Source organism: Diadema setosum, chromosome 8 (assembly GCF_964275005.1).
Source record: "Diadema setosum chromosome 8, eeDiaSeto1, whole genome shotgun sequence".
Classification (NCBI taxonomy): domain Eukaryota; kingdom Metazoa; phylum Echinodermata; class Echinoidea; order Diadematoida; family Diadematidae; genus Diadema; species Diadema setosum.
The window spans coordinates 3,007,471-3,069,513 of NC_092692.1; the positions used below are offsets into that span (position 1 = coordinate 3,007,471).

General features: G+C 38.7%; 2 protein-coding genes across 2 annotated transcripts; one reads left to right on the forward strand and one right to left on the reverse strand.

The window, feature by feature from the left end:
- Window positions 1–15,533: 15,533 nt before the first annotated feature.
- On the forward strand, window positions 15,534–20,112 carry LOC140232040 (uncharacterized). The gene is made up of 5 exons (XM_072312190.1): window positions 15,534–15,674; window positions 16,959–17,089; window positions 17,850–18,010; window positions 18,820–19,034; window positions 19,652–20,112. The coding sequence occupies exons 2-5, from the start codon at window positions 16,963–16,965 to the stop codon at window positions 20,091–20,093; spliced, it is 945 nt and encodes a 314-aa protein (XP_072168291.1). The 5' UTR covers window positions 15,534–15,674; window positions 16,959–16,962; the 3' UTR covers window positions 20,094–20,112.
- A 7,301-nt stretch (window positions 20,113–27,413) lies between these two features.
- LOC140232378 (probable helicase with zinc finger domain) lies at window positions 27,414–57,497 on the reverse strand. Its single transcript, XM_072312504.1, has 17 exons — window positions 57,391–57,497; window positions 54,480–54,827; window positions 48,129–48,296; window positions 45,764–45,823; window positions 42,423–42,627; window positions 41,425–41,599; window positions 40,428–40,617; window positions 39,128–39,235; window positions 37,568–38,163; window positions 36,688–37,032; window positions 36,293–36,397; window positions 34,064–34,270; window positions 33,359–33,731; window positions 32,462–32,755; window positions 31,696–31,879; window positions 31,018–31,264; window positions 27,414–29,840 (listed from the first exon to the last, which is right to left on the reverse strand). The coding sequence occupies exons 2-17, from the start codon at window positions 54,810–54,812 to the stop codon at window positions 27,815–27,817; spliced, it is 5,616 nt and encodes a 1,871-aa protein (XP_072168605.1). The 5' UTR covers window positions 54,813–54,827; window positions 57,391–57,497; the 3' UTR covers window positions 27,414–27,814.
- Window positions 57,498–62,043: the final 4,546 nt, after the last annotated feature.

Genomic DNA, 62,043 nt, shown 5'->3' on the forward strand with positions numbered 1-62,043 from the left:
GCTGTGCGTGCGTATATGTGCGCGCGCGTACGCGTCCGTCCGATTTTTTCAATTTTTCAAAAAATGCTCCAAATGGTCTGAAACGTGTGCAAAAAGATTTTGAGCTCGATTGGAGCATACAAATATTTCAACGCGCGCGTACGCGCACGTTTTAATAATGAATATGAATTTTGATAATATGAGTAGAATGCGCTTGACTTGAAATATACGTGACGTAAATTTCATTGAAAATTTGCATTCCATTAATGAGATATGAATGAAAATGTGTTTTCATATAATGACGTCATCGTGACGTCACGGTCGACTGATCACTATGATACATTAGATCTGTCATCTTTGTGACATGATACATACATGGTATGATTTTGAAAGTGATAGGCAGAGGACTTTCTGAGCTAACCTCTGCACAACTTTTGAGGAGAAATAAAGAAACAAAGAAAAAAGAATCAGTACAGATACAGAAGGTGATCCGAGAGGATACTCGGATCACCTAATAAAGAATCAGTACAGATACAGAAGGTGATCCGAGAGGATACTCGGATCACCTAAATATGAAGAACAAAGAATCAGTACAGATACAGAAGGTGATCCGAGAGGATACTCGGATCACCTAAGAAGAAAGAATCCGTACAAAAACAGAAGGTGATCCGAGAGGATACTCGGATCACCTAAAGAAAGAATCCGTACAAAAACAGAAGGTGATCCGAGAGGATACTCGGATCACCTAACTAGACTCGGAATTTGTCAAGACTGACAAATTAGGTGATCCGATTTTTTTTTTCTTTTTTTAAATCAATGATTCGAGTTTTCACCTAAGATTAGGGACATTGGTCGTGTGATGTTTGGATTCTCATTCTGAAAAGGGAGTCAGACCTGCCATCTTGGGTACCGAATTCCGTATACACTATCAAAGATGCAGAATGAAGTATATTTGACCTTTGACCCCACTTTGCACCCCCAAGATGGTATCTGAGCAAAAAGTGGTTATTTTGTGAAATGATTCTTGTAACATGGTCTTTGCGTGTGCAACATATGGGAAAGATAAGACATGTATTCACCAAGATACAGGATGAAACATTTATGACCTTTGACCCTAATTTACATAACCAAGATGGTGTCTGATCAAGTAGTTGTTATTTTATGAAATAATGTACGTAACATTAACTAAACATGTGCAAAATATGGGGTTGATAGGGGCTATTTTTCTTGAGTTATTGCAAAGAAAATTGGAAAAAGAAAGAAATATGAAAATACATCGAAGATAATCTTTAATTTCAACCACTTTTTTGGACGTGATCCCGACATTATATAAAAAACAATGGGGACACGTAAGATAGCGCAAAGTCTCAAAACAGAAGGTGATCCGAGAGGATACTCGGATCACCTAACTAGACTCGGAATTTGTCAACACTGACAAATTAGGTGATCCGATCTCTTGGGAAATCAATGATTTGAGTCCTGATCCCAATAGGCATGACTATACAGGTTTCATCTGTGTTGAGAGGACATTGGCCATGTGATGTTTGGAGTCTCATTTAGAAAAGGGAGTCAGACCTGCCATCTTTGGTACCGAATTCCGTATGCACTAACGAAGATACAGAATGAAGTATATTTGACCTTTGACCCCATTTTGCACACCAAAGATGGCATCTGAGCAAAAAGTAGTTATTTAGTGAAATGATTCTTGTAAAAATGGTCCTTGCGTGTGCAAAATATGGGAAAGATAGGACAAGTATTCACCAAGATACAGGATGAAACATTTATGACCTTTGACCCCAATTTACATACCCAAGATGGTGTCCGATCAAGTAGTTGTTATTTTATGAAATAATGTACGTGACATGAACTAAACATGTGCAAAATATGGGGGGGGGTAATAGAGGCTGTTTTTCTTGAGTTATTGCAAAGAAAGTTGCAGAAAGAAAGAAATATCTCAATACATCGAAGATAAGCTTTAATTTCAACCAAGTTTTTTAGCATGATCCAGACATCGTATGAAAAACAAAAGGCATATTTCTGATAGCGCAAAGTCTCAGCCACAACATATTAAAATCTGGGAGAAATTCACCGAAGGGTAAGTGAACTAGTGCTCGATAAAGACAATCATGTCAACTTTCACATCTAGAAAAATTCCCTCCCATAGAGATAACACGTCATAACGAAGATACAGAAAAAAGTACATATGACCTATGACCCCACTTTGCACAGACAAGATGGCATCTGAGCAAAAAGTGGTTATTTTGTGAAATGATCCTTGTAACATGGTCTTTACGTGTGCAAAATATGGGAAAGAAAGGACATGTATTTATTAAGATACAGGATGAAGTATCTATGACCTTTGACCCTAATTTACATACCCAAGATGGTGTCCGATCAAGTAGTTGTTATTTTATCAAATAATGTACGTAACATGAACTAAACATGTGCAAAATATGGGGGTGATAGGGGCTCTCTTTCTTGAGTTATTGCAAAGAAAGTTGCAGAAAGGAAGAAATATCTCAATACATCGAAGATAAGCTTTAATTTCAACCAAATTTTTTGACGTGATGCCGACGTCGTATGAAAAAACAAAGGGCACACTTACGATAGCCCAAAGTCTCAGCTACAACATACTAAAATTTGGGAGAAATTCACCGAAGCATAAGTGAGATAGTGCTCGATAAAGATAGTCATGTCAATTTTCATTTCCAGAAAAACTGCACTCCCATAGAGATAACACGTAAACTGGTCAAATTTGACAAGAATACTTTGAATCCATTTTTACGATGTGATGCCGTCATCCAATCAAAATGCTGTTATTATATTAATGAAAAAGCATTTAATAAGCTACAACATACTGAAATTTGTGTGAAAATTGGCAAAGGATAAGTGAGATACGCTCGAGGGAACTTGAAATTTGATGACGTCATTTTGAAAATTTACTTTTTTTACTTTATTAAGAAATTTGATATCTTTTAATCATGTTTTCAGTATCGCCAACCCATGAAATGATATGTACAACTCATCAGCTTTCAAAATATGTAAAGAAAATGGGGGGTCACCGTCCATCCTGACGAGTAAAATCGGATTTAAAATTGGCGGTTTTTGGGCATTGTTGCACTGTATATCGCCATTGACGCGCGCGCGGAATTTCAACTTTGACGGGCCCGTATGACGTCATATTGAGTCGGATTGACTTGAAACTTGGTAGAAACATTCCTTGACATTTCAGACATCCGATCCGTGTGAAAAAATGGGAAATTTCTATTGCATATGAGCTGTGCGTGCGTATATGTGCGCGCGCGTACGCGTCCGTCCAATTTTTTCAATTTTTCAAAAAATGCTCCAAATGGTCTGAAACGTGTGCAAAAAAAATTTGAGCTCGATTTGAGTATACAAATATTTCAACGCGCGCGTACGCGCACGTCTTAAGGTATAGATGAATTTTGAGAATATGAGTAGAATGCGCTTGACTTGAAATATATGTGACGTAAATTTCATTGAAAAATTCCATTCCATTAATGAGATATGATTGAGAATGTGTTTTCATATAATGACGTCATAGTGACGTCACGGTCGACTGATCACTTTGATTTTAGTTCGATTGCCGTCTTTGGGAGAGGATACATGTATGGTATAAGTTTGAAATTGATAGGAAGAAGACTTTCGGAGCTAATCGATGCACAACTTTTGGGGAGAAATAAAAAGAAGAAAGAATCCGTACAGAAACAGAAGGTGATCCGAGAGGATGCTCGGATCACCTAACTAGACCCGGAATTTGTCAAGACTGACAAATTAGGTGATCCGATTTTTTTTTTTTAAATCAATGATTCGAGTTTTCACCTGAGATTAGGGACATTGGTCGTGTGATGTTTGGATTCTCATTTTGAAAAGGGAGTCAGACCTGCCATCTTGGGTACCGAATTCCGTATACACTATCAAAGATGCAGAATGAAGTATATTTGACCTTTGACCTCACTTTGCACCCCCAAGATGGCATCTGAGCAAAAAGTAGTTATTTTGTGAAATGATTCTTGTAACATGGTCTTTGCGTGTGCAAAATATGGGAAAGATAAGACATGTATTCACCAAGATACAGGATGAAACATTTATGACCTTTGACCCTAGTTTACATACCCAAGATGGTGTCTGATCAAGTAGCTGTTATTTTATGAAATAATGTACGTCACATTAACTAAACATGTGCAAAATATGGGGTTGATAGGGGCTATTTTTTTTTTTAGTTATTGCAAAGAAAATTGGAAAAAGAAAGAAATATGAAACTAGAGATTGTAATTTGTCGTCACTGACAAATTAAGGTGATCCGATCTTTTTTTTAATCAATGATTCAAGTCCTGATCGCAATAGGCTTGACCATGCAGGTTTCATCTGTGGTCAGAGACATTGGCCGTGTGATGTTTGGATTCTCATTTAGAAAAGGGAGTCATATCTGCTATCTTTGGTACCAAATCTGTATACGCTATAACGAAGATACAACAACAAGTACATATGACCTTTGACCCCACTTTGCACAACCTAGATGGCATCTGAGCAAAAAGTGGTTATTTTGTGAAATGATTCTTGTAACATGATCTTTGCGTGTGCAAAATATGGGAAAGATAAGACATGTATTCACCAAGATACAGGATGAAACATTTGTGACTTTTGACCCTAATTTACATACCCAAGATGTTGTCCGATCAAGTAGTTGTTATTTTATGAAATAATGTACGTGACATGAACTAAACATGTGCAAAATATGGGAGTGATAGGGGCTGTTTTTCTTGAGTTATTGCAAAGAAAGTTGCAGAAACATAGAAATATCTCAATACATCGAAGATAAGCTTTAATTTCAACCAAGTTTTTTAACATGATTCCGACATTGTATGAAGAAAGGAAGGCACACATTCGATAGCGCACAGTCTCAGCTACAACATATTAAAATTGAGGAGAAATTCACCGAAGGGTAAGTGAGCTAGTGCTCGATAAAGACAATCATGTCAATTTTCACATTAAAAAAAATTCCCTCCCATAGAGATACCACGTCATAACGAAGATAAAGAAAGAAGTACATATGACCTTTGACCCAACTTTGCATAGACAAGATGGCATCTGAGCAAGAAGTAGTTATTTTGTGAAATGATCCTTGTAACATGGTCTTTACGTGTGCAAAATATGGGAAAGATAGGACATGTATTCACCAAGATACAGGATGAAACATTTATGACCTTTGACCCTAATTTACATACCCAAGATGGCGTCTGATCAAGTACTTGTTATTTTATGAAATAATGTTCGTGACATGAACTAAACATGTGCAAAATATGGTGGTGATAGGGTATGTTTTTCTTGAGTTATTGCACATAAAGTTGCAAAAATAAAGAAATATTTCAATACATCGAAGATAAGTTTGATGTCAACCAAATTGTTTGACGTGATCCCGACATCGTATGAAAAAACGAAGGGCACACTTACGGTAGCCCAAAGTCTCAGCTACAACATATCAAAATCTTGGAGAAATTCACCGAAGCATAAGTGAGCTAGTGCTCAATAAAGATAGTAATGTCAATTTTCATTTCCAGAAAAACCGCACTGCCATAGAGATTACACGTAAACTGGTCAAATTTGACAAGGTTACTTTCAATCCATTTTTACGAGGTGATACCGTCATCCAATCAAAATATTGTTATTTTATGTTTCAAAGAACATTAAATAAGCTACAATATACTGAAATCTGGGTGAAAATTGACAAAGGATTAGTCAGATACGCTCGAATAAACTTGAAATTTGATGACGTCATTTTGAAAATTTTCTTTTTTTACTTTATTAAGAAATTTGATATCTTTTAATCACTTTGACAGCATTGCCAACCCATGAAATGACATGTACAACTCATCACCTTTCAAAATGTGTAAAGAAAATGGGGGGTCACCGTCCAACCTGACGAGTAAAATCGGATTTAGAATTGGCGGTTTTTTGGCATAGTTGCACTGTATATCGCCATTGACGCGCGCGCGGAATTTCAACTTTGACGGGCCCGTATGACGTCATGTAGAGCCGGATTGACTTGAAACTTGGTAGAAATATTCCTTGACATTTCAGGCATCCGATCAAAGTAAAAAACCGGGAAATTTCTATTGCATATGAGCTGTGCGTGCGTATATGTGCGCGCGCGTACGCGTCCGTCCGATTTTTTCAATTTTTCAAAATATGCTCCAAATGGTCTGAAACGTGTGCAAAAAAATTTTGAGCTCGATTTGAGCATACAAATATTTCAACGCGCGCGTACGCGCACTTCTTAAAAGTAAATATTTATTTTAAGAATATGAGTAGAATGCGCATAACTTGAAATATATGTGACGTAAATTTCATTGAAAAATTTCATTCCATTAATGAGATATGATTGAAAATGTGTTTTCATATAATGACGTCATAGTGACGTCACGGTCGACTGATCACAACGATACATTAGATTTGTCGTCTTTGGGACATGATGCATACATGGTATAAGTTTGAACTTGATAGGCATAGCACTTTCTGAGCTAACCTCTGCACAAATTTTGGGGAGAAATAAAGAAAAACTAGAGATTGTAATTTGTCATCACTGACAAATTAAGGTGATCCGATTTCTTTTTAATCAATGATTCAAGTCCTGATCGCAATAGGCATGGCCATGCAGGTTTCATCTGTGTTCAGAGACATTGGCCGTGTGATGTTTGGATTCTCATTTAGAAAAGGGAGTCATATCTGCCATCTTTGGTACCAGATCTGTATACACTATAACGAAGATACAGCAACAAGTACATATGACCTTTGACCCCACTTTGCACAACCTAGATGGCATCTGAGCAAAAAGTGGTTACTTTGTGAAATGATTCTTGTAACATTATCTTTGCGTGTGCAAAATATGGGAAAGATAAGACATGTATTCACCAAGATACAGGATGAAACATTTGTGACCTTTGACCCTAATTTACATACCCAAGATGGCGTCTGATCAAGTAGTTGTTATTTTATGAAATAATGTTCGTGACATGAACTAAATATGTGTAAAATATGGTGGTGATAGGGTATGTTTTTCTTGAGTTATTGCACATAAAGTTGCAAAAAGAAAGAAATATTTCAATACATCGAAGATAAACTTTAATTTAAGTAAGTTTTTTGACGTGATCCCGACATCGTATGAAAAAACGAAGGGCACATTCACGATAGCCCAAAGTCTCAGCTACAACATATCAAAATCTTGGAGAAATTCACCGAAGCATAAGTGAGCTAGTGCTCGATAAAGACGATCATGTCAATTTTCACATCTAGAAAAATTCCCTCCCATAGAGATAACACGTCATAACGAAGAAACAGAAAGAAGTACATATGACCTTTTGACACCACTTTGCACAGACAAGATGGCATCTGAGCAAAGAGTGGTTATTTTGTGAAATGATTCTTGTAACATGATCTTTGCGTGTGCAAAATATGGGAAAGATAGGACATGTATTCACCAAGATACAGGATAAAATATTTATGACCTTTGACCCTAATTTACATACCCAAGATGGCGTCTGATCAAGTAGTTGTTATTTTATGAAATAATGTTCGTTACATGAACTAAACATGTGCAAAATATGGTGGTGATAAGGTATGTTTTTCTTGAGTTATTGCACATAAAGTTGTAAAAAGAAAGAAATATTACAATACATCGAAGATAAGCTTTAATTTCAACCAAGTTTTTCCACGTGATCCCGACAACCTATGAAAAAACGAATAGCACACTTACGATAGCCCTACGTCTCAGCTACAACATATTAAAATCTTAGAGAAATTCACAGAAGCATAAGTGAGCTAGTGCTCGATAAAGATAGTCATGTCCATTTTCATTTCCATAAAAATTGCACTCCCATAGAGATTACACGTAAACTGGTCAAATTTGACAAGTTTACCTTCAATCCATTTTTTCGAGGTGATGTCGTCATCTAATCAAAATTATGTAATTACATTTATGAAAGAGCATTTCATAAGCTACAACATATTGAAATTTAGGTGAAAATTGGCAAAGGATAAGTGAGATACGCTCGAGCAAACTTGAAATTTGATGACGTCATTTTGAAAATGTACTTTTTTTACTTTATTAAGAAATTTGATATCTTTTAATCATTTTGTCAGCATAGCCAACCCATGAAATGACATGTACAACTCATCAGCTTTCAGAATATGTAAAAAAAATGGGGGGTCACCGTCCATCCTGACGAGTAAAATCCAATTTAAAATTGGCGGTTTTTTGGCATAGTTGCACTGTGTATCCCCATTGACGCACGCGCGGAATTTTGAATTTGACGGGCCCGTATGACGTCATATTGAATTGGATCGACTTGAAACTTGGTATAAATATTCCTTGACATTTTGGACATCCGATCCGTGTGGAAAAATGGAAAATTTCTATTTCATATTAGCTGTGCGTGTGAATATGTGCGCGCGCGTACGCGTCCGTCCGATTTTTTCAATTTTTCAAAAAATGCTCCAAATGGTCTGAAACGTGTGCAAAAAAAATTTGAGCTCGATTTGAGCATACAAATTTTTCAACGCGCGCGTACGCGCGCGTTTTGAAATAAAAATGAATTTTGAGAATATGAGTAGAATTTGCTTGACTTGAAATATATGTGACGTAAATTTCATTGAAATATTCCATTCCACTAATGAGATATGCATGAAAATGTGTTTTCATATAATGACGTCATAGTGACGTCACGGTCGACTGATCACTGTGATTTTACTTCCGCTGTCGTCTTTGCGACATGACACATATATGGTATAAGTTTGACATTGAGAGGCAATGCACTTTCTGAGCTTACCTCTGCACAACTTTTGAGGAGAAATAAAGAAAGAAACAAAGAAAGAAGAATAAAGAATCAGTACAGATACAGAAGGTGATCCGAGAGGATACTCGGATCACCTAAATACATCGAAGATAACCTTTAATTTCAACCACGTTTTTGGACGTGATTCCGACACCATATGAAAAACAAAGGGCATACGTACGATAGCGCAAAGTCTCAGCTACAACATATTAAAATCTGGGAGAAATTCACCGAAGGGTAAGTGAGTTAGTGCTCGATAAAGACAATCATGTCAATTTTCACATCTAGAAAAATTCCCTCCCATAGAGATAACACGTCATAACGAAGATAAAGAAAGAAGTACATATGACCTTTGACCCCGATCTGCACAGACAAGATGGCATCTGAGCAAAAAGTGGTTATTTTGTGAAATGATCCTTGTAACGCGGTCTTTACGTGTGCAAAATATGGGGAAGATAGAACATGTAATCACCAAGATACAAGATGAATCATTTATGACCTTTGACCCTAATTTACATACCCAAGATGGCGTCTGATCAAGTAGTTGTTATTTTATGAAATAATGTACGTGACATGAACTAAACATGTGCAAAATAGGGTGGTGATAGAGTATGTTTTTCTTGAGTTATTGCAAAGAAAGTTGGAAAAAGAAAGAAATATGAAAATACATCGGAAATAGGCTTTGACTTCAACCAAGTTTTGGACGTGATCCAGATACCGTATGAAAAAATGAAGGGCACACTTACGATAGCCCAAAGTCTCAGCTACAACATATTAAAATCTTAGAGAAATTCACCGAAGCATAGGTGAGCTAGTGCTCGAAAAAGATAGTCATGTCAATTTTCATTTCCAGAAAAACTGCACTCCCATTAAGATAACACGTAAACTGGTCAAATTTGACAAGATTACTTTCAATCCAATATTACGAGGTGATGCCGTCATCTAATCAAAATGTTGTTATTATATTAATGAAAGAGCATTAAGTAAGCTACAACATACTGAAATCTGGGTGAAAATTGGCAAAGGATAAGTGAGATACGATCGAGTGAACTTGTAATTTGATGACGTCATTTTGAAAATTTACTCTTTTTATTTCATTAAGAAATTTGATATCTTTTAATCATTTTTCCAGCATCGCCAACCCATGAAATGATATGTACAACTCATCAGCTTTCAGAATATGTAAAGAAAATGGGGGGTCACCGTCCATCCTGACGAGTAAAATCGGATTTAAAATTGGCAGTTTTTTGGCATTGTTGCACTGTATATCGCCATTGACGCGCGCGCGGAATTTCAACTTTGACGGGCCCGTATGACGTCATATTGAGTCGGATTGACTTGAAACTTGGTAGACATATTCCCTGACATTTCAGGCAGGCGATAAGTGTGAAAAAACGGGAAATTTCTATTGCATATGAGCTGTGCGTGCGTATATGCGCGCGCGCGTACGCGTCCGTAAAATTTTTTCAATTTTTCAAAAAATGCTCTAAATGGTCTGAAACGTGTGCAAAAAAAATTTGAGCTCGATTTGAGCACACAAATATTTCAACGCGCGCGTACGCGCACGTTTTAAGGTATAGATGAATTTTGAGAATATGAGTAGAATGCGCTTGACTTGAAATATATGTGACGTAAATTTCATTGAAAAATTCCATTCCATTAATGAGATATGATTGAGAATGTGTTTTCATATAATGACGTCGTAGTGACGTCACGGTCGACTGATCACTTTGATTTTAGTTCGATTGCTGTCTTCTGGAGACGATACATATATGGTATAAGTTTGAAATTGATAGGAAGAGGACTTTCTGAGCTAATCGATGCACAACTTTTGGGGAGAAAGAAGAAGAACTAGAGATTGTAATTTGTCATCACTGACAAATTAAGGTGATCCGATTTTTTTTTATCAATGATTCGAGTCCTGATCGCAATAGGCATGACCATACAAGTTTCATCTGTGTTTAGAGACATTGGCCGTGTGATGTTTGCATTCTCATTTAGAAAAGGGAGTCATATCTGCCATCTTTGGTACCAAATTCTGTATACACTGAATAACGAAGATACAGCAATGAATACATATGACCTTTGACCCACCTTTGCACTCCCAGATTGCATCTGATGAAATAGTGGTTATTTTGTGAAATGATTCTCGCGACATCGTCTATACGTGTGAAAAATAAGGGAAAGATAGGACAGGTATTCACTCAGATACAAGATGAAACATTTATGACCTTTGACCCTAATTTACATACCCAAGATGTTGTCCGATCTAGTAGTTGTTATTTTATGAAATAATGTACGAGACATGAACTAAACATGTGCAAAATATGGGGGTGATAGGGCGAGTTTTTCTTGAGTTATTGCAAAGAAAGTTGCAGAAAGAAAGAAATATCTCAATACATAGAAGATAAGCTTTAAATTCAACCAATTTTTTATCGTAATCCCGACATCGTATGAAAAAACGAAGGCAACAAAACGATAGCGCAAAGTCTCAGCTACAACATATTAAAATCTGGGAGAAATTCACGGAAGGGTAAGTGAGCTAGTGCTCGATAAAGACAATCATGTCAATTTTCATATTAAAGAAAATTCCCTCCCATAGAGATAACACGTCATCACGAAGATACAAAAAGAAGTACATATAACCTTTGACCTCAATTTGCACAGACAAGATGGCATCTGAGTAAAAAGTAGTTATTTTGTGAAATGATCCTTGTAACATGGTCTTTATATGTGCAAAATATGGGACAGATAGGACATGTATTTACTAAGATACAGGATGAAACACTTATGACCTTTGACCCTAATCTACATACCCAAGATGGTGTCTGATCAAGTAGTTGTTATTTTATGAAATAATTCACGTGACATGAACTAAACATGTGCAAAATATAGAAGTGATAGAGGCTGTTTTTCTTGAGTTATTGCAAAGAAAGTTGCAGAAAGAAAGAAATATCTCAATACATCGAAGATAAGCCTGAATTTCAACCCAATTTTTTGACGTGATTCTGACATCGTATGAAAAAACAAAGGGCACACTCACGGTAGCGTAAAGTCACAGCTACAACATATTAAAATCTGGGAGAAATTTACCGAAGCTTAAGTGAGCTAGTGCTCGATAAAGATAGTCATGTCAATTTTCATTTCCAGAAAAACTGCACTCCCATAGAGATAACACGTAAACTGATCAAATTTGACAAGATTACTTTCAATCCATTTTTACGAGGTGGTACAGTTATCCAATCAAATTATTGTAATTTCATGTTTCAAAGAACAATAAATAAGCTACATCATACTGAAATCTGGGTGAAAATTGACAAAGGACTAGTGAGATACGCTCGAATGAACTTGAAATTTGATGACGTCATTTTGAAAATTTACTTTTTTTATTTTATTAAGAAATTTGATATCTTTTAATCATTTTGTCAGCATTGCCACCCCATGAAATGACATGTACAACTCATCAGCTTTCAAAATGTGTACAGAAAATGGGGGGTCACCGTCCATCCTGACGAGTAAAATCGGATTTAAAATTGTCATTTTTTTGGCATAGTTGCACTGTATATCGCCATTGACGCGCGCGCGGAATTTCAACTTTGACGGGCCCGTATGACGTCATATTGAGTCGGATTGACTTGAAACTTGGTAGACATATTCCTTGACATTTCAGGCAGCCGATAAGTGTGAAAAAACGGGAAATTTCTATTGCATATGAGCTGTGCGTGCGTATATGAGCGCGCGCGTACGCGTCCGTCCAAATTTTTCAATTTTTCAAAAAATGCTCCAAATGGTCTGAAACGTGTGCAAAAAAAATTTGAGCTCGATTTGAGCATACAAATATTTCAACGCGCGCGTACGCGCACGTTTTAAGGTATAGATGAATTTTGAGAATATGAGTAGAATGCACTTGACCTGAAATATATGTGACGTAAATTTCATTGAAAAACTCCATTCCATTAATGAGATATGATTGAGAATGTGTTTTCATATAATGACGTCATAGTGACGTCACGGTCGACTGATCACCATGATTTTAGTTCGATTGCCGTCTTTGGGAGACGATACATATATGGTATAAGTTTGACATTGAACGGCAATGCACTTTCTGAGCTAACCTCTGCACAAATTTTGTCCAGAAACAAAGAAAGAAAGATTCCGTACAGATACAGAAGGTGATCCGAGAGGATACTCGGATCACCTAAAAAGAAGAAGAAGAAGAAAGAATCCGTACAAAAACAGAAGGTGATCCGAGAGGATACTCGGATCACCTAATAAAGAATCAGTACAGATACAGAAGGTGATCCGAGAGGATACTCGGATCACCTAATAAATTATTTCTATATGTCACACATAACACGGAATGACAGTTCCTTTTGTAATTTATGTTTAGTGAGCAACAAGACTTATTCAATAACATTTTACAGGACAAGTAGAAATGGATTGTCATCAGATTTTAGTGGAGGTGAGAGAGGAAGGAGTCAGAATACTCGACGGAAGACAGAGAAGGTGAATGACGAAAAAACGAAAAAAACAACCGAGTGATGAGGGAGGAAAAGACAGAAGCAGATCGACAGACAGACAGACAGACTTAGACAGACAGACAGACAGACAGAGACAGAAAGAAAGAGAAATGTATACATCAAACTCTTATGAAAGCGAAATAATCTGATTGGATGGCAGGCTGAATGAAGAAGGACCAATAAGTTAAAGGGATGTACAGTATTGGTGGAGATGAGAATTGGGCTTTTAACTTTTTGCGAGATACCAAGAAAACACTTATGATATAGTACAGAGCATACCATTTTAAGAGGAATTCAAAGTTTATTTGATGAAAACCGGGTTTGGAGTGACTGAAACATCCAGAAACAAAGTAAAACAAAGCAATCGTAACAAATTGTTGGCCCCACACTTTATCAGAATTGCTCTTTCTTGGATATCTTAGCCATTTCAAAACCAGTTTTCATCAAATAAACGTTGAATTCCTCATAGAATTACATGCTCTTTCACATTTCATGAGAGGTTTCTCATTATCTCACCAAAAAATGTTAGAAACTTGAAATTAGGTCTCAACCAAAACTATCGATCCCTTTAACGTGACAGATTGTATTCACACTCGAGAAAGGAGATGATCGAACAGGCAGGAACATCCAATCTATATCATTTCGTATTGTTCGCAAATCTAATCATAAAATAATCTTTATATTCATATCATAGAAGTCAAACTGAATGACTTTTACGTCTAAAAAGATATTGTGTACTATGTTTTCTGCAGGCTATTTCATCAAATACAAACATACAAACAAACTTACTGAGTTTATTCACATGGTGAAAATGTGTATGTGAAGACCTTTTGGCTGTTGTACAGTGAATTTTCTAGTCGAGGGAAAGATCTCATATCCGGGAAGTAACGATTTGTGCTGGTAATAAAAAAAAAGAAAAGAAAATGACAATGAGAAAATGTTAAAACAGATAGCACATTTTACTTACTATGTCAATTCTTCGCGGAAGGATTACGTGTATCATAATGACACCCGTAAAGAGAAGAAAAGGTCGGATATAGGTCAAAACGTAGGAAGCTTTACGACTAGTGCGACTATACCACCCCTAAGAGAAATCAAGTATTATACAACTATTTTTCGGTCAAACGTATGACGCATTCACACATCAAGAGACAACCACCCAACGATGAATCCACAAGGAACAGTAGCTCCATGAACCCAACCAGTAAAAGAAAAGAAAAAAGGACCCGTAATGCAGAATTTTTGATAATGAAACAACGCACTACACATACAAGAAATATATGCTTGAGATGATATAGGCCAACGCAAAGAACTCATTTCAATATCATTATCTGAATTGTTAGTTATGTAGAATTTCAAAAAAATCTAACATCTAACCATCTCGGGCACTTTTGCGTATATATTTTTCTTTTTTCGCCAGGGTTAGCACTTCAATATTTAATCATTCGAATTTGGTAATTGGCTGGTGCGCATTTCTGTGGGTTTAAGGGGCATTTTACACTTAAAAAGAAGTTTTGACTGACTTTTGTTTGCTTGTTCTGTTCCCTGCACACAAAATAAATGTTGACGAAAATATTGAAAGGGATATTAGTGAGCAGCTGCTCGCTTTGGTTTGTTAAAATTGTGATAGAGGAGTGATGTATACTTAAACTAGGGCGCTGCCTTTTGTCAAAGCAATTATAAATCAACACCTGTAATAGAGTTCATAGCTTCTCCGCAGCACGTAGCATGGCATGAGTAAGGGAGAGTTTCTCGTCTTTTCTCCTTGATATAAAGCCTATCCCATACACTGCCCCTTTTTGAAGGACAGCGCCTGCATGGAAGTACACGTGCGGGCACTCAACTGAGGCAAGCGCTGAGGATTTACTTTGAAATTGGGGAAAAAATCCCGGCGTTACGAAACTAATATTTTCCTCTATTGTTTGGTTCCAGAGAGAAAATTTCAATAACAAAGGAGAGTTTGCACAGAGTGAATGCACGCCTTGATCCTGACTCGATAGGGTGACAGATGAACTACCGCAGACACACCAAATGGTAGGATTTCCGATCGAGTCGTGACATCATAGTTGACCAGAAAAGTACGCCAAGTTACAAAACGAAATCTATGACGCTGTGTGTGTGTATAAACCTATAAAACAGCACACGATACGTCGGCTGTCATTCGCACAGTACGTCAGGGGAGTGAAAGGACAGAAAGGTGGAATTTCGCAGTGTGCAGACGTAAACAAGGTTTATTCATATTCGAACTCGTACCATTTCTTCGCAAACTTCCAAGTTCCTTCTACGACGCAGAAAGCCGGGAAGAGCGTGATTTTTATTACAGGTGAGAGTAAAGATATATCTGTTGATAGATCATCATCGCTTTATATCATCATCCAGTTTCATATGCTACTATAGTAATCTCGATCTGGTTTGATTCCTAGATGCATGTTCAGGCTTTTGTTTTGCAAGTCCTCTTGACATAATTTGCCAAGTATGGTCGTCAGTATTAAACCTGTTTCATAGCATTTGTGATTGATGCATATCCTTTTAATTGACATGTAATCAAATGTATTAGAGTGATGGATAATAATTTATATTCTCTGTTTCTATCGCAAGTGACACGACAAACATTTACACGATCCGCATAGCGTTGCTTTGAAGTGACCGTCTTGACCAAAAAGGAATGCTTGATTGACCCATTCACCTCTCTGCCTGTTGATGACATGAAAAGGTTTCACCAGCCAGTACAGTTGAGAAACAAGTTGTCACCAGCAACTTTACTGCACATATTCTGTGCAGGATTATTGTCTTTTGGTACCAGCCCGTGAACAGGTGCAAACTTTAAAAGATACACATAAACAGGTGCAATATATTTTCATCAAGGCGTTAATATATGCATCAAGGTTAGAACACATTGTCTGAAGAGATGACGTCTGAGGAGGGGTTGACAGAATGCGGGAAGACGATCGATAATTTCCCTTTCACCCGCTTTGGATTACACATCGGCCTATTTAGTTCGTGTAGTACACATCCCAGTCCAGGACTTTCTTGTGTTTACTGTCGCGTACGCCATCGGAGTAGGCCTTTTGCCAATGGGTGTATTTTCACTGTGTACCTGTCCATTAAAGCCTTGATTTTGAGCACCTGTTACCGGTAGGTGTATTAGATTGAAAGTGTCTCCTGTGTTGACGAAGTGCTGGTTGTGACGGACTGTCCAGTTTCTTTAGCTTGTTTATCTTGATTCCTCACGCCGATCGTGTCTCACTGTATAAATACTCTCAGTCTGATCTTTATGGTCTAGCTATTCCTTCCAGCAACATACTAGTATATCTCATATATATCTATTTAGCTTTTGTCGATATGTCCGTGAAGGAAATGATGGTTTGTTTCGAAGGAATAGGGGTATGCCATTGACATGCTTAATACATTTCATCATTCTTGTGCATGTACTGTTTTGTACAGTGAAAATTCGTACCTTGATTTTACTATATACAGTAGTATTATAATCTCTCCCTATTTTGTATATGTGAAGCATGACAGTTTGTGTGCGTGTTGCGTATTATGCGTATTATGTTCCTCAGCCAACTCTACATATTATATGCTGTTGTGGTCCTTTCACTTTCAGAGCAATGTTAGACTCAAAATCCAAGATGCAAAGAAAGACGAGTGATCCCCTATACGTGGTCCTGGCCTGTTTTCTCCTGCTCGAGTTCCTCGTCGTAGTCACGTTGAATGGGTTGTCGAACGGCACACCGGGTGAGTGGGGATCAGCCGATACCATGGACGATTTTGAGAATAAGTCGTGTTGAATGATGATAAAATTAGATCTCCAATAACCATCCGATCATCTGAAAAAGTCATGAACATTGTATATACATAAAAATACATCACGGTAATGATAGAGCAAGGCCTTTGCCTCCCTTTCCTCACATCCTCATTATCTCAATCTCTTCTTTCCTTATGTATTCCCTTTCGCTTTGCGTCTGCATTTACGCACTGCTAACTAATTCTGGGTGTCGGTCAATCTTGTTTTTAAACCTGCTTATTTTATATCTCCCTCTCTGTTCGTAATTTTCTTATTCATCTTCCAGTCCGCACTTTTATCTAGTTGACATTGAATGCCTACAAGTACCTGTCTCTCTCTCTCTCTCTCTCTCCCTTTCTCCCTCTTTCTCTCTTTCCCTCCCTCCCTCCTTTGGAGAGTGCAGTTTATATTAAATTGAGGTATATAATTTACACCTCTATTTGTTTTTGGATACTAATACATGCGTACATTTTTGTGCAATGAAGTGGCACCAACGTTACCATAACTACCAATACTTTATCAAATATTACAACTTTGACGATAAAAATATTAATGATAGCTACAGCTAAATCCATATTATGACTGTTAACTGTGCAACTGTCACCTACCATTATTACTATTCATTACTAGATCAAACTTCTCAATCTCATTTCTTATGATAACGCTGTGCTCGTTTATACTCTTTTCCCCCCATTTGAAACACTGAAACAGGTTTGTTCCTAAACTCGACTGGAGACATTTCAGATCTCTACTATGTGGATATCGTCCCCGCTGGATGGGCTTTCTCCATCTGGGGTCTCATCTATGTTTGGCAGGCTCTATGGATCATCTACGTGGTCTTCAACATCTGCCGCAGCAACAACTACGGCAAGGTCAGTATACTTCCAATGGCAAAACTACTGATATTCGCCTCGAACTTATCTGGATGACATCATATGATGACCTTCACATATTTGGGGGGGGGGGGACTGAGGGGTATAGTCTCACCTCTTCTACCTCAATTGTGCTGATTTAAGCTTGTACACACACAAAAAAAAACAACAACAAATAACAAGCATGACTTGGAACAGGAGGTAGTGAAACTTTTAAAATCAAAATCTGCTTTTAATTTAACATGAGAATGACAATCTTCATAATAGGTTCTAGGCGAGTTGTAGCAATTATGTAGACAAAAAGCATGTTTTAGGACCTCTATATTCACGCTCAGATTAACCAATTTGCTTACAGTATTGGAGTGGATTGAATCGCTTTATTGCCCCATTTAATAATTGACTCTCTGATCAAGCATCGAGCTCATACCGACCAGACAAAACATCCAAATATCAAAATGAAGGCATTAGAGGAATCACTATAAGATATTATTAGTTAAGCATTATGTGAGTTAAAGGCCACATTCAAAGATTGATTGGGCCCGTTGAGACTCGCCAAGAGGTCTTGTTGAGGATGAGAGGGCAGTTTTCTAAAATCGTCTTGAAACCTTGTGTATGACAAGACGACAAGAAGACCCTGTCGAAGGCGCCAAATCACCTGTTTATTATCTAGTACTTATAAGGCGCCTTTAATAGCAACTTTCATCAAGTCGTATCTTATAAAGCGATATGAAAAATATATATATATATACACAAAACCCGCAAAATTAATTCACCAGGGTTGTCCGACTTGACTTTCTTGTCTGCAACAGGTATACCTCAACCCAGCCACGGTGACTCCCCTTTTCCTGATCGTGTACATGATCAACCTTGTGCTCAACGTCGCCTGGCTGTTCACGTGGGACAGGCAGCACGTTCCCGTGGCCTTCGCCATCTTGGCTCTCACTGCCTTTACCCTGTACGTGTGTCTCTGGCTCAATCATCGGGCCGTCCGCCAAAACATCGTACAGATGCGCAACCATCACAGGTAACTCGCATGACATTCGAAGTGCCATTCCGTCAGCTGTCTGGCTACATTTGTGTATGTGTGTTAGTTAGTGTGTGTTTGCTTGTTTGTTTGATTGTTGGCCTGTTTGTTTGACAATTTGATCACTGAAAAGTCAAATGGATATGATGCAGGATATTTAAGGTTTGTCATAGGAAATATAGAAAATTGGCGAAGAACAAATTCATGATACAATACTGCTTAGCAAGTGCGAAATTCTTCATCAGAAGAGTGGTTGAGCCAACATAAACTCTTTATGAATATGGCGATAATAAATTATTCAGTGAGCTTTTTTCCCCATTTCTTGTCATCAGAACATAAGATAAGTGAAAATGCAATAAGGTGAAACCCCTAAATGCTTGTTGTTCTAATTGTAGGCAAACAATTTAAGAGTCTTCTGACACTATTTTAGACATTAAAAGAAAACGAATATTGTGAGATTACTTCATAATTAAATGTCTGATGTGAAGATCACTTCACATTTCTGTGTGGTGATCTCAGAACTCGTAATTACTACGCTTCAAACAAAAATCACAGTACTGAAAAAGAGAACAAATGGACTAACTTCAGCGACATTGTGTGTGTTACCTTACTCTCAGGGTCGACCTTTGGTTGAATCGACTGCTGATTCAGAACGGACTGGCCATATATGCCACATGGTGTTCCATTGCCACACTTCTTAACTTCTCCATGACGCTCCAGTACTTCGCCAATGTCGACCCCAAGACGGCCTGCCTCGTGGCTCTCTCTATCCTCACTGTGGAGCTCGTCCTCTACGTCATCCTCGACAATTTCATTTGGGATGCGTACCTTCGATCTACCTTCATGCCCTACCTGGTGGTCATCTGGGCCACGTCATCGGCCATGGTCAACAACTGGGACTCAGAGAGCGCGGTGTCTGTATTCACTGCTGTCATCGTAGGTCTGGCGTGTGCCGCGCTCGTCTTCAAGATCCTGATGGTCATTGTGCGCGCGTGCCGTGAGCGGAATGGTGGTGCTGGAAATGGCGATGGAAGCAAGATGGCCAAAGTGGTCGCTTAGTCCCCAAAACAAAGCAAAATATATTTTTATCTAAAAAAATGTATAAATGCAGTCTTCCCATGCAAAGGGGCTTCCCAACACCGCCTTCCGAATACATGCACTTACTCGTCCACACATCCAAAAAGTGTGGGACAATAATCCTTTGCCTTGTGCAGCCCAGTGAGCGTGAATATTGTTAGAAATGAGCCATTTTTGTCCGTATTTGCTCTTGTGGAATACCACATTTGCAACCAGGGCCCCACTTCATAGAAAGCAGATACGATAGCAGAACTGACCGTGAATATATTTTACGATATTTATTTGTATTTCTGTGTCTTTACCATTTTATAGTAAGTGTCTTCTGTATGTTGTTCTATAACTTAATCATTACGTCATTTCAAGGCATTTACTAAAGCATCATTCATTTCATATTTATTATGCGTGTATGCTGGATCTCGAGACGATAAACACGTAAGATGTCAAGAATATTATGGAGAATAGGTCATTGGGAGCAATCTTTCGCTCGTAGTGTGCGTTTTTTAAATGTGTATATAAGTTATATGAGGCCTTATACGTAGATACAAAGGATACTGGACCAAGTTCAAACGCGGGACATGTATATTTTTGATAAATTAAAATAAATTGTGCTTTGTACATAAGTAATACAACACCTGAGTTACGTTCGATGTGATTTGATTTCTTTTACATTTGAAGTCCAGGTCGGTAAATATATATATATATATATATATATATATATATATATATATATATATATATATATATACATACATATGTATATAGTTATGAAGGAAACTCCGTGGAAAGACGTTGTTTTGACGAATTTTCGCTCATAGGGCTTTGTCAAAGCACCGTCTTTTTACGAAGTTTCCTTAAGAACCAATATCTTCTTAGACTCGGAGCAGAAACCTTTTGCTGTTTAATACAGTGTAATTATAAATATAAAGGTCAAACCCTCGCGGTCGCAAAGGAGTCTGTGTATCTCTTTCATATTCACTCCACTTAACTGCTCCAACAAGGGAGAAGCTAAAGTACAGGGCCTATATAGGACAGTGCCAGTGGTGCATGTAGTAGTCTTGGCACAAACTCCTTTACGACTGACAAGGGTTTGTGCCTGCAAACTCGGGTTACCTCATGATATAAATGTGGGTCTGACAAATTACCTATCATGAGAATCGGGAACAGTCTACTGAGCACTTCACCAGGCACTGCGCCCTCTATAAAGGACATTTTTTTAAAAGACTAGAAATAACTTTGATTAGAAAAAAAAAAAAAGAGAAACCATTAATATGCACTCGAATGAAAATTGGTTCAAAATCGCATGTGAAATAAGGAAGTTCCGACATCTTTTTCTTTTTTTCGCAAAGCAGTTCTCAAACATGCAGTCGAAATGAATGGGCGAATGAGTGAGCTGATGATGTCATTACCTTCACACAATTTTCTACTGGTTGTGTACAAAAACAGATGAAAATTGCTTTTTACTGCTATGAAACTATAAATCATGATATTTTTCATTGCTCAATATCTTCAAAATAATTATCAGTTAGATATACTAGGATTTGAGACTAGGGCATGATACATTTGTAATGGTATTTGCACACACAAGAAAACCGAAAACAAAAACTGGTAATTTCAAGATTTTATGTACAGCTGAAACTATATGGCAAGTTGTAATGCATTGACTTCATCAGCTCACTCATTTGCATGTTCACATTAACTGTAAATTAGCAATTTCATTCTGTCTCTAATTCTCATCAGACTTTGATCTAATCTTCACTGTTCTGTATGGAAAATTTTACTCTTTCTTTTCAGAGTAACTGTTAATTAATTTGACCGGAATCATCCTCTGAGCCTTTACATTTTTTTCATGGTCAAGCTTTATCAGACAATCCAACCCTGGCTTGTACACTGTGAAGAGTTGTAGGATATCCCCACCCCCTCCACTTTTTGCTTAAAGCATACACATTTAATAACAACATTAAGAAAAAGAGATCAAAATCTACCTCTGATGCTAGTTTTTTCTTCTTCTTTTTGCAGTTCAACATAGTTTTGTTCTATACTCATCTCTTTTATTTTAACTATCAAATGTGTATTGTGAGTGGTGAGAAACAATCTGGCAACAGCAAAGTATACAAAATCTCTCCAGATAAAGACACTAGCAAGGATATTATGACTTCCTAGGCAATAAAATGTGAAACAATCTGACTACTCTACACACACATAGACACACACACACACACACACATCAATAGACTACAAGTAGATGCAAAATGAAAACCCACAAGTGACTTGGTTCTGATTTCATCTTTCAGCTATATTTTAGAGCATGACTTTGCCACGTCTCATGCAATTAGTGAAGGCCACATGATGAAAACAAAAGAACATTATTGGTTCTTCTTCTTTTCGTCTCTCTCTTTCTTTTCTTTGTTTTGCTTCCTTGGCGACAGTGGCTTGCAGCTCGCTACAGCTACTGCACATAAAATACGCTTCACTATGGAAAATGAACAAAAAATAAAGGCGCAATGTTTAAAAGAAACTAAAGTCAGACAGAATGGATTCACACAACACTAAATCTGATCTAAAGCATTGCCTACACTCATAACTCCAGGATCTATGACTGAGCTAAACCAATCTAGCACACCATTATTCATGGGTGTACAACTGTGATATCTAACACAGCTGGTACACTTTCTACCGCAAACTACCGTTTTCCAACCACCAATACGATCGTCATTTCATGTACCTTCATACTTTTTTGACATCCCCTCCTTTCCTGAGGTAAAATCTAGTCAAGCAAATAATAATGATTAGTAGGCACGATTGAAGACCAGAAACATAGCATATCTTGTCGAGAAAAAAAAAATCAGTTTCCTTCTGAATTTCCTGCTTGAGTCAGAGATTCTCAGACTTGTCCATAATCAACCTGTGTCAGAGCTCTGTACAGGACAGGGGAAATTTTCTCTCGGAATTCATAGCAAGTTTGGACCTCAAAAGGATTTCATCTTTTGCTGTGTGACAGTACACTGAATACTGCCAGCACAGGACAAAGAAAGTATAAACAAACACAAGAGAGGTGGTATTCAAAGTGTACATCAGTTTGGTCTTCACATCCAACAATAATTATACACAAGCATTCAGATGAAACCTTCAACTACAGTGGGGAGGGGGAAGTGTTTCATTTTGTGATGCTTCTTTCACTAGGTTTTACCCTTTTTCTTTTACCGAATAAATTATTTTCAAAAAGTTGGAGGGATATCAGAAATCTTAAATTGGGAGTGCTTTGCTTGTAGTCATCCCGAAGAAATCCATGTAAGGTTAAAATTGACATATTTGAAGACTGGGTTCATTGCAATCAAAGTAAGATTGGGTTGAATACCAGGCGTATGTGAGAAATTCTCCTCGTCTCTCAAAGAGCACTAGTGAGACCAGCCCTTGCAGTGACTGATACAGCATTACTATCTATTTTCAATTCATTAAAAAAAAAAAAAAAAAAAAAAAAACACAAAAAAAAAAAAAAAAAAACACACACAGTTGAAATCTTTGTTGGCTAATGTCATCATTTGGGGAAATAAAAGCAATTGTGAATGGTCGTGTATTCACAAATACATCACCATCAGATATTTGAAAATGGCCAGGATTAACAATCGCATCTGCTCAGCACAAAGGCATGAAATATGCATCTCTTTTTGCATACCACACAGTACAAAACTCTTGATTTGGCTATAAGGAAGGAAATGAACCACTTTCACCTAGATCCCCCATACTTGCAACAAAGTCCACAACAGCAAAACAAAACACATCAACAAAATAATTTATGACAAAAATAAACACAGACTAATGAGAATTGTCTACAAAAACCAGCTTGATACGGTGTTCTTCTTGGAGGAAATTAAATAGCTAACTACTTCTATACATATTCTTGTCCCACACATCACTTTAGGGTGCCAAGTTAATAGTGACACATCAACTCTACAGATGAATAATTTCATTTCAATGTAAATCATACACATTACAAATCTATACACACTTGAAATATTCACTATGACTCTACTTTCATACCTACATACTTCTATGCATATGTACAAAACCTATCGCACCAAACCAGTCAATGCGATAGAAAAAAAATATCTTTTTTGTTTTGTTTGACCATAAGCAACAACAAGAAAAGCATAATTCACCCTTCCACCATAACACGATACCATACAGTTAATCTGTACACAAGTTATCTGAGACACGTTAGTTTGACGGCTGTACAATCTGACCACTTAAAATCATCAGACATCAATACGAAGCAATTTTGAGAAAATGCAAAGATACACCATGTCACAGCTAACAAGGATGATGCATTGTTGGATGTTATATACAAAATGCAAAATTACACTATATCTACACGTGACATGTGATCATTCACAACTCTAACCGAATTCACATGAAAGAATTAACGTGGTCCCAATACTAGTGTTCCCAAAAGTTATTTACAAATATCATACTTACAAATTTAAGGGAACACCAGCACTGGCCCACAGGGCCAAGAAAACAATCAATCTATATCCCATTGTCCCATATACTGAAAATCTTGTCATCATGACAAAGCTTCCTAACTAACTCCAAGAGGACGAGTGTTCCTGTATTGCTTCCTTGTTTATGCGGAGCTTACTACTGGACAGAAAAGAGTGACGATGGAAAAAGGTTGTATGTACAGAGAGATTTCACTCTACCCAACAAACACAAGAATATGTATATACATTAGCATATTATTTACAGGTAACTGATGAACTAAATAAACCGACATGGCCCTCACTACTTCACAAATAGAGAGCAGTCATTTGAAAATATCCTCTCTTTTTTTTTTCAAAGAATCTGTACAAATGCTTCAGATATTAATTGATAGTCCAGAGCATATTTACATTACCTTTTTTTATTTTTCCAGTAGAAGAAAATAACCCAGATTTGACAAAGGTGTGATATTCGAACTGACACAAGACTATGACTCAATGTCTAGATCTCAGAGAGAAAAAACAAAAAACAAAAGCAAAACAATCATTAAGAAAATGCACTTTCATGAACATTTGCAATCAGCTTGTGAATTGATTCATAGCAAACATAATCTTTCTTGGTTTCATGTGTGTATTTTTGAAACATGAGACATATTAAACAATGTGCAAGCAGCAACACTCCTTATAATGAACAATATATTTACAATGCTCTCACACAGATTTTTTTATTACTTTTTTTTAGGTCTATGAAATGTACCCTGAGAGTTTTGTACATGATTCAATGTTTTCAAAAGATTTATCAAATATTTGTGTAACAATCAAAATAAAAAACCCAAATTAATGCTCGTGTAAATTCTAAAAATTGGCAACTGCATCAACCTTTTCTTCTTGCCCGCTAATCTATAATATGCAAAGGTAACCAACACTCTCATGCCACTGCATGTGGCAGCCCCCACATATTACATAGCTGTGGGGAAGGAGGTTCTATGCACAAAATGGGCTCGATGCTGTTTTCAACATCCACTCAAATTATGAAATTTGACATTGTACTCAATTTATGGTCACAGTGAGATACTCTTGACAGAACAATAAAACTCCTTGCTTCCATGTGGGGGGAAGACACCCAGAGCAAACATGCACCAGGAAATATGGGTATGACACTCAATCCTTCTTCCCCAGAGTCATGGGGAGCTGGAGTCACACCATGAGCTACAAATTTCTGGTGCCAGCTGGTGTGCCGTAAGTGGGAAACCTGACAAAACTTTGATGGGAACAGCTTGGTGGAGACTGCTACCTTTGTAAGAAAAGAAGTAAAATTTCACTGCAACCACATGGACAGGAATGTCAAAGGATAATGTAAGATTTCACTGTTTGGTCGATCAGACGTGGATGCGCCCTTTTCTTGATATCAATTAAACAAATTAGCCGACCTCCATTTTTTTTTTCTTTTAGCGAATAATTTGATTCTTATTTACATTATGTACAGAGAGGTACTTGAAAAAAAAATGTACAGTACTTAAATACAAGTTTGGTGAAAACATCCTTGTAACTGAATGTGCTTAAACCACCAGCAAAATTTGTGCCCACAGAAGTGACTAAATAGTATTCACAAAATAATATCACTCATATGCACTAGTATATACTATATTACAAATGGAGAATATATATATTGGACTAGAAATGACTATTGTTGAAATGGTAGCTCACTTATTTGACACAAACACTACAATATCTACACACTATCCTAATGTTTTTGTTTCTTTGTGGGTTTTTTTACTTTTTTTGGCACATTTTTCTTTTTATGAACATACAAAGAGAGTAATAGATTTGCAGGAAAAATTCTGCTTCAGTGTTATACTAATATAATCAGGAATATATGAATAGCCACAAATTACAAATATACTTCTTAACTGAGCAATATCATGCAACACATTGTAGAGATACCAAACTTGTTGGTGGTGCATGTGATATACCAAATATGGAAAACTACACAACACAACTCAATATATTCCAAGCTTCGACACATCACTATAATCAACAGTGTCAAAATTTCAGACAGAACACAAAAGACCACAAAATTGAGCATTTTCATCTTATCACTGTTTCACTGAAAATATGTGAGAAACACTTCGAAAGCCATTCCTCTCATACGACACTAGAACACAGGGGCTTGGAAATAGAAACACAGCAAAACAAGTCAGACTGGAACACTGGAACACAGCTGGACCAGTATGTACAAATTTCTACATGATTTTTATGATGTGGAACTGTTGAATTCAATCACAGGATCTGCTGCTGCATGAGCCAGGAGATTTAATCCTCATGTCAGCAGGAAGCTGCATGATGGGGCATTAATACATCCACAAGAATCACAAAACAATTTACTGAAAATATCCCTCCTTAACATTCAGTTCTGCGCACCGTAATAGCCAAACTCAAAAGAAAATATGGAATGCCAGATTTTTACTCAGTATGCAAATGATGGTAAAAAAATGTATGTACAATCGAATGTACTTCATGTATTTTTTTATTTTTTTCTCAGCCAAGAATGGACTATAGCTAAAAAACAAAAACATAAAAATCATATCAACCACACATTGTTTTTGGAATGCTAAACCAGAAAAACTCTGTATTGGCTTTACTTTCAGAGGCAGGATCTTGCAATTCTGAAACATATTGCAGTGGATAGTGCATTTTGTCAGGAGGTTATTTTGTGCTGTTAAAGTTCAGTTTTAATTTTCCTGTTAGTGTACTGCTTTTGATGATGTTTGTGTGTGTGCAGACGGGAAGGGGGTGGGGGAGTAGTCAAGATACTGTTGTGATTCTGGCCCTATTGAAGAGCAGCAATAGTGAATAATGTCAGCTCACTGAAAGCCTCTTGGCTCATAAATATGTGTCTATGCTTTTGAATGATTTTTTTTTCCTCTTTGATTTGAGTATATGTATGTGGAGTCTGCAAGGTGTTGCCAGCATGGCACTATCATGGCATGCTGTGGTCTAACTGATACATGGCCAGCCTGTACAAATCCTCCAATGTATGATATAGAATACTTTGATGATATCAAAGAAATATCAAAGTAATAGGAGGAGTATGCCATCTGTACAGAAGAACACTGACAAAGCTGAGGTTGACAACCCTGTGACCAAAAGAAATTGGGGTTATACAAAATGACTGATGACTAATTCCAGGTGTGTTGTCAAATGTGACTTTTCTCTCTTGTGGGCTCTTCAGAAAATGGAGTAAAATCCGTCCTTGGTCTGCCTGTTGCCAAGGTCCTTGATGAGGCTCAAGGGATCTGGAGATGCTGTCTTGGTTCTTTCATCCTTCGGTCGTGTTTTGGACTTGGGCTGGGCCCTGAGTGCACTGGCATAGGACATGCAAGGTTTGCCCTCTTCCTTGAAGTTGGTGGGGCTCGTGCTGGAGATGCCAAACAGGTTGCCGGTACTGCCCTGGCTGTAAGGGGAAGATGGACTTGGAAGGCTCTCTTGGCTGGATAAGCTTGGGGTGGTGGGGCTGAAGTTCTGCATACCTGGTGACTGTCGGTAATTGTTGTAGTTTTCCTGGTGTTGGGGAGAGGGCGTGCTTGCATAGCTGTTGGATGCTGCCGGCCATCTCTGATGGCCTACAGAAGAGCGCATGCCAAGTGGACTGGCTGGGCCTTCGTCCTTGCTGACTGGTCGGAAGGTATGATCTTGGGATGCCCCAGCATGATGACCGTAGCTCACTTGGCTTGTAGGAGGGGCAAGGTGGTTTGGGTCTCCCCTTGGTGATGAGAGTGGACTGGTTCCATTGAATGGAAAGCTGCTCTTCTGTGGCTTGCCTAAGAAGGTGGAGTTGCAATTGCCAAATGGAATTGGTAGCTCAAGAGGACTAGCTTCAGGACTGCCATCTAGGAAGTTGGCAGGAGTACGCGGACTCAAGTCACTAACCTGCGGAGAAAAGTCCATCTTATGTGCAGCCTCATGATCACGGTATGGTGGCATGTGGGAGTCAACTAACACATCAGGTGGCATCGAGTCCAGTGGACTGTACGGTGTCCTCCGAGTCTGCTCTTCGTAATGGTAGGCTGGTCTCTGATCGATGATTGCAGGGTCCCTCATCCTAGGCTGATGCCCTGGGAAATCCAGGGTATCCCTTGGGCTGCGAGGTCCTTTCACAATAGGCCAGGGGTCCCTATCCTTTGGAGCACTCTCAGTTGCATTCCAGTGGTTCACACTCTTGTTGAAAACATGCTGTTGTGAACTAGTGGCTACTGGCTCAGCTACCTCAGTGTGCGACGAGTGCCTTTGTGGGCCTTGCTGATGCTGCATGGGCACTTTGCTCTGTGGGAGGATGTCACTCCTGGGACGCATGGAACCTATTTTTGGTGACTGAGATCTCTTGACACTGGCTAAGAAGTTGTCTGCATAATGTTGTCCTCTGGTCCTCAGCAGATAATTGTACTCCTCGTTGATCTGCATTTCCTCTATTTTGGCAACAACTTCTTGTCTCTCATGGCCACCACTCCCCCTGCTGGCTGCCTGCTGTCCCACCATGGGGCTCCCTGTGCGCTGGTCTCTTGCAGGCGATGCTGGCATCTTCTGCGTAGGTGCTGGTTGCTGAGGAACACCTCCTGGTGCCGGTCCATCCTTGGCAGTATTTCCCTGAGTCTTGTCCTGATTGGCCTGGTGTGCTGGTGATCCTGAAGGCATGTGGGTGGGCTTCATGCCTGGTGGGATCCCAAAGCCACCATGGTGCATGTACTGATAAGGCACTGCAGGGTCAATGATGGGATAGTGAGGGTGGAACGTGGGAAAGTAGGCATTGGGGTGCATCATCCTCAGAGGGAAAGGCATTGGCATTATGGGGACATACACGAGGCGCTGTCCCGTATAGGGGTCTATTCCCGGCACAGGGCTTGCAGACCGCACCAAGCTGGCACCTGCGATCGGGCTCGGAACCGTGCGGACTCCACCAAAGAAGGGCACCTGGCCACCAGGGACCTGAGGAGTTGGGGTGTTACTTGGAGACAGCATGCTGCGATGAAGACTCTGGTTTATGGCAGCCACACCGTGAGGTGGTGTACCCTGTATGAAGGGAGCCCCCATCATCTGGTTGCGAAGTGCTCGAGGGATGAACTCTTTTGCCAGTGGGTTGAGGACATATGTCTTCTTCATCTCCACATTGGAAAGCTGGGCCTGGATGGAGGCAAAGGTGCAGCCATGGAGGCTTCCATTTTCACTGCACGCTGAGATGAACTTCTCCCAAAGTTTTCTGCATTTACAAAGCAAGAGAAGAATCCGACACAAAACCTTACTAACAACATTCATCAAGTCAGCATTTGTTCTTTGAGTAAAGTATATAGTTGAGAAGTACCGTAGTTATGGGTAAACTCGGTCTAGCGAGTAAACTCGGCCACTTGTAACGTGCGCACTGGGGGCGGAGTTTACCCATAACTACGGTTATCCTTCCGAGAAAAGTTGTCAGAATACAAGCAGTATCATAAAAGCACAAGGTTTGTGAAAAGATGGAGTAGACGTGGAGAGAGACTTAGGAAGATTACCACTCTATAAATGTCTACGATGTGTCTATTATGACTCTTCATTGGATGTCTCTGAGAATGTAACTGTAGCCATAGGGGTAAACTGATTTATAGCAGGTTCATCATAACGATACTATGATAATACACAATCTTTTTATAGCACATTTCCAATCAAACTGCAATGTCAGCTATACTTGGTAAAATCATTTCAATGATGAGGTCAAAAGAATAAAGGAGCTTTTTGAGATTCTTTTTGAAAATAGCAAAAGAGGTGATGACTGGAATACTTTGTATCATCTGAGTGGGCTATAAAGAATGTCAGCCTACACGGTACCTTTCATGAGGACAGTACACTTACATATCACTCATATCCAGTCTATATCAAACATCTGCAAGAGAAGTGTATGTCCTTGATGGTTCCATGAAACTTGCTCCTGCGACAACTGCTCTAATGAAATATCTGCATGCTACACCAAACATAAATTCTACCCACAAACATAACCCTAATCCTAATCCTTGCATCAAACTAAACCTAACCCTTAGTCCTTGGAGAAAATAAGATCGGAGCAATTGTCACAGGAGCATATGTCATGAAACAGTCCTTGATAACAGATAACAGATGCATTCCATGCAGTAAATTCTTTGATCCCTTGGGTGTTTTTAGGTATAGCTTACATTCTACATCAAACCATTTCCAATGTACCAATGGTAAACAATACAGAACAATATAACTTCAAGTTGTATGATCTAGTTAGCCAAATCAATAGAAGTGAATGAGAGAAGGGACATTCACAATTTTCTCAACCATGTAAAGCACCATCTACATAAATGTTTTTGGGGGTTGTTTTAGAGGAGATGTGCCTCAAGCTGTGTGGTGGTTTGGCCTGTGAGACGCTGTGGAGAACTAACCTGCACTTGCCGATGGAACAGACTGAGATGGGATCGCCAACAACAGCCACAAGAGACTGGGCCCTGGTGATGGCAGTGTTGAGAAGCTTGTCGTTGGACAGGAACCCATAGTCGGGCTCATCCTCGCTGGAGGACTGTGGAGGAGGTTCCTTGGACTTGCCTGATGACTTCTTGGGAGACCTGACGATCTGTTTACAGGTGTGATGGGTTCGGACTGTGCTGATGAAGAGTGCCCGGAACTGCTTGCCTGTGGAAGGATTACCAGGTGGAAGTTTGTATCATTCCGTATTTGGTTTATAAGATTGTTGGACTGCAGTCATTAATATGGTTATCATAACTATCATCATCTTTAGATCATCCCCTTGGTCCCATTCATAGGGCATCAGGTTGCCTCATCACTGCTTTCCCATCTAGCTCTGTCTGTTACCAAATCCAGATCTACCTGTTTCACATTCTCCTTAATACAATCCATCAATATATCTATCCCTTTGTGACCCTCCCTTCCTCTTCTTCTCTCCTGCACTCCGTGATCTATCTAACCAACTTACTCCCGTGAACTTGTTTTACATAACAAGTCATCAAAGCCTGTTACTCTAATCTTTTCTCTTGTCTCAATCAGAATGACTGCAGTCATTGAGTCTCTTGACAGTACATTTCTGCCGTTTTTGTTTTCTTTACCTTGGACATTCATGACTCTCTCCACAGACACAGTGAAGAGCTTCCTCTTGCGTAGCTCGTGCCTGATACGGAAGACCTGGTCTGCGTACGGCGTGACAACACCAATGCTATTCTCATCGCAGGTTCCCCATTCTCCGGGCCACCCTTTCTGAAGTTCCTCCACACGGTCACAAAGCTCAAACACCTGTTGGAGGAATGATGGGAAAAAAAATGTCAAACTGTACATCACTGTGTTGCTTTGAAATTTCAGACAGTACTCTATTCATTTCATTCTTGCAGCAGTAAGTACATAGCAACCAGAAATAGCCAACTGTTATCTAAGTTCATTGAATCAATGTATTGAACCAAAAACCACAACACCTTAGCTTTTCATCCAGATACAGCAGCAAGATATCCATTATTTTTTGAAGGATGGAAAAGAAGAAAAGCTGCTGAACATTCCATATCCAGCGTACAATCCACGTAGTAGTGTTAACTTGAATTCCGACAGAAGGCCAACATTGATGCTGTTGTATTGTTTCTACAATGACTTTGATGACCAGTTTTGGAGTCTGACAAAGATAATCATTACCCCAAGGAGATATGTGAATATCAAAAAGCTTGATGTCGTAGAAGAGACAGGCAGAAGAAGAGTTTGAGAGGGTTGGCTCAAGAAAGAAGGATGCCCCAATTTGGGAGAGATGGCAACAAGGTGAGAGAGCTATTGACATGAGAGCTGTGAGGTAATTCCAGCCCGGATAAAAACTGGTACGATGATGGTGATTACCTCAGCATTGTTGTAGAAGGAAATGCTGTTCTTCTCTTGCACATCCTCTCCTCTGGCTGTGAAGAAGGTTAGAGGATACCACTTGGGGTGGCTTGGCTGCTTGCCCGAGGCCAGGAGCTTGCCCTCGTAGAAGAGGTCAGAGGTGAAGTCAACGATGGCATCATGAGAGCGATAGTTGGCGCAGAGGAGGATCTTGCAGGAGTGGTTGACGGGGTAGTGGTCATAGAGACGCTCCAGCAGGGATATGTGGAGTCTCCGCTCCCTCACAAATGGGCTGTGCACCTGGGGACTTATCTGGGGCATCATAAAGGAAAAGACATGCAAGACGTTGTATTCATCCATACGCAAGGCACAAGTCATGAAATGTACGAGGTGTTGCTCGCGTGAGGCAACAATGAGATATGTCTGCAAAGAGTTCTGTGAGGCTTTCAGGAAGTTAAAATTTGTAACATTTCATTATGAGAACTGACAATACAGAAGTTGAGCCAATATACATGTATATGAAACCGGAATTTAAAGCACCACACTTGGGTGCAAAACCCAATAGAGCATGCAAGCTGCAAGGATTTATATATTTAAGTCAGGATGACTGGATAAGATATTACCTGATGTAGTGTCCAGAATGGAACTTACGATCTGCAACAACACATTACAGTGCCTACACTGAACTTCTGGGCATGTCAAAAATCTATATGGCTGCAGAGTAATTCAATCATCCGCGCTTGATCTTCAAAGTGCAAAACTTGAAGCTATGATAAGTCTGACAACTAGGAATCTAGAAATGAGCAAGAACAACAAAGCGTTCATAACTTTCAAGTGATTCATGCTGAGAACAGAAGTCAAAATAGGGAATAGAACACAAGAGAGACAGACGTAGAGAGGGCATTCTGCACTCACCTGCATGTAGTCACCTGCCAGCACAATCCTGGTGTTCTTGTTGGCCAGGGCTAGAGGCATGACAGTCTCGCACTCCATGGCCTGGGCAGCTTCATCCAGCAGGATGTGGGTGAAATAGCCCGACTCCAGCTTCAGATGGGTCAAGAAGCGGGACGTGCTCAGCGTCGCCACGATAACCCGGTACTTCTCAACCTCCTCCCGGGAGGGCATCACAAAGCGGTCCTCGCTTTCAGACAGGGAGCAGTAGAGGCGCACCACAGGGTGCACAGTCTGCACCCATCGATCCTTGAAGTAGATGCGGAGGGGGCGGGCAGCAGTGTTGCCCGACTCTACGAAGGAGTGAAAGTAGTCTCGGATGTACAGGTCAGCAGCACTGTGGAGGACGTATGGACAAGAGATGGTGTCAGCGTAAGAAGTAATTCCGAATTCTAGAAGTCTGCTTTATGGTAAATATATCCTTTATGTGAAATAAAACAATTCTCATCATGCCAAGATTGCATCTCCACACACAAAATATTTCTGCTCGTGATATAGCATGGTTTCAAAGTTTACCACATACACAAGTAGCACAAGGCCCTGTCTGTTGGTTAGATCTTACTAAACTTAAGGCTGAATCTTCATACTGATTTTGAAATTTATTGCCTATTCATGCCACAAACCCCAAGAAGCCTTAGTTTTGAATGATAGAATGAATGTTGTACATACCTGTTTGAGTGCGTGCATATGAGAATCCTAGTGTTGGGCTGTTGAAGGATAAGCCTCGTGGCATGGGCCAGGGTGTAGGTCTTGCCAGTCCCGTACGGCCCCACCAGGAAGATGGGAGGCAGCTGGTGGTTGAGAGGGGTTGTCATGGCAACAATAGCCTCTCGCTGTTTGCTGTTCATCTGCATGTCCAGCTTGTCGCTCCATTGTCTAATGAGATGTTCAGACAAGAAAACATGAGAGAGCTGCTTGTTTGGGACTATTTTCACAACAGAGAACCATAACAAAAATATATTTCTTTTGAGCGATAGAACCCTAAGATTATGATTTTTGCAGCATGTATTCATTGACTTCAGCACACAAATTCATGACATCAGTGCCCTGTTGCATAAAAAGATGCAATCAAACATAAGTTCGGTATCAACCAATTGGAACTGAGTATTCACAGACTTATGTTAGATCTCAACTTATTAAGCAACAGGGCCCTGGAAATCAAATGATGACTGCAGTATATACATTCCTATGACATTGTAATCTCTACTTTACACGATGAGCTTGCCATAAACAACTCTTTGAACTACTAGGTAGTACAGGCAACTCCTGGTACAACTAGAAATGTCGCTACAGCGACTGGTTATACCCCCGCCAAACAACATTTCATAAGCTTTGGTCAAAACAACATTTCATAAGCTTTGGTCAAAAAACTGAGGAAGTAGTTCAATCCGCAAGATCTTTCCTTGATCTTCTGCCATTAATATGCCGTTACCATGGCAACGTACTTTCGGGTACTGTCGAAAAATGCGTCTTGCACATCTACAACCAAAGGCACACATCTGTACCAAGTTTCATGGAAATTGGGCAAAAACTGAGGAAGTAGTTTGCAACACAAAATTTTCCATCATTTTGGCTCATAATATGTGAGCTGTTACCATGGCAACATACTTTTTGTCACTGTCAAGAAATGTGTCATGCTGACCTATATCCTAAGACAAACATTCAATATGAATTCCATGAGAATTGGAAGAACACTGATGAAGCAGTTTTGCCATGAAGCATTTTGCCCTATATTTTACCAATAACATGCCGTTACCATGGCAACGCACTTTTTGCCACTGCGGAAATATGTGTCTTGCACATTAACATATTCAGATGAACATCTGTACCTAATTTCATAAAAATTGATCAAAAACTGTGGGAGGAGTTCGCGACGCAAGATTTGCACCCATTTTTGCCCATAATATGCCGTTACCATGGCAACGTACTTTTGGGTACTGTCAAAAAATACGTCTTGCACATCTACAACCCAAGGCACACATCTGTGCCAAGTTTTATGGGAATCGGTTGAAAACTGAGGAAGTAGTTCGCAACGCAAGATTTGCAACGGACCGACCGCCCGACCGACTGCCCGACCGTCCGCTGATTCCTATATACCCCCTTCAAACTTCGTTTGGTGGGGGTATAACGAGGGTCTCGGGGCCAGCAGTTTTTTTTTTTTTTTTTTTTGTTATACTGAAATTTTCTTATAGCCGAACAAATATGTATATGAAATATATAGATGAGAATATTGGGACCTGAATTTTACTTCGTTGTATCTGAAATTTTGTTATAACCATGTTTGTTATAACAGGAATGCATGGTATTACTACTAACACTAGCAACATGTGTCACCATGCATGCTGTAATAGGGAGGTTTAGATTTTAGACGCGCGGACGTTCAAAGGGAAAAAAAACATGGTCTGAGCGTGCGCAGTAGCGCACGTCAACTTACTCAACTTACGTCAACTTACTCAACGTCCGCGCGTCTAAAATCTGAAGCTCCCTAATAACTACCAATAAAACAAAGGTTGTACAAAGTAGCAGTTAGACTGCATGGCCCGAATTCACAAAGGTGGTACAATCTTTGTCCATGGTTTAAATCATGGACAAAGATTGTAGTTTTGTAAATAAGTCATTTCGTCGATGAAATGACTGATTTCGTAACGAAATAGGCCATGCGACACTTGGCGCCCCATGCAAAACTACGGTCTTTGTCCATGGTTTAAACCATGGACAAAGATTGTACCACCTTCGTGAATTCGGGCCCATGCCTTTATCTTAATGAAAAAGTAAACAACAGCATACATGGGCACACACACACACACAAACATTTGAGACCACACATATGTGATAAGTAGGGAACATAGTCAGTTGAACATGATGAGTGAGCTTAATTTTTCTCCTCTTCCTACTCACTTGTTTGGTGTCCAGGGTATCTTGGTGTTATTCTGAACGTCAGGAAACAGAATACTCATGTCTGGTACCTTGTCGACCGCATAGTGCATTTCGCATAGAGGGAGCCTGGGCAAAACAAATAAACAAGCAAACAAACACCTCACATGAATGTGAAACAATTTTGAGGGTGGGTGGGGTGGGAATGGGGTGGGAATGGTTCATTTCCACAAAATAAACTTGGGCATTCAAACAACAAACACACCGTAACCACACACAAAAATGTGATGATATATGATAAAATAAACAAGGTACTTGAGGAAAATACACAAAAAAAAAAGGTACTTTGGATCACACAACAGTTGTAGTAGAGTCATTCGTATGATGTCCATGTTTAGAGAGATAAAATAAGTACACACCTGTTCAGTTGGAACTGGATCTCCACCCTGATCTGGGAGTTGTCCTTGAGGTGCAGATCCTCCACACACTGTTTGCTGAGAGTCAGGTAGATGGAGTCTTTGCTCTTCTCAGTAATGGGTGCCTCATACACCTTGGCTGGCATCCCTCCCTCCTTGGTGGGGGCCAGCAGTACTGAGTTGCAGCTGTTGAGGACCAGTCTACCACCGGGCGTGTCCTCCGTCAGGTCATCCGTCAGGCGCATGAGGGCAAAGAGCTGGCCGTCCTGGGCATAGCGCACCCCACTGTTCCGGGAAGGCACCAGCATGAAAGTAGAGGCCATCTGGAGGACTGTGCGGATGTTGAACCTGGGAAACAAAGAGTATTATGTTCATTATGCTAAGTCAATATGCTACTTAAACACTCTGTGTTCAAAGCATCATGCATGTACATCAGCACTGTTGTCTATAAACAAAAACAATTTCTGAGTTAGCAACAATTAACAAAAACACTGTTACAGAGAAGTTAGCAAGCCTAGCTGATACTCGCAAGACAAAAGCAACAGGCAAATAAATCAGCACATCTCAGTGTTGACTTCTGCCTGGGTCTCATCATGCTTGGTTGTAAGGGTGGCAAAGAAGACGATATGACAACACCTTTCTTCTGTCATTTCTACCCAACACTGACACAACTTTAAGACAATCATTATCCTAAAAATTTCAACCATCCCTACAGAGCTTTACACACTAACACAACTTTAACACTATCATTATCCTAATAATTTCAATCATCCCCACAGAGCTTTACACAGTGACACAACTTTAGCACAATCATTATCTTAATAATTTCAACCATCCTTACAGTGCTTTACACACAAAATATTTGCACATGAACTGCACTCACTTGCTCATGTCCCTGAACCTGGCTGTCTCCTCAATGTACAACAGATCATGCATCCTTTCCTTGTAGTTATTCTTGGTCAGTGTCCTGTCCAGCACGGAGCGCTTGAACAGCTCCTGCGTGGAGCGTGGCGGCATGTAGAACGACTTGAGGCCTCGGTCCTCCTCTGTTCCAAACGACAGCGATGGACTGAACTCCACAATGGAGACATTAGTGCCATCCCATCTCTCGGAGACGCACATCAACGTCTCCCGCACCTCCTCCAGCTCCTTCTGGTCTGTGGGGGAGACCGAGTCCACCGATATGCGGCGCATCAGAGCCGGCTCCGTGCCAAAGTCAAAGACCACCGACTGGCGGAAGGTGCCAAAGATCTGCGAGGTGAACCTGACCTTGATGCGATAGATGCGCTCCTTGGACTTGGCGCTGTTGAAGGGGTTGATGTTGTTGTTGGTGCCCATCTTGCTGCTCCACTCCTGGCAGCTGTCTGGGAGTTCCTGGGACGCCTGCCGTTTGGAGTCTCCCATCAGGAGACTGGAGATGCAGAAGTGAGGCCGGTGTACGTCGAAGAGGAGACCAACGTTTTGTAGCTGCTTTGAAGGCTGAGATAGCAGAATGGAAAAAGCACAGATTCAAACTAAACATCCTGTACAACACAGTTTTGTCCAGCTAATAAGGGACTGTGTACATTGGCAGTATTTCTAACTCAGTACTCCAATCAATATTATTCTTTACCCATTAGACTCCCAAAGATATTTCATTATCAAGCTGCCTTACATATTTTCAAGAATGCTGAAGAATCAAAACACTTCCCAGACATGATTTTATTGCTTTTCATATAGAATTCAAGAATATATTTTATATTGCTGGATCCAAGTATGTAGTAAGCACTAGACAAAAATTGATACACTAAAACAATACTGACAAAAAAATGAAAATGAATGACTTCAGAGATCATGGCAAATCATTTGTTTTTCCACCTTCTGAAACAGGAAAGTAAAGTACTGGATACGTCTTTGCTTGTCAAGGGTAACTATTATGTAAGATTTTCACTTATTTTCCACAATTTCATGCATCCACTACAATGATCATTTATTTTCCCTTTGTGGTGTACGATTTCATACGTTCCAAGACAATACTTTGACACAGTTGTCCATTATAACTCAAGATCATCATAACTCAACAAATCAAGTTTCAGTTGAGTCTTTCTATCTTATATAATGTCAGATATTTTGTTTTCCTACAAAAAGTCCCACAATTGACACTTTTCGTAGATACACAGTCAGCATATATTACGGCATATATCTAGCGAGTCATTTTTCACAAATCAGAACTTCCCAATGATTTTGTGAGTATTAAATTCACGAACGTGGAGTACAGTAAAATGGAGAAATGTGTATATGCATGTCACATTCATATCAGAATCAAAGTTGATACATTTTTTTGTGTGTTGTCATATTCTAGAATAGCACCCGACTCCTGAAATTCATGAAAATAAGAACCGTGTGAGATATATGCCGCATACAGGACAAATGTATCCCATCAGTCAGGAAAAGGGCAGATCACCTTGCAATGCAGAGTGAAAATCCACGAATGAGTCGAATTCTTGCTAGACACAGTCACATTGGCATCAGAGTTGATGCTGACTTTAACTTCATCCAGGGCCTCAGTAAGCTGGAAGAAAACAAAGAAAAATTGAATAAGCTTCTTTTTTCTCTCTACCTCATTGTTTGTTTGCTTGTTTTTGGTTTTGCTGTTTTGTTTTGTTTTGTTCTGTTGTTGTTGTTGGGCTTTTTTGTTTTTTGTTGTTTTTTTTTTTTTTTGGGGGGGGGGGGGGGATAAATACCGCTATAGAGAACAACAGCCTACCAAAACAATAGTTGTTGGAGGGCCAATTACTTGTTCTCTTTTATACAATTTACTTTAACTCCATGTTGTTTAAAATTACCCCAACACATTGCCTTGTCACATGAGACAAGCGTGCCTTCTGGCTTACACGAAACTAAGTCCTACAAATATTGTAGTCAGGACACTGCCTTGAATTCCACTCAAATGTCTATCATCAAGACAGAATTCATCCTACACTGCTTTGCCACAGGTGTAAGAATGATCAGAATTAATGATGCCAAACATGTAAACAGTGTTCCGAGTATTCCGAGGGCTGTAAGGGCACATTCTTCTCTGTAGAAAAAAGTATTTTCATCTTGTCTGAAATAGCCCAGTGGAGTAAAACAATTTGGACAAAACATTATTTTCCATGTAACATGTAACATAAAAAAAAAAACCGAACAACAGCAAACTAATTGTACATTGTAAAAAAGCACCAAGAGAGTGCAGACCTCTGCCAAGCAGTTAATTTCCGCCCATACACACATGCTGAATAACGCCAACTTCCCCGATATAGGAGTCTTGTGTTTACCTCTCATCACCTTCCTGCCGCGCGGCACCTCGAGCAGAGCATGTACTTTAGTGTGCATATGCAAACCTCAAATACGCGCAGCTTGAACTCTCAAGTTCATTGACCCTATTCGGCAAAAAGACATAAAATCTTTCAAAAATTCATACAAATTCCCAAATCACTTCCAAAGTTTGACTATCTGTTCCTTGTGTCATTTTAAACTTTTCATGTAAGTTTAATTCAAATAAGTTCACAATTTTTTGATATCTTTTGCAAACACATACACAAACAAACAAACAGCAACATAAGCATAACCTCCCTCCTGGAGGTAAAAATGCAGTCCACTCCCATTATATCCAAGTCCTTGGGACCAGCCGTTTTCTTTTCTTATACTGAAATTTCATTATAACTGAACAAATAAGTGCACTGTACTGTAAAAAAGTAACAGTTGGCCTCTGTGCTACTAACCACACTGAGTGGAGTAGGGGAGTTCATCCATCGCTCAAAGAGCTGCTCAACAAAGCTCATTCCATTCAGCTGCTTGTCTCGGGCCCGCTGGTACTTCATCTGTCTATACCTGTAGCGCTCCTTCCACTCTGCCAGCTCGTCTTCGCTGTGGGCGTATGTACATTGCTGACCAAAGCGGCATTTGAGACGGCTGCGCAAACATGAAGCACATGACACACACATGAGTAATACTACATGTTTGCGTTCTTGGTTCATCTTTGTAACATAATTCAAAATATGATCACATATAGAATATGTGACTATGACGAATTAGCAACAGAAGTAATAGTTTACTATTTGGATGTTGTAAATATATAATAATAATAACCAAAACATAATATTCACACAGCTTATATGCTCCTTTGAAAAAACTGACATATGGACCACATTCTTCCCAAAACAAAGAAGTTTTACAAAGGTGAGAGCAGAGTCACATGTACCTCTACAGGTCAGTTTTATGGCTGCCAAGGGATGCAATATCAGCTGATTCAATGACATTTACCAGTGCGAGATTTGAACTTCCTTTTCTCACTATTATTTTGTTTAAATTGGCCATCTAAATTTCTTCAAAACAGGAACAAATAATCTATCTATCAGCATTCAGCTCCATCCAAAGTACATCAGATATAATACAAAATGAATACTTTCCACATTACTTCTATTTGTTCTTTTATCTTTTTGCCTACATGAGCTCATTGTATGATATCCAAATGACAGACTGTAGCTTGATCATAACTTTTTCAGGAATATTTCTGAATTGTGTTTAAAAAAGTTATATCATTGCAATTTCGTAAGCCCTCTGGGCCTTATGGGAAGAAATTACTGAAAGTTATTTGCATTTTATTTCATTTCAGTGGATTCGACAGGATTGGACTGGATCTATTGTATTGTATCATACTGTATTGTATTGAATCATATTGCATTGTAACTATCTAGAGAGAGAGAGAGATTCACTCACTCGGCACACAGGAGGTACTCATCGGCCACCGCACCCCTGGGAGGGGGTCGGTACTTCCAGTCTCGCCCCTCATCAGACGAGATGATGGCACAGTGGCTCTCACTCATGCTGTGGAGATGATAGTCTACCTGGGTTGAACATTGCACTTGGCAGTAGGAGCAGAAATTTTCTTGGTCTGCACAAAGGAAGTCATGGGAAACAAGATCCTTTAATGCCACATTTGTGTTACCAAGGGTGCGTTCGAGCACTCTTAAGCAATCCAAAGGATACCAAACTGTCCTGTACTAGATTTGGAGTGTTTGAGCACTCTGTTGAGAAAGCGGACCTTTTGTAGCAAAAAGGCACGCTCAAACTCTATACACAAGTGCAGAACAAAGAGAATGAACTCTTTATGTATTATGACGTACATGTATGTTACGCACATTCTTTATATGCGAACTTTTGGTACCCTTATGGAGCACATCAGGAAGTGGTCCACTTTTGATTCGGTTCAGTTTGGTATGGTACACTTTAGGAGCTTTCGAGCGCTCCTCTGGTGCGTGTTCAGTACAGTTCAGTTCGCTTTAGGAGAGCACTCGAATGCACCCTATGATTTTGTTCATTTCCTCTCTGTTAAGCATAGTTTTGCCTTTCTCTCATGACTTAAGACAAACATTGCCAAACATCTGTCTGCATCAAATTAATGTAGGCAACAGTAAGTACACCTTTTGACTGTATCTGCCTGATGAACACATAATCTCAACATATCTGTCCTTGAGAAACCTTAGAGCTTATAAGAGACAACGTCAACATAGCTGCACTTTGCATGCAAACAATGGTATGTCTTGTAAGTGACAGCGCATTGGAGAGGAAGCAAAAACCTTTGGTGTGAATCTATCCTCCTGTCACCAGACCTTGGCAAACAAGTTATCATCACACACATGATACGTCTCTCCTACATTTTCTCATAAGCGACAGTCCTATGGATGTATAATGCGCAATCACACTTCAGAACTTACTCTCATGTTTGTTCTCAGCTTCCTTTTTGTGCTTCCCCTCTGATGCAGATTTCTTCTTGTTCCCCCTATTATGGTGGGTGGATGAGGAGGAGCTGGAACCAGTCCTATTGGCACCTTGGCCTCTTCCACTTGAGTAAGAGGGGTGAGGAGAAGCTTCCGTTCCATTCTTGTCTCTGGCTGATGTGTTTCTACTCGTTGATGGAGTCTACTCATGAAAGAAACAAAAGGGAAACTAGACTTGGAATTTGTCAACACTGACAAATTAGGTGATCCGATCTTTTCGAAAATCAATAATTTGAGTTCTGATCCCAATATAGGCATGACCATACAGGTTTCATCTGTGTTTAGGAACATTGGCCGTGTGATGTTTGGATTCTCATTTAGAAAAGGGAGTCAGGTCTGCCATCTTTGGTACCAAATTCCGTATACACTATAACGAAGATGCAAAATGAAGTACATATGACCTTTGACCCCACTTTGCACAGCCAAGATGGCATCTGAGCAAAAAGTGGTTATTTTGTGAAATGATCCTTGTAACATGGTCTTTACGTGTGCAAAATATGGAAAAGATAAGACATGTATTCACCAAGATACAAGATGATACATTTATGACCTTTGACCCTAATTTACATACCCAAGATGACGTCTGATCAAGTAGTTGTTATTTTATGAAATAATGTACGTGACATGAACTAAACATGTGCAAAATATGGGGATGATAGGGGGTGTTTTTCTTGAGTTATTGCAGAGAAAGTTGCAGAAAGAAAGAAATATCTCAATACATCGAAGATAAGTTTGATTTCAACCAAGTTTTTTGACATAATCTCGGCGTCGTATGAAAAAATAGAGAGAACTCGACGACAGCTCAAAGTCTCAGCTACAACATACTAAAATCTGGGAGAAATTCACCGAAGAGTAAGTGAGCTAGTGCTCGATAAAGACCGTCATGTCAATTTTCATTTCCAGAAAAATTCCCTCCCATAGAGATAACACGTAAACTGGTTAAATTTGACAAGGTTACATTATATCCATTTTCACGAGGTGAAGACATCATCCGATTAAAACTTTGATTGAACAAAACTTAAAGAGTATTTAATTGGCTACAACATACTAAAATCTGGGAGAAATTCACCGAAGGGTAAGTGAGCTAGTCGTCGATAAAGACAATCAGGTCAATTTTCACATCTAGAAAAATTTACCTCCCATAAAGATAACACGTCATAACGAAGATACAGGAAGAAGTACATATGACCTTTGACCCCACTTTGCACAGACAAGATGACCTCTAAGCCAAAAATGGTTATTTTGTGAAATGATTCTTGTAACATGGTCTTTACGTGTGCAAAATATGGGAAAGATAGGACATGTACAGTATTCACCAAGATACAGGATAAAACATCTATGACCTTTGACCCTAATATACATACCCAAGATGGTGTCTGATCAAGTAGTTGTCATTTTGTGAAATAATGTACGTGACATGAACTAAACATGTGCAAAATATGGTGGTGATAGGGTATGTTTTTCTTGAGTTATTGCAAAGGAAGTTGCAGAAAGGAAGAAATATTTCAATACATCGAAGATAAGCTTTAGTTTCAACCAAGTTTTTTGACGTCATGCCGACTCCGTATGAAACAACGAAGGGCACACTCACGATAGCCCAAAGTCTCAGCTACAACATACTAAAATATGGGAGAAATTCACCGAAGCATAAGTGAGCTAGTGCTCGATAAAGATAGTCATGTCAGTTTTCATTTCCAGAAAAACTGCACTCCCATAGAGATAACACGTAACCTGGTCAAATTTGACAATGTTACTTTCAATCCCTTTTTACGAGGTGATGCCGTCATCCAATCAAAATGTTGTTATTATATGACTGAAAGACCATTTAATAAGCTACAACATATTGAAATTTGGATGAAAATCAACAAAAGAATAAGTGAGATATGCTTGAGTGAACTTAAAATTCGATGACGTCATTTTGAAAATTTACTTTTTTTATTTTATTAAGATATTTGATATCTTTTCATCATTTTTCCAGCATCGCCAACCCATGAAATGACATGTACAACTCATCAGCTTTCAGAATATGTAAAAAAAATGGGGGGTCACCGTCCATCCTGACGAGTAAAATCGGATTCAAAATTGGCGGTTTTTTTGCATTGTTGCACTGTATATCACCATTGACGCGCGCGCGGAATTTCAACTTTGACGGGCCCGTGTGACGTCATATTGAGTCGGATTGACTTGAAACTTGGTAGAAATATTCCTTGACATTATAGGCATCCGATAAATGTGAAAAAATGGGAAATTTCTATTGCATAAGAGCTGTGCGTGCGTATATGTGCGCGCGCGTACGCGTCCGTCCAATTTTTTCAATTTTTCAAAAAATGCTCCGATTGGTCTGAAACGTGTGCAAAAAAAATTTGAGCTCGATTTGAGCATACAAATATTTCAACGCGCGCGTACGCGCACGTTTTAAGAGAAAATATGAATTTTGATTATATGAGTAGAATGCGCTTGACTTGAACTATATGTGACGTAAATTTCATTGAAAAATTCCATTCCATTAATGAGATAGGAGTGAAAATGTGTTTTCATATAATGACGTCATAGTGACGTCACGGTCGACTGATCACTATGATTTTATAAAATTTGTCGTCTTTGGGACATGATACATATATGGTATGAGTTTGAAGTTGATACTCTGAGTACTTTCTGAGTACGTAGATACACAACTTTTGTCCAGAAATAAAGAAGAAGAACAAAGAATCCGTACAGATACAGAAGGTGATCCGAGAGGATACTCGGATCACCTAATAACAATAATAGTTAAAGTTAAGCTCATTACTCGGACTAAACCACTGCAAGAAAATTTTCATACCCTTTAAAATTAGAGTGGTGTATAAAATCAGTGAAATGTAAATCCAGTATCTGCTCAACACTAAAACACCCTTGCTTGCATCGTCTCTATACAATGGCAAATTAACTGCAAATGCTCATCTCAAACAAATTGTCGAATATGCTTCATCGACATGCATAATCAAACACACAAGAAAAAAATGATGCAGGGCTTATTTCTGAGTGCAACCAAAGAAGTAAATATACAAATACCCCCGCCTTCTATGCAAATGATGAAAATATTTCCAACATTATAATTTGCAAGTGTATTATCTCTGTCCACTTCACATCATTTTTTCATAAAAGTGTTGTCACTAATATGCACACAGACAAGATATTATTATTCATTCCGTCTTTCACAAATTATAAAGGAAATAGTTGAGTGCCAAACTGCAATGTACAGCAAACAAAGTGTCATCACTTTTCCTGTATGATCTCACCTCAGTCTTGTCTTCAGCTAGTCTTTTCAGTCTATTTAGTTCCTTGGAGGCTTGTCCATTCTACAGTATGGGGAGAGAATACTGCAGAATTACTCATATCCTTGAACATTTTAGAGGGTTTTTTGTTTTTTCTGATAAGTGAATGGTGGAATGATCATACTTCGATATGGTTTTGGTGCATTTACATTGAAGTAGTCATCTTCAAATTAAAGTAAATTTGGGTTTGACTTCATTTGCATAATAGAAACATTAAGATTTCGAGATTTTTTGGCTGTCCTCAATTATTTGAAAATTTTGTTGGAATGTCATATACTGATCTTTGTAACTGTCGATTCTCTTACCTATTACATGTTGAAACTCTATATTATAATCTATCCCTAAACATTTTTAATATATCTACCCTAAACTTTTATGTGTGGGCAGAATCATAAAAGTATACTTGTTGATAAAAAACAAATATTTAGGTAGCATAGATCATAGCAAACTGGTAAATGCTGGTCCTTTTGCTAAGGCGAGGCACATGAAAATAAACTTCACTTCAAACTAAGTGCTTCCCTTGGTGAAGGTCTGTCCTTTACGGACAGTGAGCCTACAGTGGAAATAATCTACTATTATTTTATTATCTTTTTTTTTCCAGCCATAGACATGAATCAATGGTACCAGGCTCATCATTCTTTATTGTCAATGACATCCACTGAAAAGTACATAACAAGATGATGTAGCAACAGAGAGAAAACTGTCCTTTTAAAGGGTTCTCCAGTGCAATAAAGGGCCACCCAACACAAACAAACCCATCAAAAAAACAAAATACTGAACTTTCATGACCAATAACTCCTATTACACTTCTGCTTTTTGTCCTTAAATATGGGGAGAGCAAACTATAGAGCGAAATATATGGGAATGTGAAACACTCCCTATGGAGTCTTCTTAAAGACTCCATAGGGAGTGTTTCACATTCACAGTATTTCAATATATTAAAGGTCCAGTTTACCTTTGGGAGCAGTGATTTTTAAAAAATTCAAGATATCACATTTGATGCATATGTGTAGGTCAGTTGTATCACAAATCATACCAGATAAGAATTTTGCTATGAAACCTAAAATATAAGGAGATATCACAATTTTTTTTTCTTCAATAAACCGTAACTGTAGACGGTTTAGTCTAGAAACATTTTGATTATAACCAATGTTCAGATTTTGTATATTTAACAATACTTCACATTGATTATACTAATTCAAATTTTTTACATTGGTTGCTTCTGTCCCTAACTCACATTTTAGAACTATTTTGAATAGTATTGAAATTTTGATATGTCAACCAGCAATAATTTTTACGTTTTCCTTTTTAATTTTATAACAAAATTTCGTCTCCTTTTTCCACTATTTGAATACATTTCCCTTTTCTCTCCTTTTTTTTTTAAATAAATAATTTACGGATTTTGTATGATAACTAATATGTATTTCCGCTTGATGTTGTGTCGATATTACAATCTTTATTTGTAGTTCTCATGCTTCGATGCATTGAAATTTTTCACCCACTTTAACATTTTACTTCCTTGCCCGCTCGTCTCCATCTTGCCATATTTGTTATTCTCTATACAAGTACATACTGTATCTCTTTACCTGTTGTGCAATACTCTCACCTATCCCATTTTCTGATGCCCTGGGGCCTGTCTTATAAAGACTTGTGATAGAAATCAATCACAAGTTTTTTGTGTGCTGCAATGCAAGTTGCGATTGATTTGGGGACTTGTGATTGATTTAAAGGCTTTATAAGACGGGGCCCCGGTCTGATGTGTATTATGTCCTTTTTTTCTTTTTTTTTTAAACATATTTCACGCATGCTTATCCTATCAATGTCATTTTTTCTTTTTTAATGATTCTAATGTAAAGCAACCGTATCAGCCTTCGAGCTGCTGGATTGTTTTTTTTTTATTTCTTTTTATACTTGCACAATAAACCATATTGAATTGAATTGAATTTTGAAGCACTAATGCTGGGTTTTTATGTCATCTACAAATGGTAACTTACAGTATGTCTTTAATAATAATTTCACTCAAAGAATTATGAAAACTGTAGAGGCCTTTATGTCTTACTGACATATGACTGCAGTGCATGCAGTCCACACTGTATATATGTGTATGTATGTATATGTATACATGTATACAAGTACAAATATATCATACACACATGCCTTTAAACTTTATGGGGCCTAGTGAACTTCCAGGGGGATTTCCCCAGGCTATTAATCAGTACCTTTACGACTGCAAACTATTTAAAAAAAAAATTAAAAAATGGCAAATGGTGCAAAACACATTGGTCATATTCTATGCTGGAAAACGATGTGCTAATAAAACAACTCTCACCTTTGGTTCTGCAGAGGTCCATTGTTTTGCTGTTTCTAAGGCTTCCTGTATCCTGTTGAGCTTGGTGAGTGCTTGGGTCTTGCGCATTAATAATTTACCTAGGCTATTTCTGCTGGGGGACAGGGATAATAACTTACTGATGTCTTCCAGGGCCTTTTCATTTTGATCCTGCATGGTGCAAAACAAACAGAAAGATTACATAACACAACCTCATATATCATTATAAGAGTTTGCATACATGAGTTTTGAGTACACACTACTGTTTTCAATAAGATCTGCTTCAATAACATCCAGTATAGTTTAAGACTGTGTCAGATTATGATGTCATTCTCTGCATTCTTTGCATGACTTCCTTTTACTATATGTAAGGAGTTAATTATCTGTTCACAGCTGAGAGACATTGATTTTTTTTTTTTTTCATTTCCATGATAATCAGAGACACTCCTCCACTTCTTTAAGAGGCATGGGATCTAGCAAACCAGCGCACATGTTTCTTATAGATTTTCTTTCTTTCTTTTTGCTTAGTATGCTCGCGAGCAGGTCATAAGGACACTGGAATATGATGATGGTAGTTTATTTGAATATAAGATCTGATCATTGATTTCAATGACCATATGACCTGAAGCTTCCCAGTTCAATGCAGCGGCTCAAAGCTAGTAAAGGAGCACAATGGTAGGCTCTATGCAGATTGGCTAAAATCTTAATGGAAAATGAACAAATTTGTGAAAAATTTGCAAAATGACATATTATCTAAGCATGGGAAAATTAAACACTATACATTCCAAATCTTCTTCTTTTTTTCTTTTCTTTTTTTTTTGGCGGGGGGGGGGGGTGGATTGTGAAATACATATTTGGTTTGTAATCTAATTTTTGATGATGACAAAACATACTAGTAGGCAGCTTTGGTGAATGAATTTCACAAGGTTGTGTAAGACAGGTCATTTTTGGTTTCTGAAGTACACCATGTAGCTGCTCACTTCCACTCCCGAGTAGATTAGACCACATCATGTTTGTATCTATGTGTATCACATAAGATATTACCGAATGAGTAAGTTTATTAATGCCTTGACAAGATCCTATTTAACATTTGCACTTAATTTGAAGACTCTCACAAATTATATCATACTAAAGCACAAAGAGTAATGGATGCGATAACACATTAATTTCCAACAGGACATTGACGAATTACTGGTTTGACTCCAGCACAAACTTTGCTAATAAATCACTTCATGAACGAGCTTGTGCCACTGATCACAAGCCTTTTGAATGAATCATCAAACCACAAATATATGGATAGTGCCTCAGCGTTTGTACATGTAGTTCTTCTCGTTAAGACTCTCACTTATGACATATGTATACACCTATAATAGGTCTGATAACCAAATAAACTACAATGAGGTATCTGAAAGGTATATGTTTGCAGTCAATATCCTTGAAAGGTTGCCACAAAATCATATTGTCTCGATGTACTGCACCTCTAGTCTGTTTTTAATTTACAGTTGGCTAATCATGAACATCATTCAATTAAAAGAAAATAAATATACAATATGGGATCCCATAACACTGCACTCTTGCTGAACAATGGTTACAGAACAGCTCCAATCATGTATAACTTAGTTCTAAGCCAGTAATACAATATCATACCATAATGGTCCTAGTTATTTATCACATCAGTGACAGTAAGGCCAATTTATTATTCCAGTCTACTAACATATACATGAGTTTGTAATCTATGGCTATCTTTCCCAAGAACCTAGTGAAAGCATTAGTTATTAAATTCAACTCTCTACATTAAATACATGTCAAGACTTTCACCATCTGCAAGTATAAGTTGTTATGTCAGGCTATGCTTGGACAAGCTTTCTGATTGTCAAGAAACCTTTACAGAAAAGGTATGTACACATGTTTAGACCATTGGTCAATTGCAGGAAAAACAATTGGCTGTGCCATGGAATAGCTTAACACACTGGATCATATGCTAGGCAATCCCAGGGTATTCCATAACGGGTTGAAATTGAACATTCTTCTTACAGGGAGCATGGCTTTGACATTTCAATGCCTCACTCAATGCCAATCACACTGTCAGAACTAGTACATAAGTCACATTCTTTTTGCAATATTTCTCGCACCATTACTCTTACACAAATTAGACATCGTACAATTCAATGGGCAATAAAAGCTGTCAAAATATTTAGCAGTTAGCATGTGTGTTACACTATATCACGCTGTAAATTTTACATGTTTTTATTTTCGTGACTTTGACAAGTCAATTTGTAATTTGCCAATTAGATATTGCCTCCGGTAAAACATATGTAATGTACAACTACAGTATCTCCAAGGTTTGTAATCAAAATGTCAGCTTTTCTTGAGAAAAAGGATGGTACACTGCAGTTACGATGTATTTTCAGCTAATATTATTCTCGATCAAGAACTCAACTTCTCCCAAAATTGTCTAACAAACCTCAATTACTGAAAGGTCTGAGAAATATATGGCAAACAGTACATGTGTACATGTACAACGTGTATGCTCACAAGATTGTCCATTTTGTGATTGTTACGAAATATTCCTTGCTGAAGGCATCTGATTCCACAATTTACAACGAACTTCAATATCAAATGCAAAACACTGTCTTTTTACTGAATTAACCTCTTTTTCATTTGACTTCTTTAGTCACAATCACATCCACACTGCGTGTTATACATTGCACATTGGGTCGTTGATATACTGTACAATGTACAATACACTGTATAGCTTTACCAGTACTCATGTTCACATCAAATGAATTTTCCTGGAGCCTCTCTAAAATAATCTTTAACAGAAATGAACAAGATTAAAAGTATCAAAGTATACCTTGACAACTAAAACTAGAGGATGGGTGGACACTTGGTGGCAATATTTAACGAGATTCCAGATTGCAACTTTATGAAACATATTGTAAATACAAAGATTTGAATACATTTTTGTTTTCTTTTCATGATAAGAGCACTACAAACTGTAAACAACTTCCATTCAGATTCGTATACATACACATGTACAGTAGGTCAATCAAATTGTTTCATTGCTTTCAAGATCATGAATTTAAGTCAACAACATTCAGGGATGATATTGAGGTTTGTTGAAAAAGTCGGATATCAAAATTTTTAGGTGATTTTGATACATAAAAAAAGCAAAATACAACGTATGTAGAGACTTGAGAAAGAAAAACAAAATCTGAAATCAGATCTAAATCTACAGAATATCATGCCCAAACATTGATGTACAGCCAAACAAAACAATTCTGGGAGATTAGTTCAAAACAATATCACTGAAATGACTGCACAAGTCATTCCACATTTAACAGTTTATTGACTGTATCTATGGAGGTAATGAAAAGGTTGCAACCTATCCAAAGACAGGAAAGCTGTATGTTTTCTAGAATTGTTGCCAAAAATCATTTACTGATCATCAATCAATTGCATTTAACAATGAAAATGTTTGTTTTTAATTTATAAGCATATTTGTAGTACCCTAAATGGAAATATTATTTCCTCCGCAATTTAAACAAGATGTTATGAATAAATCTTCAGTGTGATGGAAACAAATCACTACCTGGTATTTTCCTTACATCACTGTCTGGTTTCTGTATAAACAATGATTATACATTACATGCACGTACACATTATGTAAAGTATGCGTGTACGTACAAGTGTGTGATAATTGCAAATAAAATATAAATGACTACGACTGCTTAGAAAGCAATTATTAAAGCTGTGTGCTGTTATTTCATTATCTGTATGTTTACGAAATTGGTTCAAGCCAGATGCACTGTAAACACATGTCACATATGCCAAATAGTCACATGAATGGATTATTACAAAAGGCAGACAAGGAAATACACCCTACAGGAAACTTAATAGCCTTCACCAAATATTACATCGGATAGCAGCTAAGCTATGGGTTACATCTGCCTATGGAGCAAACTTGCATCTCTGCAGTCTTGCAGTTTTGCGGTTGAGTTAAATTCTGGCCTTGGCTTAAACCACACCATGAAAGGAATAATTTACCATTTGCAGATGAAACCCAGCACTAGTGCTTCAAAATAGTTTTAAGATGTGAGTTAGACATACAATGTAGAAACAACTAATGTACAAATATGAACCAATATATTCAATGTTAAAGGAAAGATAAACCCCAAGAGCAATGTGGATTGAGTGAAAGCAGCAACATTAGTAGAACACATCAGTGAAAGTTTGAAGAAAATCGGACAATCGATGCAAAAGTTATGAATTTTTAAAGTTTTGGTGTTGGAACCGCTGGACGAGGAGACTACTAGAGGTTATGACGTATAAGTGGACAACAATACCAAGAAAATATAAAGAAAATTCTACAAAAATCCATTTTTCATGAAAATTACAAATTCCATCAACTTGATATTGACATATGTTAGGGGTAGCAATTATTCCCCCTGCTTTCTGAAAGAGGTTGGTACATTGCTCTTTCATAATTCTAGAAAAGTGAATTTTTGTTGAATTTCCTTTATATTTTCTTTGTATTGTTGTCCACTCATACGTCATATCCTCTAGTAGTCTCCTCATCCAGCGGTTTCAACACCAAAACTTAAAAAATTCATAACTTTTGCATCGATTGTTCGATTTTCCTCAAACTTTCACTGATGTGTTCTACTAATGTTGCTGCTTTCACTCAATCCACATTGCTTTTTGGGTTTACCTTCCCTTTAAGTATTGTTAAATATACAAATGTGAACAAAAATTGTAATAAGAATGTTTTCAGACTAAACTGTCTACAGTTATGGTTTAATGAGAAAAATATATTTCCCTCATATCTCAGGCTTGATTTAAAAAACATTATATGGTGGGATGTTTTGTGATACAAGTGACCTACACATATTTCAAATGTGATATCTTGAACATTTTTTTTAAATCACTGCTCCAAATGTCCCACGTGTTGCATAAAACAAGTAGTGAATGGTCATTACGAATGCAACAAAACAGGATTTCGCACTTGGAATTAAAAAAAAAAAGAATGAATGCTCTAGACTAAATTCAACTTCACCTTGTTGAATTGCATTAACTTGAATAGACACTTGTCTTACATGTACATAGGACCAATGCATTGTCCATGTGTTTTTCAAAAGATGAGGCAATGAGAATTAAATGCCCAGCAGCGGAACTGCTGCTGCAGGAGACTGAAACTAGGAACCACCGACTACTTTATGAGTCGACATGTACTTTGACATATGGCTTGAATGTAGAAAAACTTTCAGGAATGATGACTGGCATCAGTCTCAATAAATAGCTATTGCAGAGTTGTTGATTTGAGATTACAAAAGCACATTGCAGATGAGTAACATGTCTTTCTGTCTATCAGATGTAGGGTAGTGTGTTTACTTCAGTCACACTGATGCATACAAGATGTCCTAGACCAATCAGCCTCTTCAACTCTTCAAAGTATGAGGATTGAGGTATAATGATGGCATGAATTGGGTCTTCTTTTTCATCCACACACTGCTGCTTATGGCTCACAGGGCACCACTTCATGAAGCTCTTCACAATTATCTGCCATAATTTTTGCCATAGTTGCAGTTTCTATGGCAGCAGCCACGTATCAACCAATTGAGGTGAAGTTGTTATATCTGAGCCACTACCACAGTAAATTACACTGTATGTATTTTAATTGCCATTACAGCAACATTCAATCCTTGCAAAGCCCTTTCTGAAAACGGACATGTTGGATTGGCAGTCCTGAATTGAGGTGGCTAGGAGAACACTGCTACAAAATCCCTTGCATACAACTATCTCTTGCAGAAGCCGTTACTTTCGCAAGGGTTTGATTTGCTCGAATCACTGTTTGGCCATGAATTTATTAAACAACACACAAAAATATCACAAATGGACAGTGCACTTACGTACAATAGCCTTGGTGTTACAATCCCGAAAATAACATCTCGTTAAAGTGTCACTGACATCCCCATTTGCAAAAACATCTGAACACGAAAATACCAGCCTATACAGTATTTCTATGATAGATCCTCACCTACTCTTGATCCTGTCTGCACAGGTACGAAGTTCATGTTTACTAGATCTATTGTGCAACAAATCCTGAGCAATGCAGTCCTTTTGACTGAAAGTCCAAATTCAAATGGTTTGATTTCTTTGTTCTTATTATTTCATCTAACAATTTCTTCTGTTTTACCAACACATGAAGCACATACAATGAATTCAAACCTTTTTTGTTGTCATTTTAATTTTTGGTTCCAAAATTACATGTCTGCTCCATAATAAAACCAAAATATGTCTGAGTAACAATAGGGTTGGTGCATAAGAAGAGAGAAAGAAACTCATCAAACTTACCAACTTCAATAAACAGGTTGCACGTTTATTTAGGCAGGAGAAATAGATGTCGCGGTGCTGTGGTTGGTGCTGGTTTTGCGATGTGTTGCTGTGGTTGTGGCTACCATGTTTTGGGCTTGACTGGGGCTGTGAGCCAACACCATTGGTCTGAGAAGATGAGGGAGAAGACGAAGAAGTGGAGGAGGAGGAAGAGGAGGAAGGTAGAGAGGAGGCGTTGGTGGGGGAGGACAGCAGCTGCAGAGCCTGGGTGAAGAGGTCTGCTGCCTGCTGGTATTGCTGCCGCGAAAATAAATCATTGGCCCGGTCATGGAGCTGTTTGTGCCTATTGTCCATGGTATGCCACCGGACCTGCATTGTAAACATTGGAGAAACAACATTAATTAGATATTAGGAGATTCCCTGCTACCACTTTCAAATTGTGTAGGATAACAGTTCAGAAGAGCATGTTGTGCTCACCTTTCAAATAAAACAAAATGGATATTAAAAAAGCACAGTTTATGTCACAAGACATTAAATTTATTAAATGGTACACAACAAATTGTTCTTCTGTTAGCCTGATCAGGCTATTATAACTTTAACCTTCAAATTATTCTGTCTGTCATTATCAGCAACTCAGTCTGCAAAGCCCTGTGTTCATCTATACCTGAACTTGCTATTGCAAGAATTCTCTCTCTAGGACTATCATGGATGTATCCAATATACTGTACATGTATACTCCATACTAAAACTAAGTATATCACAGGGCAAGTCAGTTCTATTATAAAACACATCACCAAAAGTATGTCCCCCTCTCAGCAGTTTGTCATAACATCATCAATAATAATAATAATAATAATAATAATAGTGTATACTTTTATAGCGCAACAGTCCATCAAACGATGCTCATGGCGCTTTTAGTCTTAAGGTAAAACATTTAGTCTTAAGGTAAAACATTTTACCAATCAAACTAACTTAGAAATAATTCTCTGACTGCTTCCTAAGTGTTCTATGAAAATAAACGATGGCCATAATTTTATGGCAGAATGCGCTCAAATGGAAGACAAAAACTGCCCTTCTCAAAGTCCTAAAAGTTCATTCACAGCTTGTGACTAATGGAAAAAAACATCTGTGGTTGAGTGCAATTTATGAAAATCTCCACCAAGTGAAAGTACCATAAATTCTGGCATATAAGCTGCACTTGCATAAGCCATACTCTGACTTCAGCATCCAATTTGGGAAAAACACATTATGGTTAAAACACATCATTGATCAGCTGGATCAACTACAAAATTTGCAATTACTTTGTACATATTATTTTTTATCATTAAAAAAATACAGCTCTGCACTGTAAGAATGTTTGTGAAAAATGTTGAAGAAGCATATAAATCAGAGAGGGAAGATCATGCCAGTGAATGGCACCCACTATGGGCTCCTAATTTTAGCACACACTTAAGTGCAACAGGCTAAGAATGCCAAGAGCAAGACTACTGTATCTTAGGATTTTAAAGGGCTAATTCTTCTCAAATACATTCTAACACAGCAAGAGGTTGTGGAGGCTATCAGTATCACACTCCTGGGGCCAATAACATATTTTAGCTCCATTTTTCACTCACATTTAAGTTTGTTAATAAATCTAGACTGATAGCTTATGATGTTACACATAAAAGCCCAATAAGAAGAGATGGATACCATCAGTGTAACACAAATTATGACACTGATTTTGCAAAGGGCAAGCTGCCCATAATTCAACTAACAGCATCCAAAATTCAACTACATCATGTAAAGTGAAACCTAATCAGTATTATTACTCGAGTATATGTTTTTGCACGCAGTCAAATTTTAGCACGGGAGATGGAACCTTGGTCTTGGTGCGGGTTTTTTTTTTTTTTACATTTTCTAGTTTGATATGAATTTGAAGTCCAATGATGATCAAGTAAAGAGTGAAGGTGTCTGTGCAGATCAGTGGGGAGATAGGCTATCTCTATGCTCTAAAGCAAGTTTTCCTTGATTCGACCGCTTCCATGAATAGACCACTCTTAGACCGCGCGTGGCACGTGCGCCAATCCATTCATACTCATAGACAGCGCACGGCGGCGGTACGTCGCGAATTCCAAGCACGGACATACATATGGGGTCAAACAATGAGCACAGGCGTTCGAACAATGATCGCAGTGCAGGCATTCGAATCATGCAAACTATTTTGCTTCCGCAATAGGCGGTCAAAAAGTGGGTAACTTACTTTATTTACTTCACTTTACCATGCAAAAGCAAAGTGCATTGTGGGAAAGACTTGAGATACCCAATCCTGAACTCTAGCAAAAGCGATTGTCATGTAACGTGTTTGAACCTTGTCCTAAATCTTCTTTAAAATCCTTTATTTTAAGTGTTTATTATATTGGTGACAGACTAGACCCTACATCGTACATGTACATGCAGAAGCCACCCTGCCCTACCTCTGCCCTGCCTGCCCTGCCCTGTGCTTGACACCACTGGCTGGCACTGGCCACTGCATGTTGGTGAATGGTAATGATTTGGTAGAAGACTGTAGGCCCTATGTAAAATCTCTTTTGATATGGTATGCCGGTATGTTTTCTGCCCTTTCACTTCTGAGCCGAGGGAATTCCACTTGGCAGATTTACTTTAAACTGAATTACGAGGTCATAATGCGGCATTTATCATGAACACAACAGCATCATATCAACACCCGATCCCTGCAATTATTCACTTGTTTATAAACGTAGCCTGTGCTGTATTCAGCACAGCTGATGCGCTGACGCAATTTCCTACTTTTTGTGTGTAGTCACACGGCCTATCAGTGCCGCAAAATTGCTCGTTTGGCTAATATGACGCACGAAGGATTACCAAACGGTTAAAATATTTCATGTTTTATTAATCGCTTTGAGGATGTAACACTCATCTGTCTGGTACTCACCTAAAATTGCACAAACCTTGTCAAGTGTCTCCTTCATCCTCCGCCATTTTGCCAACACAATAGGTTTGGCATACGACGTTTACCGTTCTGTTCACTTTGAGTCCGTCCGTCCCCCGACGACCCCCGTGGTCGTGTAAAACGTGTAGAGAGAGAGAGGCGGCGCTAGGCAGCTAGCTCTCGCATACACACAAATACACAGTGACTGGACGTACGCACGCACGCACACGGAGTGCACTCGCAGCCTGGGAGCGACTCGAGGTACAACTGGCCCGCGAACAAACGGGCGTCGGCGCAGCGAAGCTGATGGACAGCATGCAACTTTCTCCAAAAACCAAGGAGATTTTACTACAGACTGATACATACCGTACGTACCGCTGTAAAATAGCTTTGCAAAACAAACGAACAAAACAAAAAACAAAACAAAACAAAACTGCCGAGAGTGTGCCGTGCATGCATCTGTTGAAGTGATTGCAGAAGGCAACTGGCGCACTTCTTGGGAGACAGGCCTCTTTGGATGGCCGATGGCCAGGACGGCGAAAACTTTTTATTTTGTTCTTCCTGGCTTGCTGGCTAGCCTAACAAGCATTACTTGTGTATGCACGTACTACACCCCCATCTCACTAGACGGCGATTCCGCCACGATCATCAAAAATCGACAAAGCGCGGCGGATCGTGGCTTGATCGCTTTAAATCTTCTCCATCGTATCTTGAGCGGTTCAGGGTCGCGGAGGGTCGCCACCATCGCCATGGTCGGCGACCTCGCTACGGAAGTTTTGAACATGTCCAAAACTTCCGTAACGAGGTCGCCGTGGTTTTAGAGCGTATCGCAATCGCCTCACGAGCGCATTTAAAGCGCCATATTCGTAACTCGGACAGGGTAGCAAAATTACCACTTTTACAGTATTAGGCCTACCTAACAGGAACCAGCCATGAAAGAAAGAAAGTGATGCTCAGACCAGGAAGGTGGACATGGAAAAAAGCGTATAAAATTCATTTTCCACGTACACTCAGTGTAAATCTATACACAAGTCAATGAAAGTAGATTAAGTTGTAATCTTATATCTTCATAAAATTGTCTCATTTGATTTGTAGTTTCCTCGTAAGTAAGCCGGTTCTTTAATATCATATACACATTTTACCCTTTTAACAGAATGGATGACTTAACTAATAGTGCAATTTCACATCAGGTTCTAAATGCATGGCGAGTTCTAGAATGCTAAGATGTAAGGGCAAAACCATATTCTGCGTAATAACTATCCATGCTGGTTTGACACTGACATCTCCCTGAAGAAATTCAATAATGAAACCTATTTTTACCCCGATCGCTTGAGATCGTAGCATGAGCCCGGTGTAAACGTATCACTGTCGCTCCGATCGTATCACTGTTGCAGCGAGGTCTTGATAAGCGTATACGAATATCGCAATACGACAGCTTTTATCGCAGAAGCAGCGCGTCTCGTCGTCTTGGAAAAGCGGCAAAAACGTGGCAGCGTCGTAGCATTATCGTGGCACTAACGCCTACAGCGCAGGTTGACCGTAGAGAAACCGTAGTGTAATCGCCTCGGAGACCAATGGAGACGGACGGCGATCGCGCCACAATTTGTTAAATCGTCACAGATCGCCATGGTCGCCTTCCTATGTTACAGTGAGATGGGGGCCTTCCTAGAAGAAAATGATATTCATATTTATTATTCTCCAAACTTTGCAAATTGAGAGCGTGTGTATTATGCGTGTAACTGTATAAAAATGGGGGGTACCACGGGGTGAGATGAGATGAGGTGGGTCATAAGTAGTCACAGCCGATGTGGGGGTTTCCCTCCTCGTCTGTAATCTCCCCCCCCCCCCAACACACGCACGCGCGCGCGCACACACACACACACACAAACACAAACATACAACAAAAACAATTAACAAGGGGCAAAAGAGCAATGATAATGAAAGTGAATCGTAACTGAATGCTGTCATAAGATTCGGCATTTTTTCAATCGCACCGACACGATGCAAGATCCTGTTCGGCACCTGATCTTTCTACACAACCAGTGCCGCATATAAAGAAAATCTGACTGATATGGTTGTCAGTTTAGGTTGCCATGGCAACCAGCAACATCCGACAGCTAAATCATATGAACATGTTCGAAATACAATTTTAGGAAAAGTCATCAAATTTGGTTGAAATTGGGTTAAGGGTGTATAGGAGTGACAAGGAACGTCGGGACTAACGGAGCTGCAGCACTATCTTGTATGTGTCCCCCATGTCAATCCCCCACCCTGCAAATAAAGTTAAAGGTATAATTTACCATTTGCAGATGAAAGCATTAGTGCTATAAAATAGTTCTAAAATGTGAGTTAGGGATAGAAACAACCACTGTCAAAATTTGAATCCATATAATCGATGTTAAGTGTTGTTAAATACACAAAATGTGAACAATAGTTATAATAAAAAAAATTCCAGACTAAACCGTATACAGTTACGGTTTATTGAGAAAAACCCTGATATCTCCTTATATTTTAGGTTTTATTGCAAATATTTCATATGGTAGGATGTTTTATGATACAACAGACCTACACATATGCATCAAATATGATATCTTGAAAATTTTTGAAATCACTGCTCCCAAAGGTAAACTGGACCTTTAACCAACGTAAGTGGCGCACTGTGTTATAAAATTGTTACTTAGAGCCAGTGCCGTAGAGTCAGTTCTGTGGTCAGAGCCTTCAAGGCTCTGCTCAGAGTGGTATAGTATACTCATCAAAGAGTATATGACCCTAGAAGATAGCGCTAGCTATACTCTTTGGTACTCATGACCGGCAGAAGCGGGGGGGGGGGGGTTCTCGGGCCCCAACTTTTTTTGCACCGAATCAAAGGAATACAATAGGTGTCACCACTTTGCCCCCCCCCCCCCACTTTTTCTTTTTACCCCGGAAGTGCGTAAGTAGTACTAGAAAGAATAGATAGAAACATTGCAGTGAGCGCGGTAAGGCTTTAAAACAAAAGAAATAAAAAGAAAACATGGGGGAGGGGTGCGTGCGCCTCCCTTTGATTTTGTAATGGTGCCCCCTCTTTATGGAATTCCTGGATCCGCCCCTGCATACCACCAAGAAAGAATACGAGATGCATCGTTTAGTCCTCTATACACTCTTAGAAAAAAAGGTTCTTTTGAGCACCATTAAATGGTTCTCAGCACTGTCACAATAGCGACACCCTTTTAGGTGCTCGTGAGAACCTTTTTTAAATGGTGCTTGTCGGCACCTTTTGCAAAAGGTGCCCATTAGAACCTTTTTCCCGATGAAATGGTGCTCGTGAGTACCATTTAAAAGGTGCCCATGGGCACCTTTTTGACTAAAGATGGGCACCTTTTTGACTCTTTTTCAAAAGGTGCTCATGGGAACCATTTCATTGGAAAAGGTTCTAATGGGCACCAATGTTAAAAGGTGCTTACAGGCACCATTTAAAAAAGGTTCTCACAGGCTCCAAAAAAGGTGTCGCTATTGTGACAGTGCTGAGAACCATTTAATGGTGCTCAAAAGAACCTTTTTTTTTTCTTAGAATGTAGTATGTGAATTGATGTCTGTGTATTTTTGGTGTGTTTCACACGCAGTGCTGGTACGGTGCTTCACTGGCACCATTCTTAAAGGTACATTACCTATCTGCATTGAAAATGTGCATCACAAACTCATTTGAAATGAAATGAATTCATCTGAATTTCATCTCATCAGTCAAACATACGTTCAAAACATGTATATTAGCAATACATCAGCATATCATACATTATCATTGACACTAGAAAAAAAAAAGAGCAAGGATAACAAACCAACGCACATACACTTTCACAAGCATGTATACATGTACATGACATTCACCAATATTTTTTCATGAAACATTACTCAATAACTGAAAACCATAGAAATTTGCTCTTTCACAAATTCGCAGAAATGTATTTATTCACCTTCACTTTTACAATCTAAAGTTGAGGTTTGTATTTGTCATGTTATAATCTGTCAAATATTCTTAACAAGATATTTTTATTTGTTCACTAATTTTTTCCCACAATATTTGTCATTCGTGTACCGAGCAGTTCTTGAAACACCATCACACATCTCTGTACAGATGATATGAAATAGCAAGAGGTGCATCAGGCTTTTGAAATACATAACAAAATTTCTAATTCTCTGTGAAATAATTCCTGCACGGATGAGATACAGTAATTGTTTAAGTCTTAAGATAGGCAGAAGTCAAGTACATTACCTGCTTAAGTAGTATGATGAACTTTTTCCACATATTTGCTAGTTTGTTCGGTGTTGTTGTTTTTTTTCTTTTTCTTTTAACGCATATTTGTCCTAAAAGCAACTACAAAGGGCAGGAAAACAATTCCATTAAACAGGACCTTTGGTATTGTCACAGAAAACATACATTATATTGCTGGTATGATACTTGGGATAGGATAAGCTTTACACTTCTTCGCTTCACTTCACTTCACATTCATAACGTCGAGTACTTGAATTGACTTATCTTTGTTTGTATACGAGTGACCTTTTTTGTTGTTGTTCTGCAATTTGAAAGCGCCATAGACACATCTATGCAACTGCAAATACAAGAAGAGCATCAATTCAGGTTAATCATGACTTCTGACAATTTACAGCATGTCCTACGAA

Coding starts and splice junctions, on each gene's coding strand:
- LOC140232040 (XM_072312190.1), top strand. CDS start 16,963: ATGTTAGACTCAAAATCCAAGATGCAAAGAAAGACGAGTGATCCCCTA. Junction 18,011..18,819: donor GCAGCAACAACTACGGCAAG/GTCAGTATACTT, acceptor TGTCTGCAACAG/GTATACCTCAACCCAGCCAC. Junction 19,035..19,651: donor CAGATGCGCAACCATCACAG/GTAACTCGCATG, acceptor CCTTACTCTCAG/GGTCGACCTTTGGTTGAATC.
- LOC140232378 (XM_072312504.1), bottom strand. CDS start 54,812: ATGGACAATAGGCACAAACAGCTCCATGACCGGGCCAATGATTTATTT. Junction 41,600..42,422: donor AGCTGAGAACAAACATGAGA/GTAAGTTCTGAA, acceptor TCCTTTGTGCAG/ACCAAGAAAATTTCTGCTCC. Junction 38,164..39,127: donor TTTTCACTCTGCATTGCAAG/GTGATCTGCCCT, acceptor CTGCTATCTCAG/CCTTCAAAGCAGCTACAAAA.